General features: G+C 34.7%; 2 protein-coding genes and 1 long non-coding RNA gene across 4 annotated transcripts; 1 reads left to right on the top strand and 2 right to left on the bottom strand.

The window, feature by feature from the left end:
- Positions 1–33,849: 33,849 nt before the first annotated feature.
- LOC141679827 (uncharacterized) lies at positions 33,850–34,176 on the bottom strand. Its single transcript, XM_074486212.1, has one exon. The coding sequence runs from the start codon at positions 34,174–34,176 to the stop codon at positions 33,850–33,852; it is 327 nt and encodes a 108-aa protein (XP_074342313.1).
- Positions 34,177–45,767: 11,591 nt separating this feature from the next.
- On the bottom strand, positions 45,768–49,154 carry LOC141678024 (protein HEAT-STRESS-ASSOCIATED 32). Of its 2 annotated transcripts, none has more exons than XM_074484208.1 (5): positions 48,910–49,154; positions 47,709–47,900; positions 47,387–47,597; positions 46,215–46,459; positions 45,768–46,140 (listed from the first exon to the last, which is right to left on the bottom strand). In XM_074484208.1, exons 1-5 carry the CDS (start codon positions 49,030–49,032, stop codon positions 46,030–46,032), a joined length of 882 nt encoding a protein of 293 aa, XP_074340309.1. In that variant the 5' UTR covers positions 49,033–49,154; the 3' UTR covers positions 45,768–46,029. The 2 variants fall into 2 exon arrangements, with proteins under 2 accessions (XP_074340309.1, XP_074340311.1); XM_074484210.1 differs by having other exon boundaries at positions 46,236–46,459; positions 48,910–49,149.
- Positions 49,155–70,460: 21,306 nt separating this feature from the next.
- LOC141678521 (uncharacterized) lies at positions 70,461–71,558 on the top strand. Its single transcript, XR_012557778.1, has 3 exons — positions 70,461–70,695; positions 70,791–70,852; positions 71,199–71,558. It is a non-coding gene; the product is annotated as an uncharacterized LOC141678521 (long non-coding RNA).
- Positions 71,559–72,089: the final 531 nt, after the last annotated feature.

The raw sequence follows: 72,089 nt of genomic DNA, 5'->3' as shown, positions 1-72,089 counted from the left end.
TCAGTCCATAACCTCATGATTTTTCCAACTTATTCAATCTCAAACAAGAGCTACTAATTATACTTAAGGTTCATCAACCAACAACCAAGATTTATAACCCAAAATCATTATAATTCCATCCAAACTCTAAACATACAAGAATCATGCTCTCATGAACTATAACAAACAAAACCAAACCTAATACTCAAAGTAAAGTTAGGGTTTGGAGGGGTTATACCTTCCTTGGAGAGTGGAGAATCACTTAGGAAGCCTTAAATAACCACTAACTATCTTTACTAAGCTTGGATCTAGAAGAAAACATAAGAAAACACAAAGTTAGTTTCTTGAAAACACTATTCACCAAGAACTTTGATGAATTGATTAGCTATGTTAAACATGGAATCTTGAGCTTAAACTTATGGCTCATCTTAGTTATGAATTATGGAAGCTAAAGAAACAAACCTCTTGAATTATGAAGGTGTGTAGCTTGATTTTTGAAATTTTCTCCTTTGCTTTTCATGGAAAAGCCGAGAGCAAAGAGTGGGGGAAGAAGAAAATGTTTTTGTTTTGGTTGCTTTTGATTTTTGTGTTTGTTTTGCTTGTTAATTAGGTTGTTACCATGGTAAATATTGTGTGGCTCACAATCATCCAACAACACACTTGCTTGGTCATGCTTATGTCACCATGTGATGTCACCCTACCTCCTTTGTCCTCTTCTCATTGGTTTGATGACATCATCCTCACTAATCTCTTTGATTAGCTTTTAATTATTTGGCTAATGATCGCTGATCTGTTATACGGTTCGCTTAACTTTCGTTTTCATTTATCGTTTGAGGGATCATACCCGGGATCTTATTACTTAGGTTTCCTTAACCTTTCTCCAAACATTATATTCCTTTTTATGATCCCCTCTTAAAATCCTTGAATTTAAATCCTATTTATCCTGTTACCTCATACTCACTTCTTTCTGTATCTGGTGGATTTCCGGGAAAAATCAAAGTGTTCGGAATTGGATTCTGACGATCTTTACATACACTTATATACCATATAGAGTACTAATAAAATCTCAGAATATCAATAACAGAACCCCTACATAGTGTGGCATGAAAAGTTTTTCTTATTCAGCATAATCAGCAAAATCACTATTCATAAGGGTTTCAAAAAAATTCCAAAAAAATTTGGGGTTATTAGAGTCTCCCCTCCTTAAAAGGATTCCGTCCCGGAATCAGATAGAAAATGAATAGGGATACTCTCTTAGCATTGCACTTTCTAACTCTCGAGTAAATTTTCCCACATTGTGGTTCTACCACCAACTCTGACTAGTTTGATAACCCTTCTCCTAAGAACTTGTTTCTTTCCAATCCATAACCCTTCCTGGTTGCTCCATATAAGTTACGTTTGGTTACATGTCTAGGCGCTCATATGCCCCTATTTATTTGGCATCCAAATTACACTTCCTTAACATTGATACGTGGAACACGTTATGAACTTGCTACATGTTCAGGGGTAGGGCTAGCTCATATGCTAACTTCCCAATATGTCTTAATACCTCAAAGGGTCCAACAATTCGTGGGCTTAGCTTTCCTTTCTTTCCGAACCTCATCCATCCTTTCCAAGGGATACCTTTAACATTACTAGGTCCCCTATTTCCTATTCCTTATCCTTTCGTGTCAAATCAACATACTTTTTATGTCCACCTTTGGCTACTACCAGCCGTCCTCTGATTAGATCTATTATATCCTTGGTCCTTTGGACCACTACTGGTCTGAGCATCTTGCGCTCTGCAACTTCATCCTAACATAAGGGAGATCGACATTATCTTCCCTCAAGGATCTCATAAGGCGATATCTCAATACTGACATATGATCTATTGTCGTAAGAAAACTCAATCCGTGTTAAGTGATCATTCCAAATTCTTTCAAGTCTATGGCACATACTCTAATTATAGCTTTTAGCATTAGAGCTTTTGCTTCTCAATACCCATTCTTTTCCAGTTCGTAATCGCTACTACCTTCTGTTCCTAATATTATACTGGTTATACTTTTGCTCGTTAGCGTTCTATAACCTTTTAATAACCACGTCAACCTTAGTATCACGAATGTGTTTCCATTCCGAATACCACCATAACTTTACCACTCCTTTTTCAGCTGTTTCTATTTTCCAAAGTTTGATCAATCATATAGAAGTAAAAGAACTTATTGTGAGATCATTATGATCATGAACACTTGTTATATCGCATAGTTAGTACAGAAGGTGGCCAGCCTTTAGTACTTGACAAACAATTAAACAATAGATGGTATCCTACTAGGCTTCTATCACACAGATAGATAGTCATTCGGCAATACATCCCCTTCTGGAAGGGTTGTTCTTCTCAGCTTATATGAAATGAAAAGAAGAGAAAAGAACGAATTGAAGAGAATTGTGTATATGAAAAAAAATATACTGCCACAAAATATCTGGCTTGGAACCTATCTCTGAACTATAGAGGTTTGTCATAGGAGAACAAAACATATATGTATATATATCAAGTATTATCGTATCACATTTCACATGCCTAAATATTTTTGCTATTCCGTCCATCATTCTATGGACCCATGCTCTTCCTTGAGCTTATACACAATCACCTTTGAAACTCCCTCGATATCGAAAATTGAATCTGGGATCTCATTCTAGACATCATCGTTACTAGAATTATATGCTTGTACTGCAACCTTCCTCGTATAGTAATACGACTCTCTATTGATAAGAAAGAATAAATATTCAAAAGGTAAATAATCGACCTAGTTTTTCTATCAAAGATAACTTATACGTCAACACGACCCGATTAGGGGTACTCAATCTCAACATCCATTCCAATACAACTCTCACGGTTGTAATCGGCTCATTACTCACAGAATCATTGCTGCAATACTATGGTCCACTACTGACCTACTGTCGCCATTCACGTTCCATGAAATCTTAATATCTAACCATACGGAGTCCATACATGTCGTATCAAATCCTTCTAAGGAGGTAACATAATCACCATTCATGATTCATGAAGAACACTCCTGATCCTGACATACATACATAACATGAAGCAGATAAAATTGTAGAAGAGTTTCAATCAAAGCAACGATAGCAGGTTAATACCATTCTTAATCATATGCCTTCAATAGAAGACTTAACTCAAAGGTTTGTTTGGTCCTTTTTGAAATATGGTCCTGGCTTATTCTCAAGATAGGACCTTCTAAGATAGATAGCCCGCTCATGGCGATTACACGAATTAAACCTTTACCAACTACTATTACGGTGGGGTATTGCACAGTCATCAGAAGGAATGTCAATCTTCCAAACCATAATACAACCTTCACAGCTTTAACCATCATCACTGTATTCCTTTGGCACAAGCGCCTATAATTATCCTCTTACCTTTAAGGTGTCGACCACCTCTTTGGCCTTTCCTGATAGTAAAATTTCCTTACAGTCAATGTCATTTTAACCACCTCCAAATAAATTTTCTACCTCATTTCCAATTACTGCTTGTGTGAAGATGTTTTCCTAAAAATCTGATGAGTAAAAAAAAAAATACCACCATTTTTCCATAAGTTATTGCCTCAGTCTTTAGAGGTTAATCATTATCACGACTAACTCTCGATCGTACTTAGGACGTCTCTTATCTTGGGTCCTTCTTGTTTTCACCATTCTTGACCTTCGTTGGGTTCAATCTATACTTTCTCATGGTTTAACATGTGCCCCGCTTGGCATTATTTTTATTACGTCATATTTCCTTTATCAAAATTTATATTCTTGAGAATTTTGAATATTACCTTTCTCCTTGTAAAACCTCTAAGCTTATCCTTGATTCGTTCCTCCTGTATTCCCTAGATACAGGGCATATCAAAATACCCTTTACTAATACTAGAACCATTATCTATATGTTTCTGGAAAAAAAAAATCTCCACTGATACTTAAAGGTCGTCATTACCTTAATCTTTTCCAATTCATACTGTCAAAACTCATATTATCCCTATTAAGGGTGAAATGCCAACCTTCATGCATTCCCCTATGGTTCATCTCAAGTTATCAAAGTTATATCCTTAATCCCACCTTTAAAAAGTTACTTGCATCCTTCCATGGATAAATCAAGTCATATATCCTTGATAGATTATCTTATTCATCATTCCCACCTCGATAGTCTATACCTAATTTCATAATAGCGTCCTTTTTCAAATTGAGGTCAATCCATATGGCCTCCAAAAGATAACAATGGTCATCCGCTTTTCTTTCCTGATTTGGTAATGATAACATGGATGTTCTGGAAGATATTGGTCGTGTTCAACGTGAACCTCATCTTAATAATTCCTTATTTACTTTTGTTGTTTATCTCAACAGTCACCTCAATGTTGGGATATCTTTCATACCTGGCGTCTCCCTTTCTGGGTATCAAGCCACCGGTCTTACACTTCACATTCTTGAAGGTCACTTCCTTCATCCAATTTTCCTAATTTCTTACTTCCTTGTCTCCTCAGTCTATCCGCGTCTCATTATTTATCTTTCGAATTATCTCAAGGTTTCCTCGAATCCTCCCAACTTACAGGGGATAAAATATATGTATCTCTTATTCCTTCAATCATCAACTTTAACTCATGGTAAATCACCCTCATCCTGACGATTACATACTTTTCTATTTCTATTGCTACGAGTCTTTAGGGTTTCCTCATACCCAACTCCCTTATCATTCCTCAAACTCTACTGCCTTTATATTCCTTTCCACTTTAGTTTCTTTTTATTTTCCTTTCTCTTATCATTATTTCATGAACCAACACAACATAAGCATTGATTTCAAACATCCCGTCATTCTGGATTCGTGTCCTCAGAAGGAATCTTGATAACTTTTACAACTTAGATTCATAATTCATCATAATCGTCTGCCTTTGTTCTGGCTCTAAAGCTTTTACACTATCTCTATAACCTTGGGAAGTACTTTCCTGAAAACAATTGACTGAACTTAAATCAGTTTATTATAATCTCTTGCTCAGTGCCTTCCTTGGCCTTTCACCAGCGGGTGGCCTCTCTCTTAGGAGGGTAAGTGACAAAACAGTCTTTTGTGATTCATCAATCATTTAGAATTTTAAATGATTCCTATATTTCCTTTAGCCAGGCTCTTGCCTCGACTGGGTCAACTTGTTCCTTGAAACTCTGAGAGCTTAGCGATTTAAAGGTCACGAAAGAATTTCCTACCGCATTGTTTCCTCAAGGTGGTGGTTGGGGATAATAGTCTAAGTTCTTTTTAGAAAGGTCCATGAATTGCCGTATAGGAGTACCGTCTCGGGTCTCCTTTCCTTACTCGACTTTCTGTTTCCTTAGTATGAAATGTTTCATCCTTCTCCCATACTTGGGGTTATCTTATACGTTAAAATCCTCATTTTCCACTTTACAATGTTATGGGTTCCTTCTATCTTGATGGCGACCTCCCTGACTATCACGTTCAGGGTTTGCTCTAAATCTTATTCCTCAAACTAGCTTTCATCTAAGATCTCATCTTTAAGCTCTTGAACATTCGGAACCCAAATTCTATAGGAATACCTCATTATTCCCTTATCATCTTTCTCGGTATTAATCTCATATCTATTTGTTGGCTCTCTGCCTTCATTCATCACTTTTTCTGGCACAATATGTTCTTTTCCAATAATTCGGTCTGTATTGCAATCTCAAACAGCTTTTCGGTACCGGCTCCGGTTACCTTCACTTCTATTTCCATTTTCTCAAAATCTCTTATAAACTCTCTCAAAGACATTATCATCTTGAAATGATAAAGAATCTCATAATCGTAATCCTTGATTAGCTCTAACCACCTCATTTGGCGCATGTTGAGCTCTTTTCTGCATGAAAATGTACTAGAGCACTTATGGCTTAGGTAATTCTCGCACTTCTCTCCATACAAGTAGTGCCTCCAATCTTTAGGGCAAAACTATTGCCATGAGCCCAAGCTCATAGGTGGGGATATCAAATTTTATATTCCCTTAATTGTCTTGACGCGTACGCGATTACCTTGTTGTGCTGTATAAGAAGCACCCTAATTCCTTATGCGAAGCGTCACTACACATCACAAAATCTCCTTTTTCCATCCGGCAACGCCATCATAGGGGCCGTCACCAATCTTTGCTTCAGTTCTTGAAAGTTGTTCTCGTATTTCTCTGTCCATTCAAACTTCTCAGTCTTACGAGTAATCCGCGTTAAAGGGGGCTACTATCTTTACAAACTTGAACGAACCTCCGGTAGTGACCGACCAATCCTACCTCTAGTAGTCGACCTAACCACGGTCATCAATTCATCAGTGGTCCTTTATTCATTCTTGTCAGGATCCTCCATGGGATCCTCCTCAGCAACTATCCCTTCTAGGACAACATCCTCAACCGCTACATCCTCAATATGAACATCATCCGATCCCACGTTAGGACGCTCTATCGGATCCATAATCTGATCTCCAATAAGTAATAAAACATCATCGTGTTGTTGCTCCTCAACCTCAGGGTTCGGAGTCCCGCTACCATATACGATAACGAACTACGCTTCTATCACGATATTTATAAGGGTTCCCATAAGGGTTTTAACTTTCAGTACTACGTTAGGTAGCCCGACTATGAACTTGGCAAGAGTTCTTATTATCTTAGTGAACTTATTATCTTAACGTCACATCATCTCTGAGGTTTATAACGCTTAGCTCTGATACCATTTCTGTAACACCCCCAAATCCGGGGTCGGGGATCCGGGTTGTCACGAGTTCCATTTCCCTTAATAACACCCAATCTTAATAAACAATCAACTACTATGTACTGTGACCCCACAATAAACACACACACCACAAGTTATAGTCTCAGAGATGAATATCCAAAAAATAACACGAGTCATTTTATTCCAAAATTAAATGCCATTACACCTTAAAAGGGTTTCTGAATAGATTTACATTTCTTTGCCATTATTACAATTGATAAAGATACATAAGTCTGGTACATCAAAAGTTGAAAGCCTAGCCTATCGGTAGTTCCTACCTCAGCTACAACGACATCAACACCTATAGGAAACTGCGGAATGTTTCCTATCCGCTCGCGAATTGGGAGCTTGGTCATGTTCATCTTTTCTATCTGTTGTTGTGTGATGAAAGAAGAAAGCAAGGGTGAGCAACAAGCCCACCAAAATAATATGTATAATGATTAACTATATATGAGCATTCTCATAGTACTCATGAAAGTCTTGGTCAAGAAGAAATGAACCAAGCTGATATCTTAACGCGACCAAGTCGCAAAATATTCAGTATATTTGTATATATATACTTTTCAAAATCTTGGAAGTCCTCTTCCATGCCTAATATACACAGAGTTCCAGTTTATAACTGTATAAATATATCGTTGCAAGGTGATCTCATATATCTAACCTTGTCTCAACGTTTTTGTGAAAATCTTTGTCATGCATAAGATAATCATTAACCAGATATAAGTTTAAAAGATGAAGTTACAAGATACTCCAATATACTTATATCTTTTCCAAATACTACTTGAACTACCACCGTTCAAGTTATAATCAGTTTCAAAAGTTCATCACACTGATGAGACTACAAGACAAGATTTGAATAGAATCAATCTTTGAATATCATTATAAATAATGAAGTTACGAGGTACTTCATTAAGTTCCGATATATATATACACCTATATATATACATTTCATACACTCCTTGAAAACCTCTGTTATGAAAATTATAAACAGAGTTGCAATATCCAATGAATTTGGAAAGGAGAAAACCTTGGCATAAACCTGATATCTTGCTGATCAGGCAAAGATACCAACAAGTAACCTTTTCTACTAGTAGATAGATGAATCCCCCACCGGTCATCACCCTGGCCTCATTAGGACCTTGTGCTGGACCGCCACCCGGCCTCTTACGCGTTGATGGACTGCCACCCAGCCACTTACACTTTGATAGACCGTACCCCGGCCTGTCGCTTATGCCGACTCAATTAGATGGGCTTACTTCCCGAACGTTGGGTAAGTAATCAATTCATTTGTCAAAACAACAACCTCCTGGTGAATATAAAATACACCACAGAGCCGGATCCCTCAGGTTTTGAGCGAGTATTTAAATCCCCTTCGAAAGGAGGATCTTAAATATAAAAATGAGTTTTGGGATCCGCCCTAACTTTTAAAAATCATTTTGAAGACTCGAAAACATTTTTAAGAATGTTTGGAGTAATGCTGATTTAATAAAATAAATCAGTCCCAATATATTAGAAATATCTGAATATTATTATTTAAATAATATTCTAATAAAGAATAATCTTTATAAAAATAATTGAAGTAGAAGTTTTAAAACTCATACTTGAAATGAATATTAATAACCAAAGATATACTTATACGAAAGTACGATCTTTATTTGAATAATAGAAAATAAGTTTGATTATCGAAACATTATTCTTTAATAAAATAAAGAATATTAATTAATAAAAGAAGCGAAGTCATAAGTCCTCGAATGAATATTAAAAATAATATTCATTTAATACAATAAGCGGAGTCATAAGTCCTCGAATGAATATTCAAAATAATATTCATTTAATACAATAAGCGGAGTCATAAGTTCTCAAATGAATATTCAAAATAATATTCATTTAATACAATAAGCGGAGTCATAAGTCCTCGAATGAATATTCAAAATAATATTCATTTAATAAAATAAAGTTATGGAATAAACCTTATTCGATTAATAGTTTTGAAAACTATATATATATATATAATATACTCGGGAACATCGCTTCCCGATTTAGAAAATGTTCATCTTTGGGTCCCCTATACTAAGGGTATACGCAACTACTGCTTATCTCTAGCATATGTATTATGCAACTTATAAGCATTTGAATCAACAAAGAGATATCAAGATTACGAAACAGACATGCATATATACCATATTAGCATGCTCCAATATATCGCAAGATTTGCTAATAACAATCATGCACTTATCATAAGATAATGCGTATACATATATTTACATCACAACAACAGTATAACGGGTAGAAAACTTGCCTGAGTGCTCCCGGATAGACTTAAGCTTAGAGCGGGTCCGATAACCTATGAACAACAACATAAGTCGGAATTAAACCCCGGTCGCTTAAGAAACTAGACTTTAACCATTTAGAGTCCTAACGTTCGCTTTTGCGCTTAACGATTCACTTAAGTCGCTCGAGTACCCTCGGCTCCACCATTTTTAATAAATTAACCATTAAGAATTTTAAAGCGATTCTTTCGCGAGTACCTTACCAACTGCCTAATCAACTTAACATAATTGTCTCATACCCCGATTAGTCATTTAAAGTCCTTAACCAAGGTTTCAAAGTAAGGCGAGGGGTAATGGTTCGGTCGCGAAACGCCGTTACTTAAAACGGTCGTTTCTCCTAAACCGCATCGGATTCAAACGAACCAAATATCAAAACGAAGCTCGTAACATGAACTATCTAATCATGGCAATGGTCAAAACCTAACAGTGAGTTCACGGGTCCTGATTGTTAAGAACAAAACAGTCTTAAAGTAAATCGGACATTATGACGGCTATGTTTACGCGATTACCAAATTTTAAACTACTCCAATCAACCACAATCAATCCACAAATCAACCCATAACCACCAATACCACCAAACTTCATCCAAACCTTACTAACTCAGTCCATAACCTCATGATTTTTCTAACTTATTCAATCTCAAACAAGAGCTACTAATTATACTTAAGGTTCATCAACCAACAACCAAGATTTATAACCCAAAATCATTATAATTCCATCCAAACTCTAAACATACAAGAATCATGCTCTCATGAACTATAACAAACAAAACCAAACCTAATACTCAAAGTAAAGTTAGGGTTTGGAGGGGTTATACCTTCCTTGGAGAGTGGAGAATCACTTAGGAAGCCTTAAATAACCACTAACTATCTTTACTAAGCTTGGATCTAGAAGAAAACATAAGAAAACACAAAGTTAGTTTCTTGAAAACACTATTCACCAAGAACTTTGATGAATTGATTAGTTATGTTAAACATGGAATCTTGAGCTTAAACTTATGGCTCATCTTAGTTATGAATTATGGAAGCTAAAGAAACAAACCTCTTGAATTATGAAGGTGTGTAGCTTGATTTTTGAAATTTTCTCCTTTGCTTTTCATGGAAAAGCCGAGAGCAAAGAGTGGGGGAAGAAGAAAATGTTTTTGTTTTGGTTGCTTTTGATTTTTGTGTTTGTTTTGCTTGTTAATTAGGTTGTTACCATGGTAAATATTGTGTGGCTCACAATCATCCAACAACACACTTGCTTGGTCATGCTTATGTCACCATGTGATGTCACCCTCCCTCCTTTGTCCTCTTCTCATTGGTTTGATGACATCATCCCTACTAATCTCTTTGATTAGCTTTTAATTATTTGGCAAATGACCGCTGATCTGTTATACGGTTCGCTTAACTTTCGTTTTCGTTTATCGTTTGAGGGATCATACTCGGGATCTTATTACTTAGGTTTCCTTAACCTTTCTCAAAACATTATATTCCTTTTTATGATCCCCTCTTAAAATCCTTGAATTTAAATCCTATTTATCCTGTTACCTTATACTCACTTCTTTCTGTATCTAATGGATTTCCGGGAAAAATCAAAGTGTTCGGAATTGGATTCTGACGATCTTTACATACACTTATATACCATATAGAGTACTAATAAAATCTCAGAATATCAATAACAGAACCCCTACATAGTGTGGCATGAAAAGTTTTTCTTATTCAGCATAATCAGCAAAATCACTATTCATAAGGGTTTCAAAAAAATTCCAAAAAAATTTGGGGTTATTACAATTACGATGTTACAATTAGTTATTATCCAGGGAAAGTAAATGTTGTGGTAGATGCGCTGAGCCGGAAAGAAAGATTGAATCTGTTAACTTCATGTGAAGAATTAGCCAAGGAATTTGACAAGTTGGAAATCGAAATTCGTGTTCCCAATGAATCTACTGAAGCTATCTACGCTATGACTTTTTAACCGAAATTACTAGAAAAGATTCGACGCTGTCAAGAAGAAGTGATGAGTCAAGATGATGACTTAGCAGGAGAAGAAGTTACAACCCAGAAGGATAACGAAGGAATCTTACGCTTTGCATCAAGAATCTGGATCCCTAATGTGGCAGAACTGAAAGAAGAAATACTGCTAGATGCGCACAATTTGAAGTATTCAATACATCCAGGAAGTACAAAAATGTACCGTGATCTGAAGGAAAACTTTTGGTTGCCAAATATGAAGAAGGAGATAGCAGAATGGGTAAGTAAATGCTACACATGCCAGCGAGTTAAAGTGGAACATCAACGTCCGAGTGGATTACTGCAACCATTGGATATTCTGGAATAGAAATGGGAACATCTAGTATTGGATTTTGTAGTAGGACTTCCAAGGACTAAAGCAAATCATGATGCGATATGGGTAATCATTGATAGACTAACAAAGTCGGCACATTTTCTACCGATTAATGAAAAATTTTTGCTCGACAAGCTAGTGCACTTGTATCTCAACGAAATTGTGATGCTACATGGAGTTCTAATATCTATCGTGTCTGATCGAGATCCTCGTTTCAATTCAAGATTTCAGAGACAATTTCAAGAATGTCTTGGAACTAAATTAAATATGAGTACTGCTTATCATTCGCAAACTGATGGGAAAAGTGAAAGGACTATCCAAACAATCGAGGACATGCTACGAGTTTGTGCGATTGATTTCAAAGGTAGTTGGGATGAACATCTACCTTTAGTTGAATTTTCTTACAACAACAACTATCATGCAAGCATTGGAATTCCACCATACGAAATGTTATATGGAAGAAAATGCAGATCACCAGTATATTGGGATGAAATGGAGAACGGAAGGTTTTGGGTCCGAAATTAATTCAAAGACTAAAGAAAAGATAGAACTTATTCGGAAGCGACTAGATGCAGCACAAAATAGACAATGCAAATATGCAGATCAAGCTAGGAAGGATATGGACTACCAGGAAGGAGAGCACGTGTTACTCAAAATATCTCCATGGAAAGGATTGACCAGATTTGGAAACAAGGGTAAATTGAAGCCACGATACGTCGGACCATTTGAAATTTTGAAGAAAGTTGGAAAAGTTGCGTACGAATTAGCCTTACCGCCTCAAATGCAACATATTCACAATGTGATTCACTTGTCGATGCTTAAGCGATATAATCCTCATTCTAGGCATGTAATAGAGTATGAACCGGTAGATATCAAACCTGATTTGTCTTTTGTAGAGCAGCCGTTGAGAATTTTAGATCGACAAGAGAAAGTGTTGAGAAATAAGTCTTTATCTTTAGTGTGAGTATTGTGGAGAAATCCTATGGTTGAATAATCAACCTGGGAACTTGAGAGTGAGATGTTAGAGAAATATCCTCATTTATTTTCTTAGCGAGATTCTGAGGACAGAATCCTGTTAAGGGGGGAAGGATGTAACGTCTGGGAAAATTACGTGTGTATTATATTGTATTTATAATAAATTATGTGTGTTAATGTGTCATTTATGTGTAATTAACTGTCAAACCCTAATTGCTATGTGTTTCGTGCATTCTGTCATCCAGGTATTTTCAGGATATTTTTCAAATGTTTTATTTTGCATTTATAGCTTTCATATCAAAAGTTATATGACCCGAATCATGATTTTATAGATGATATTTCAAATAAAATAATGGGCCTTATTTTTCATCAAACGGCTTTTACCATCGCATTATTCTGAACATCTAGGTATTTTATATATTTTCTCGTTTCATGACAAATGACTTTTCCGGGCCCCATTGGGTGTTAAAAACCCCACAAAAATCATATTTTTATTTTTATAAAATTATAGGACTTTCATTTATACCATTTCTTTTTATTTTTGCATTATTCACAATTTTTGGGAAATTTTGGCATATATATTGTATATATAAAATATTTATAAATTAAATTTTAATACTCAAAAATTATAAAATTAGGGGCTTATTAATTTTAAAAGATGTAGAATTAGGGCCTTAATTTTAATTAGGAGTATTAATTTTCTACTATAAATAGCCTAATTATTATTAATTAATTAATTAAAAATCAGAAAAATTCAGCAATTTCCCCAAATTTCCAGAATTAGGGTTCTTAAGTTCGTGGATTCAAGCAGTGATTTCATCGTGTTTCTGTTCACCAAATCGTTCATGTAAGTAGTCAATCGAAAGCTCTTGAACTCTATTATCTGATTTTGCTATCAATTTCATGTTTAATTGCATCATTTTTCAATTTAATTTTTAGGGTTTATGCATCGAATTAGGGCTTTTAATTCCAGGGGTTATTAGATGTTATTGATGATTGATATAGCTTCTTTAGGTTGTATACAATCGATTCGAGTATATATTTGGACTAAACGATTCCCTGAAAGTAACGAACGAAGTCTTGAAATTTGATGATTTTGTTTTAAATTTTCTGAATTATTGATTGATCTGTGACTGTTGTGGTGGTTGGGGATCGATTGTAAATGTCTTAAGCTTTGATTTAACACCCGAATCATCGAGTTTGGTTTCCATTTTAGGAAGACCCGTTTTTCCGGTTTAACCCACCGGAAAAGCTTTGCTTTTGGCCGGAAAAGGCAACCCAGCAATCGTCGGTTGTTTTGGACGATAGGGTTGAGTTCCTGGGATGAAACTGAGTGAAAGCCCTCTTTGAATAACTCAATTTCGTCTCGATTTGGTCAAGATTTGATGGCTGCCGGAAACTGGGGGGGTCGTCGGAATCTGCTCCTCCGGCTGACGACCCGCCGCTGTTCTTGAGCGACCCGAGTCGACCCGGTTACGACCCGGGAAACAACCCCGGTTTGATCCTGAAAAGCCCCAAATCAGTTTCCTGTTTCTGTTTCTGGATTTTTATTATTTTATTTTATATTATAAAATTAAAAATCAGTTTTATTAATTCTAAAAATCTATTAAAAATTAGTTTTAAATTCTGAAAATTTCTATAATTAATTTCTAAATTATTTTATTAATTTATAAACTCAAAATTGATTATTTATTTATTTATTTATCTATTAATTAATAATTAAGTAATTAATTAATAAATAAGGATAAAAATAATCGAATCATATAATTAATGGTTCGATAATTAGTCGAATAATACGAGTAACTCGTATTTATACGAGTAGTTGACCGATAAATTGGATTATTATTCGGGTGATAGTTTATATATTCGATTACATTATAGTAGTTATTCATAGCGAATAATTATTCGTAAATAGTCAGGTTAACCGTATAATTGATAATAATTTGTGATAAATCGCATTGATTTGTAATTAATTCTAATAATTAAGGATTAATTATTTTAAGGTACAACAAATAGTAAATAATTATTTAAAATATCATTAAGATTTATTTAATTATGATTAATTATTTATATTTAATTATTAATTAATCAAATAATTTTCAATAAATCATAATAAATTCATTTTAATTCCAAAAATTATAGAAAAATTATTTTTAATTCTGATTTTTCTTAAATAATTATTTAAAAATTATTTTAGGAATTAAAAATTAGTAATAATTATTGATTTTAAATAATAAATTGAATTACCTGTATTTAATTGATAATAATTAGGCCGTTAGTCCGATTCGAGTGAAACGAAAGCCCTTTGACTCAGAAAAATGAATTATTTTCATTAAAAATAATATTAAAACATTATTTATTCTAGAAATTAGTTGACCTTGTTATTTATTTGATTATAAGCTGAATTACGTGCGAAGACAAGTCCGATAAATCCCGAAAAATAGGAAACGTGTCAGATAATGATCAGTTAAGCGATCAGCGAGTCGATTTTGATTCTAAAATTATTTTAACTATAAAAATTATTATGTGGCTTATGTGGCTTATGTGCTTATGTGTATTATATGGTTAATCAAGTCTTACTTGCTAATATATAATAGACGAGTCAGTCATAAGCGCATGAGTAGATAATAGGAACGATGTGAAGTCGGTTTGAGACGCAATTGAAGTACGAAATGACTAAACCAGTCTGTTTCTCTAACAGAAGCTAAGCCAGCAAGGCAGGTTGAGCCGGTAATAGATGAAGGTGACATAACTGAAGTGAGTCACGCAGAAGGCCAGATTTTCCCCTACTCTAATTTCAGAATAATGATATTTTTTCAGATTCTTATCACGCTTGCACTCTTTTGATTCTTGTTCATAAACACTGATACACACTTGTTATTCTCTTGTTCATATTTCATTTCAATTCTTGATTTCTCCTTTTCTTTGAATTCCTTATTCATATTCCAATTGTTACTCACATATATCGATATATTCTGGTGATTAGAATATATCAAAGCATACTGATTGTTCTGGTTGCTATGTTATGGACTGGATAATGATATTTTGGGGATTAAGTTTTACTTAATCCTAAGGACCGGGAAATGACCGGATCCTTGAGATGGGCCGTAGAGCCTGGGTACCCGACTGGATCTATATAGGGAGATATAGATCTGCATTGTATCCTGGCTGATCAGCAGGATATAGATGTGAACTTGTGTCCAGTTTAGTTCGTTTGTACTCGCCAGCAGTGGCCTTCTTTCTATTCTCGTGGGATTATATCTTTGCAGATGTACCTAGATTACTGATTTATTTAAACTGCTTTAACACTGTTTATATTTTGTGGACTTGTTGAGCTTTTTTTAGCTCACCTCTTTTTGTTGTTATTCACCTTATTATTTTCAGTTAAGAAGGAATATGAAACCCATCAGGACTCGAGTGGTAAAGAAACCGGTCAAGCCTCAGGATCCTCTCATACCCAAGATGTTGATCCCAATCCAGGAAGAAAGTTTTGAGTTTCCCGAGAAGGTGGAGTATAGATAGTAGTGTGTGTGTTTGAATAAAGATGAAATTAGTTTAAAACTGGTTAGACAATGGTTTGTAATAAAGAGAGTTTGTAAGATTTTGAGTTTGGTTTGTAATAAAATAGTTAGTGGTTCTTGTTTTCATACTTCAACCTAAAAAGATACTGGTTAGTGTTAAAGGGGTTTAGATACATTTCTTTATTATTTGTTATTCAGGTTGTACAGGTTTGGAGATTAGCTAGTAACCCCCAAATTTATACCCCGGGTCTGGAGGGCGTTACAGGTTTGGCATCCGAGCTATAGGTTTGGTCCCTAAAAACAAGAACATTAGGGTTAAGATAAGATAGGGAGATCACATAGGATAGGAATAGTCAACTAGGAAGAGTAGTGTTAGGATTTAAGTAAGATTAGGATAGGAAGGTATTAGTTTTAGGAATGATTTAGTGACCTTTCTTCTTTCTTTGGTATATTATCAGATGGCATCATCAGGATATTCAGGTTCATCTGAGAGGACTGTGACAGGACCAGTTGCACCAGTGGTTCCACTAGTGTCTGAGTATATGTTTCTACCTCCTCCACCATTGCCTCAGGAGCCAGCACCGCCAGTTCCAGGGATAGTTCATGATCCAGTAGAGTTGTTTGATCCGTTAGAGTTCTTCGAGCCGATGCTTTCACCTCCATTTCCAGTAGAGCATTAGTTCATACCAGGGATTGAGCCAGAGCTTCCACCACCAGTGTTACCTCCTATTCCAGTACAGGCTCTGGAGCCCGAGATATTCCAGATGGTTCAAGTCGAGGGTATGGGTGAGCATGAGATAGAGTTACAGTTGGGAGCCCCATATGTAAGAACCCAAATTTTTGACGTCAGTAAAAGACCTTTTTGAATAGTAATATAACAACTCGAATTTTTGAGACCTTATAAAACGCCTAATGAATAGTAACCCTGACAGACGGGAAAAACTTTTTAGCCCACACTATGTTGTGCATGAGAAAATGAGATTCAAAGTTGATTTTATGATTATACGTACCAAATGAGTGTATGTAAACGCTATTAGTTTCCGAAGAAAATGAACTTTGAAAAATGACCATATTTATGAATCATCAAGGATTACGGGAATCACAATATAATTACGAATTTAAAACCCTACGGATTTATATCCAAGTATGATAATTCAAAACATAAGGAATAAATACGAAAGGAATTACGTCGCGAACCATTTACGAGGAAGTATTACGAAAACATTTAAGCGACCGAGCGAACGCGTAAACGATTAAATAAACGTAACACACAAACTAACCATGGTAAGAAAGTAACCATGGTTACTTATAAAATAATGAGCTATAGATAGGATGATCAACCAAGGCTAAGCAAATAGTGAGCTAAAGGGGCTAAACAAATGGCTTAGCTTGTAATCTACCATAAGCTAGCTAGATTTGTCTCCAAGATTGGCAACATAAATCAAATACTAGGATATAAACTAGAGAATAAAAATCAATATAAGATATCACAAGCTATCACTTGCATCATTCCAAAAAGTAACCAAGAAGCATCACCAAAAACTCTCTCTTTCTCTCCCACTTCTCTCCATTCGGCCCTTCATCAAAAACCAAGGGAATCAAAATCAAAACCTCAAGCTCTATCCATGGATAAATCCTCCCATTAATTCTCAAGCTTTCTAACAACCAAACTAAGATAAAATAAATCTTTGAGCTCTTTTTATCAAGATTTGATGGGTGAAATAAAATCAAGAAAGTTGAGAATGAATAGTATGAATAGTAACTCTTCTATGGTTTCTTGATTTCAATGGTTGTTTTAGATTCCAAAAACCATACTAAGCACTCCCAAGACTTCACCATAATCAAAAAAACATCTCAAGCTCTCAAGAAAGGTAAAAATCTTTGACCCAACTTTATTTAAGAATTAAGTTCAAGATCCTTTTAGTATGTAGTTGTAAACATAGTTTTGGTGGGAGTATTGTTGTAATCTTGATGTTTAGCTAAGTAGATTTAAGGTTGATTGTTATTTCCTCAAGAACATAATGTTCTTGAGAGTAGTTAGTGTATTGATGATGATATATTGATTGTTGGTGGTAGTATAATGATTTAAGGCATAAACGAAACTCCGATCGTAGCCGTAATCTCGTTAAAATGAACAAAACATAACTTTAAGTTTCTGCAGAAATTTCTGAAGATGTAAACTGTAGTTTCTTGAAAACTAACCCTTGATTATGATATAAAATGTTATAAATATCGTTTAGGTGCTTGAATCGCTTGATTCCGATTTACGGATCAAAAGTTATGGTTGTTTTACTAAAAGTGATTTACGCGACAAAAACTGCTACGAATTACGAACTTTGAAAATATATAGGATCAACTTAAAAATGTTCATAAATCATGAAATTTTTATAGAGAGTAAGAAATAGAGTTTATTAGCTTCCAAAAAAATATCAAGTAAAAATGTTTAATTTTCAATTTTATAAAAGTGTCGGAACCGAGGTCGCGCGGAGTACGAATGTCAAAACAACCCCCGATTAGGAAACTGTCACTTCGGGATTTTCACCCCTGTTACCAGAAAACTATTTTCAAATGATGGGTTCTAAATTTTGTCTAAATCACGCACGCGAAAATGGTGCGTCAATTGAGTTAACATTTTGAGAGATATCAATGTTTTAGTGAAAGCGGTTTGAATAGTAAAACTCCGTAGTTGACCGAATTTTTGAAATGCTTTTCACCTAATTAAATTCATTTTATTAAAATGAAACTTTTAGGATAAATATTAAAATCACTCAAAAAGCTCCTCGAGGTGGTTTCGTATTAAAATATTAATTTTAAGATTTATTAAAAATAATAGTGTGCAAGCCGCGTAATAGTAATATTCGGTAAAGTCAATTCTAGAAGACCACTTTGACCGTCTGTTTCGACCAAGGAGTGATACTTATTTCGAAACGGTCAAATAATGAAATTTATGAAGTATTGAACTTATTACGAATATAAGTTGGCGATGAGAGTAGGAATACTGATTAAGATTATGATGTTTGTTGATTAGAAAACCCGGAATGAGAGGAAGTCGGGGAAACGTGTCTTGGACTCCAGGCAAGTTTTCAAACCCTACCTTTTTAGAACTGTTATTTTGTGATTAATTTTAAGTACTGCAATATATGCATGATAAATGTTTTACTGCGATTCATAAATTATTATATATTAAATCATAAGATATGATGATTTTGGTATAATAAAGTACCGGATTTGAAACGATATATTTAGACCAAGGATTGGTCGGTGTAAGGTTATAAAAACCCGGAAGTATTCCGGAGTTGTTATATTTGAGAAATGTTAACGCTAGAGAGTAGCATGACATGTATATTATAGACTGAGAGTCGGTCGGTATGTATTTATAGTAAATACCCGGAAATCGTCCCGGGGATGTTTTGGACGATCGAAAGTCCGTATTTATTTTATTCCAAAGGACTCGATGTCCACTTGCGAATTATAAAATACCTCGAATTTATTTAAAATGATTTCCAAAGATCATATTCCCTCAACTATATTTAATCACTCGATCAATGAATATTATTTCGAATATTCATTTTGAATAGGAGAAGTATACTCCAACAATTATTTGTTTTAAACTCGATTACTTATATCTACCAAAGATTACTTTAACTACTTAAACATAAATAAGTTGAGGAATATTGTTTCAATATCCTTTTAAAAGTAAACTCATTCGAGGTTTAATTATTCATCGATTATCATTTAATAAATTATTATTTCTTAAAGGGTTTATTTATGATTTAAAAATCGTAGAACCTGATTTAAAATACTTTCTGATTTTCGGAAAATCATTCGAATAATTACAGAACATCGGAGAATATTATCTTGACTTATTTTTTTATATTTTAAATATAGTTTCAAAGAGAAACTCCCCCCTTATTTAATTATCTGTTGACAACGGTAAACTCACATCCTTAGTACTTCCTCCGAAAACTTTCGGAAGTACATATATATATATATGAAGTAAAGTTATGCCTATAAACAAGCAAAATGCTTGGGGGAACTTCGATGTGGTTCGAGTTCTCGAGATATGATAGGATTTCCTAAAGGATAAGGGAGGGGTAGGATCCAAGTACTTCGTGTATTGGATAGACTACTGGTACCGTAGGAGACGGTACAATATGTACCTAAGGACCTGCGGAGTGTGTGTATACCCGAAATGAGGACACATAGCCCGTATGCGGCAAGGGTGATAACCGGGATACGAAGGTGTCGTCCTTCTACTAGTAGAAAAGGTTACTTTTATCGTAGTACGACTGATCATCATATGCGGTGGCTCCAACGAATGTCCTATTCTTCCAATTGGAATTGTGATGCAATACCATAACCCAAGCCTAGGTGCTGGGTTTACTATTAAGGTATTCGCAGGTTAATAAAATCCACCAAAGGATTGTTTTCATAAAAGGTGTGTATCATCAAGGGAAACTATTTTTGAATAAAACGTAATATCAAATATGATGTTTTACGTGAGTTTATCATACAATCATTTTCATACTGTACATTACTATGCTGGGCATAATAGCTCACTCTTGCTTTCTTTTAAATGACACAACACAACAGATAACCAGTATGCCGGTATGGGAATTAATCGCTTGCAGTCATGGGGAGGATCCCTGGTAAATTTGTCTTAGGTGTGCCAGAGTATTAGATAGGTATAAGATATCAGTCATAATTATTATAACTTCATGTGGATGTTATGAATAATTGTTTGAGATCCTGTAAAGTACATTTGAGTTTTATTAACAGATGATACTTGTTGTATGTCGTTTCTAAGGCTCTAACTTGTGAGTGTGTGAGATTGGGGGTCTGTGATATGAAATTATTGGATTATTGAGTTAATGCAGGTTACACATGATTGAAAAATTGCGTGACAACCCAGATTCCTGACCCCGGATTTGGGAGCGTTACACCACAGCAGGGAGTTGCAGGGATACAGAGGGTTCAGTCATAGGAGTCAGTAGGAAATGTTGCACAGCCACACATGGTACCGTATCATGATTACAGTATGATGAGAGATGACGCCGAGTATTAGAGAGCTCAGTGTAGAGAGATTATGCACTTGTTTGATCAGAGAGACCGAGGACCATTAGCCGCACTACAGCCAGATTATATGATGAGATAGAGGTTAAAATCTACCCTGATGAGTGCTACATGGTGAAAGAGATGTGTCCTAAGTCCAATCATGTATGATGATTTAGGAATAACTTTTATGTAATCTGTTTTGATTTCATTGATATTAATAAAAAACTTGTTTTGGTTTTATTGCGGGCTTTATCTATTTAAGTGTTTAAATAAGATATACCATAGTTTAGAGTAAAGCTTTTTATGGATTATGATGAGATCATAATAATGAGACCTAAAAGATGATAACTCTAAACTTAAATATTTCCTGGTCGTAGGATTACTAACTGGTAATTAGTAATCCGTAAAGATCGGTACATACTATACTTACTTCATTATGAAGGATGTCTGTTCTCATAGACATTTGTGTAGTGACACTATAGCTAGTATGTAGGTGCTTATTATAGAATAAGTTCACTGAACATGACTCACACAGCTGAACAACTGATGGAGTTCACTCACGTGTCAGCAGTTGTTCACATAGTGATAGTTGTACAAGTATACTTAGACTTGAGGTCATCATAGTCATCTTGTGTACACTAAACTATGCTTTGCTTTAGTTCTTAGTCTCCAGGGACAATTATAAGGGCTCTACTGGATATAGGAATTTGTACACGAAGATAGTGTATGATCAATAAAGGATCTACCCCTTCCAGTGAAGGAAGAGAATGTTCAATGTTGATCCACTTATGCTAGTTCAGGAATCTCTGGACAGAGTGAATGAGAAAGGAGTTTCTAATTTACATTAAATAGAACTAAGCATAGTGAATGGAAAAGCAAATGATTAAATAAGATAGGCTTGACACAAGTTCCATGCCTTGTATTTAATCGTGACATTGCAGGGTAGAAGGAATTGTTTGTACGGTAACTACTCACTGAATAGGTTCTTATTATTCTAAGCAGTGAATTCATATTATCCGGATAGTCGCGATATGCTGAGAAGTATCCCTCACGATGTAGAATAAATATGATTAATTTATTAATTAATCATATTTAATGAATTAGAGAATTTATATAAATAATGATAAAATAGTTTTATTATTATTTATTTCTGCTACCGGCTTAATATTGAACCCATAAGGTCACACCATAAAAGAGAATGATTTAATGGTGGAGGAATTAATTAATAATGGTTGGTAATTATTTATTTGTGAAATAAATAATTAATTAGCAGATTTAATAATTGATTAAATGAGATTTAATTAATTTTTAATATTATTAATTAAGAATTTAATTTTGAAAATTAAATCAAGTGAGAGAATTATTTTTCTAAAGTGTTTAGAAAGGGGATTAATGATTAAAAGGTGTTTTAATTATTAGTTAATTGGTTAATAAGAATAATCAATTAAAGGGTTAATAATAATAATATTTTATGGAAAATTTTTAGCTGAAATTTTTTCCTATAAATATACTATTATAAACCCTATTTGCCTCAACCCAAATAATTAACCCTAATTCTAAAGTAGAACAAGAGGGAGGCAACTAATTCTCTCAACCTCTTCCTCCTCCATTACATTGATCTCTTGGTGGATACCGGTGGAGTGCTTCACACTTGAGAAGCAGCTGCTAGGGATCTCCGCTCATCGTTCTTGGATCGTTATTAAAGACCTCCATCTTTCCATTAACGTAAATCTTCTTAAGGTAAACATACTGAACTACGAATTAAATATTATTTTTCGCATGGATCCTACGGAGGGTTTCGGTTTTTTTTAAGATTTAAATTTATGTTTTCGTTGCGTTTATGTGCTAAAAACCCTTCAATGGCATCAGATCTACTTGCAAAAAGTTTTTAATTCGTTTATGTGTTTAACTGTTTTCGATATATGAGCATGTACGTGATTCGCCATAATTTGATGTTGATATAATATGCTTATATATGTATGGTTTTAAATATATGATATTCATGTGAGTTGTATAATCATAAGATGATTATGTAATCTGTATATATACTGAAATATACATGATTTATGTTTGTTCTAATTATGAGAATCATATTAGATACGGATTCTGAATTGGCTGCTGCATATTTGCTGAAATCTGGGTCTGGTGTCCGATTTATGCAAACGAATACCCTATTCCATAGGTAAACGAGCGTCTGAACAAAACTGATAGCAATAGCTATCAACGACTCGTCTGTAAGGCGTTTGACGTCGTTTACTACCCGTAAACAGTGATTCTTATTTTTCTGATTTGATTCTGATTTTTCTAATTTTTGTCATATTTTTTTTTATGATAAGATCATGGATAATATGATATGTTAAGATCAAATTATGTGTTTTAACATGCTTTTATGTGTTGTATGAGCATGGTGGATGGTTATGGCCTTTCGACCTTAGTGTAATGGTTTTGGTTTTGGTTTTAAATACGACTTGCATGTCGTCAATCTTTGTAATCATAAATCTCGAATGTAACTCGAGTTATTCTTGTAAATTCATTATATTAGTTTTACTTTCAATCTATGTAATGTAATTGAAGATTCAAGAAGGCTATCCAATGGATGTGATACAAAGAAGAAGACGAGGCATACAAGAAGTCTAAACAAAGAAGAAGACTTATGTAATAAGTAGTTGTATTTATTTCCATCACCATATTAGATTGACCTTGATCTTTATCATGAGCTTGATAAAGATCACATAGGATGGGGCCATAACCAAACACATTTACTTTATTGCACTTTACATTTACTTGTTTATTTAATTTTATATATGAGATATATGCCTATGTTTACCATGCGATGATAGATTTAGGTGAACTTAAATCAATATAAGGCGTGCTCTAGAAAATCTAGAATAGGAATCGTTTCTTGCCTTAACAATAATATTATGAATACAATCATGAGATTCTTGTGTTTATGAAACACGTAATTAAATATAAATTTTCAATATTGAGAGAAAGGATGATTCTGTCAAAAGCAGATTTCTATCTGTAAGAAAAGGGTATTAAGTGACGCCTCTTGACAATGCTCCCCCGGATCTGGGAATCATCTGATTATCGATTATTGATTTGAAATATTTAATTTAAAAGGAAGAATCTCTTTATAATATGATTATGATTGTAACATAATATAATCCCTCTAAAATTAATTAATATCAAGTAGTAATTGGCCAATGACACAACGGGCTTGTGTCGGTCATCGCCTTCCAACATGGTAGAAAGTGGTTCTTATTTTTAAATCATTATCGTTTCGTGCTACAGATGAGGGCTTTGATTTCGAAATAAGAAATACTTGTCTATTACATAGAGATGTGTACATTGAATTAGAATCTAAAGGTCGTTACATGCTACAACCGTGGGCCGTTGGAGACTGATTCAATTGTATGAAATGTTGGGTTAGACTTGACTTAGAATATTGAGTTTGTCGTGCTACAGCCGTGACTCAATTATTCAAGAGGCTAAAGTTTTATTAGGGAATAACATAAGATGTAATTGACAAGAGTTGTCTGCCTATTGAACATCACATGACGTTTCATGCTACAGCCGAGGTTGTGTGATGGAATGTAGGATCCCTATTCCCACTGGCATTATGAATGCTTAATTTTCACTTAGGGGTTGTATAAATTAGATAAACTAGTGGGAGCCACTTATGAATACAGACCCGATTCATATAGTATCTTGAAATGAAATTGAATATTTGCTAAGTGTTGTTATGTGTTCATCATTTACAGATTTACTATATTCGTTATGTCTTCTGCACTATCACTCCGGAGTATACTAGATGTTCACAAGTTGACTGGTCCTAATTTTGCTGATTGGCTTCGAAACTTGAGAATTGTTCTCAGGGTTGAGAAGCTGGAATATGTGCTTGACTCACCTAAGCCTACTGAACCTACTAGCGATGCACATAATGATGAACATGTTGTGTATCGTAAGTGGATAGATGATGCAAATATTGCTCAATACATCATGCTAGCTTCCATGAACATTGAGCTACAGAAGCAACATGAGCATATGGATGCTCACACTATCATTATGCATCGACAAGAGTTGTATGATGTGGCAGGGAGGACAGCTCAATTATTTTTCGCATGGATCCTGCGGAGGGTTTCGATTTTTTTAAGATTTAAATTTACGTTTTCGTTATGTTTATGTGCTAAAAACCCTTCACATGGGAGTTAGATGCTTTGACACATGACGGGCCGCCTTCATTTGCAGAGTTTTATAGGATTTTCCGTTTAGCACAGACGTTAGTTCAGGTACTCCAAGATAAGTTAAGGCGTATACCAACGGGGTTCTGAGGATTTGACTATAGAGGACTGACGTAGTGGAGATGACAGATGTACATAGATGTAGCTAGTATAGTGTGTATAAGTGTAGTAGCAGCTTGACTTGTAGCAATAGTCTGACTAGTAGCAATAGTCTGACTAGTAGCAGTAACTATGACCAGCAAGACGAGACTTTTGTATACCAAGCATTCACACCTGGAGCTGGTGTTATATATAAAAAAATGAACTTTTTAAAATTTTTTTATTTAAATTGCAGTTTTTACCGTTTTACAGCATTTACCCTATACTTTATTGTTTTACAACTATTCGTACTTTAAAATGTGTGGAAAAAAAAGAAAGAAAGAGAAGAACAAACATTTCATTTAGCTGTTTACATTTCCTGCCTTTATATTAAAGTAAACTGTTTATACTTCCTGTTTCTATATTAAGCAAAATATTTTTTTTTCGAACTATTATCCAAATTTTGTTAATACAGGATAAATTGTTTTCTTACCTACTGTCAATTGTTTAATAAACTGTTAAAAAGACATCACTTGTTTTATTATCAGCAAATGGCACCTAAGAGAAAGACTAGGACTGAGACTTCTAACAGGAACTCCGAAGAACAGACTAATGATACCATGACCCAAATGTTCCATCTAATGCAACAACAGATGGTAATGATGCAACAACAGATGCAGCAACAGCAGCAGTAGCAGATTCAACAATAAATGTTACAACAGCCACCACGTCCTGAGCGCTAGATGCCACCAGCTATACCTATTGTTACTTTCAAGCAGTTTCAGTCGGTTAAGCCTCCGGAATTTGAGGGAACAGCTGATTCTATTAAGGCTACCACTTGGTTGAAAGAAATAGAGAAAGAATTTGCGTTAGTGAAGGTAGGTGAAGACCAGAAGACTGATTTTGCTAGTTACTTGTTGAAAGGAGAAGCAAATTATTGGTGGGAATCTAAGAAGACTTTAGAAGGTGAAGATGTGATTGCATGGGATAGTTTAAAGAGCTGTTCTTAGAAAAGCATTTTTCTCGCTACATAAAGAATCAAATGCAGATTAAGTTCTTGGAACTGAAGCAGGGAAATATAACCGTGACGGAGTACAAATCCAAATTTACTGAGTTGGCTAGGTTTGTCCCAGAAAAAGTTGATACTGAAGAAAAACGAGTTCAAAGATTTCAAGAAGGATTACGACCGTGGATCCGTGACAAGTTACAGTTTTTGAATTAACGATGTATACCGCCGTAGTCCAAAAAGCCCTGATTATTGAGGGAGAGAGCGAAAGATCTCAAAATAAAAGAGGACAGGGAAGTTTCTAAAGTCGTTCCGGCAGGATGCCGAGATTTCAAGCCCGGCCAAATTTGAATTTTAAAAGGATAGGATAAGGTATCCAGAAAACAGGTAATCATTTCCAAGCTCCTACCCAACAGGGAATTGTCAGAGTCCCAATGCCGTATTACAAGACGTGTAGTCGAAAACATACCGGCGTATATATCAAAGCGGATGTGACGTGTTTCAAATGTAAGCAAAAAGGGCACTATTCTAACGAATATCCAACGGGAAAGACATAAGTTACTTGCTACCAGTGTGCAAAGAAATGACATATCGCTAGGAACTGTAAAGGACCAGCAATGGCAGCTAGCATACGTAAAGTGTTGGCATTACCTCCTCCACCGCCGCTTAATCAACCCAGAGCAAAGACTTTCAACATGACAATGAAAGAAGCAGTGTAGAGTCCTAGTGTAATTGCAGGTACGTTTTTGGTGAATTCCGTAAATTCAAAAGTATTAATTGATTCTGGAGCTACCCGTTCATTTATTTCTGAAGAATTCCTTGATAAGTTATATTAAAAAATTGAATGGTTGGGCGAGACGTTAATTATAAAATTAGCGAATGACGACCAAGTTCCAGTAGATCGAGTATGTCCTGTGTGCGATATCGAAATAGCCGGACATCATTTCTCCATAGACGTGAATCCTTTTAAGCTAGGAGAGTTTGACATCATTTTGGGAATGGATTGCTTAGCTTGTCATAATGCTCAGATCCATTGCGTGAACAAGAAAGTAAAATTATGAACTGCGGAAAATGCAACAGTAATGTTCAAAGGCGAAAAATAGCGGAAGAAATTTCTGACAGGAATGCAAACCAACCGATTGCTTCGACAGGGATGTGAGATGTATATCGCTTACTTGTTAGATACCGAGAAGGGAAATCCCAAAATAGAAGACATTCCAGTTGTATGTGAATTTCCTGACGACTTTCCAGATGAGCTTCAATGGTTACCGCCAGACCGAGAAATTGAATTTAAGATTGACTTAGTTCCAGGTACAGAACCAGTTTCGAAAGCTCCGTATCGAATGGCACCAGTCGAGATGAAAGAATTGTCAACACAATTGCAAGATCTTCTAGACCGAGGCATCATAAGACCCAGTGTATCCCCGTAGGGTGCACCGGTATTGTTCGTGAAGAAGAAAGATGGCAGCATGCGACTATGCATTGACTATCAAGAATTGAATAATCTCACTATCAAGAATAAATATCTTTTACCGAGAATTGATGATTTGTTCAATCAGCTAAAAGGAGCCGCATGGTTTTCGAAGATAAATTTGAGATCGGGTTATCATCAATTAAGGATTAAAGCTGAAGATATCCCCAAGACTGCATTCCGTACTAGATATGGACATTATGATTTTCTGGTAATGACATTCGGTTTGACCAACGCGTCAGCAGCATTCATGGATCTGATGAACAGGATATTCAAAAGGTACTTGGATAAATTAGTGATTGTATTTATCGATAACATCTTGATTTACTCAGAGACGGAAGAAGAGCATGCTGAGCACTTAAGGATTGCTTTGGAAATTCTAAGGAAGGAGCAACTCTACGTGAAATTCTCGAAATGCGAATTCTGGTTGAAAGAAGTACAATTTCTAGGGCACATCATCAGTAGAGAAGACATTCAAGTCGATCCAACGAAGATTGAAGCTGTGTTGAATTGGGAAAGGCCGAAGACACCAACAGACGTTCGATGTTTCTTGGGATTGGCAGGATATTATAGAAGATTTGTTAAAGATTTTATGAAAATAGCAACGCCACTAACCAAGTTAACTCGAAAGAGTGAAAAGTTCGTGTGGGATGACAAACGTGAAGAAAGTTTCCAAGAGTTGAAGAATCGATTAGTAACTGTACCGGTACTTGTATTGCCAGACGAGTATGGAAATTTTGTCATTTACAGCGACGCTTCATACCGCGGATTAGGATGTGTACTGATGCAATACGGTAACGTCATTTCATATGCTTCGAGACAGCTAAAACCTCATGAACAGAAATATCCTACATATGATCTGGAATTAGCAACGATCATACTTGCATTGAAACTTTGGAGACACTATCTCTATCGTGAGAAATGCGAAATCTATATGGATCATAAAAGTCTGAAGTACATCTTTACGCAGAAGAAACTGAACATGAGACAACGCCGATGGATAGAATTGATTAAAGATTACAATGTTACGATCAGTTATCATCCAGGGAAAGCAAATGTTGTGGCAGATGCGCTGAGCCGAAAAGAAAGATTGAATCTGTTAACTTCATGTGAAGAATTAGCCAAGGAATTTGACAAATTGGAAATCGAAATTCGTGTTCCCAATGAATCTACTGAAGCTATCTACGCTATGACTTTTCAACTGGAATTACTAGAGAAGATTCGACTCTATCAAGAAGAAGTGATGAGTCAAGATGACGACTTAACAAGAGAAGAAATTACAACCCAGAAGAATAACGAAGGAATCTTACGCTAGTAACCCCCAGACTTATACCCCGGGTCTGGAGGGCGTTACATTAATGACAACGATGTCTATGAGTTGATGTATATTGGTCCTTTTCTTGTAGTGATGCATGACAAATTGGAGAGATATTAAAAGCAATATGCTAAGATACAATATAGCTTCATTTGTCAAGTCTCTTGGGACAGAGACTAAAGAAGCAATTTTTCTTTACCTTGAAGGCTGTGTCTCGAAGGCAATGTTATGTATTGTCTAGCAAGTATTGTAACTTGGTGATTTATAAACTAAGTTGAAGCAGATGTTGCACTTAAGAATTTTGTTTTACATTTTCAGATATAGAGAGAGAGAGAGAGAGAGAGAGAGAGAGAGAGAGAGAGAGAGAGATTTTCCTCTGAGTGAAACATTATAAATCGCAGTTGTGACATTACTTTGTAATCTTAACAAATTACTTTTTCAATAAAAATCTCATATGGTAAGTCGAAAAAAAACTACCTAAAAATTTTGAATATCTGTGTTCAAATTTTATCTCCCAAGTACAAATTAATGAAAATTTTTAATTTATATAAAATCCCCTTCTACAAATTAACATAAGTTGATTGTTTGTGGAATACAAAAACTACACCAATTAAAATGGTCAAATTTATAAATTTTCGCATTTATTGTACCCATGGAAATATGGTAGAAAAATAATTAATTAAATGAAAACTTATATTTCTTAAATTTTTGCTTTGTAGTAGGAAATTCTAGACAATAAAAAAAATAGAGAAATTCTTGAAATGTCACAAGTTCTTTTAATTATTAAATTATTTAAACTTTTTTTTAACTTTCTATGGTTGTAGTATTTGAATCATTTCTTAGAAAAAAATTAGCTATTTATCAAAGCGTCAACATTCATATATCTTAAACACCTACTGATTATTGCTGCTATAACTCATAAATGACAAGTATAGTTTTTCAAAATCAAAATCAAACCTGAAAATGATTAAAATTAATTATGTCAATATTCTTAGGAAAAAAAGGAACATTCCATATTTCTTTTCATGTGACCAAATAATAAGCAAATTTTAAAAATCTTATCTTGCTAATAATAGAAATGCGAAGCAGTATTAAATTACACGAAAATCTTCCCCAAATATTTTACCAAATAACGTGATTAATACGTTGCGGGGCTTGATTAGTGAGCATATATTTATGCACGTGAGGTCTCATACGATATTTAAGAAGATTGTTATTTATTATGTAACACATAAGTATTTTGAAGAAATTTTGAAAAAAAAATTAGGAACATAACATTTCTCGGAAAGAAAAGATAGCAAATTCATAATGAGAGACCATGAGTGAGAAAAAAGTACACACTATCGACAATTCTTGAAAACTTAAATAGAGGAGTTCGTTTTATCTTTCTTATGAGAATCTGTTGCGACAAAAATACCTCTATAAAAATAGGCTCCGTTGCATTTCTGGGTCACTTGAACAGAGTAATTGCAAAACTAGTCTATCTGAACAGAACTTTGCAAAACTAGCCCACTACGCCACTTGAAGTGGCATGGGGTTCTTGCTGCGCCACATCAAGTGGCGTAGTGTGTATTTAATTTATTTATTTTTACTTTGCTCTTCCCCTGTTTTCCAACCGAATCAGTACTAGTATAAAAAAAATCTTGTCCAACAAGGTTTTTGAGAGGATTATTAAGTATAATATATGCTTATAAGATAATTTCATTTTTGCCTAATATTGACGTAAAAGTAAAGTACTTTCATTTGACTGGAAAAATTTAAGCGAAAAAAATTAATGAAGATATATTTGTTGACACCCGAAAATGGTCCTTTAGAATGAAATATGAACTAGTATAAGTAAGAGTGTTTTCTATTTTTTTTGAAAATATAGTAATTTACTCCAAATTTTAAATTTTATAACTTTATATATTAATATTTCAACTACATTGACAAAAAAAAATTGAAGTTAAGAAATAAAAAGTAGAGAAATATTTTTTAGCCACCTGAAAATGGTAAGAAGGTAAGGAAAATGTTAGATAAGCTCTCGAAAAAAATACAATAAATTGGGAAAATTATTTATTCATGAATGTATAAAGATTAGTACAGGGTAGCTTAATAACAGTATTGTCATTAATTCTGGGAATATTATCTAAGTTAGTAGAATTTTTTTTGTAAAGTTGTAGACAAATAAATGAGATTGCGAGTGCATTTTCTATTGAAATGGGGAACAGATTAAATTGCAAAGGAATATTGAATAAGTAAATATTGAATGGGATAAATACATTACAATAGAATGGGATAGTACATTGCAACTGAAAAGTGGATGATGAAAGAAGTTCTCAAATTATTTAGTCGTCCGCAAGATTAACTACGTAATAATCAAACTCTGGATCCGCAATCTCGTTAGCAATCTCATCATCTACATCCTCATCCTCTTGTATCTGAGGGGATGTATCAATATGACCTCCATCCCCATCTACGTGGGTCAAGGCGTACCTACTTGACCGAGTATCACGCGATGGGCATGGGTGGGGGCCCTGAGTTCCATGACATATGGTTGTAGCCATACCAGCATCATCGTGGCCTTGAGAAAAATCCCCAAGTTTGACAATATATTTCGCATATTTTGTATCCCACTGTTGGTGCTCTTCACGTATCTTTTCAGCCCTACACCTTGCGACTGCATCCTTGTATTCATTTTACCTCATCTCAAGCTCGTCATCCATGAAGTGGTAGTGTCGAGACATTTGCTTTAACTCATAGTCATGTTCCTCCTTTGAAATGTGACCAGTGTTGAAACTCATATTAATGTTTTCTTCACTCTCGATCATTGATTTCATAAACTTCAAGTACATTTCCCCATAGCCAACAAACTGTTCATTGTCACGGACTGGATACCCTTCTGCGGCCCTTATACCTCGCATTCTTCTAACAAATTGTTTGACAAGATAGATTTCTGCTCGTTGAGCTTCAGTCGATGCCTGAGATTCGATCCATTTATACCAATTAACTTCCCTGCTATTATGAATATCATAACTTGCATGTCCCTTGCCCTTGTCCATAACCTGAGTGTAACAGTCTCAAAATTTAGAAATGTAACACTAGAAAGGGGGAGGAGGTAATTTAGTTGATGACTTAAAGTTTTGCAGCTATTTATAGGCATAATTTTACATTGTTACAGCCTGTTATAGGAAGATGTGCAGTTAGGAAAGCTCAAATAATTGATGTTATTGGGGCAATAAATTTGAAAATGACATTATTAATCTGTGTCGTTTATGTGAGAATAAAAGTTGAGTTGTCAAATCATTTTAAAAAATTGCATGCAAAGTACTCCTGTGAATTTATGAAATGTGCAGTTACTTTAAATACACACAGTACTTATTTTAACTTTTAATATTTGTGAGAAGATTCGGACATGGCATGTTCTATGCATTCATTTGACAAGTCGACTTTACTTTTTAAAAGTTGACAAGTCGAATTTATTTTGTTACTTTTTGTAAAAGTGAAGAACATTGTATTCCCGTAAATAAAGAATTCATTTAATATCTTGTTGATTTAGATTATCCTTAATGAGAAACCAGATTATAGTAGTTTTTTTGTACAAGCCGTGTTATTTAGCGCAATTTCATAAAATGTTGTAAGGGATGTTAGTATGTTATGATTTTATGTTATTGTAAGGGTTTTAAAATTGAATTTGCATTAATTTAAGACTGTGTACATCCACCTTATGAGTTGACATGAAAATTAAGTTAATATGATAGTGAAAATAACAACATCAGATTTGTGTAGGCGGACGCAATGGACATTTCTTGCTCCGTTTTGTGTGACCTTCTTGATGGCAGGCGCTGCATTTGTTAGCCATATGTGAAGCATCCATCTCTGTTCTTATTCTCATGGATTGCCCCTTTTCACCACGTTTCTTCTTCTTCCTCTTGAGGGACTCATCGACCACCAACTTACCATATATTTTCCATTTGAGGGGTAATTGATAGTTCCAATATTCAGTTGGTTGTAGTGGATATATTAATGGCATATACAACTTTTGTTGTTCTTGGTTGTAGTGGCAAGGTTCAATGAGATGTTTTGACTGAATGCTATTTTTCATACACCCCGCAACTGCATGAGAGCACGAAATATGATGTGTTGCCCATTTTCCGCAGGTGCAGCTTCGCTCTCTTAGCTTAACAACCTGCGTATTGCTTCCTTTACTCCACCTTTGTGCATGTACTGATGTGTACGTACACTGAACATCGCTTGCATACGACTATAAGTTGTTACCATGTGTGCGGTAACCTTGGTTTCAATCTTAGAAAGCATAGCTGATGAACGTGAACACAATTCTTCCCCCTTTTGCATGTTATCCTTAATTATATTTCGATGTGTGTCCAAAATTCTTACAGTCTTGTAGAATAGATACTCCATCATTATAGTAACTGGGAGGAAACGAACCCGTCGTATGTTTCCATTGAATCCTTCCATGATGTTTGTGGTAGTTTGACCGAAACGATAACCATATGTGTCATAACACAATGTTCATTTTTCGGCCGGTATTCTGCGAAGATATTCCAACACCGGAGGGGATATCTCACCAATACTCTTCATACATGCTTCATGTTTCCAAATTTGCGTGGTACTTCCAGCTTTCCACATAAACTTTCATAATTCACCGCCTGGGTACCTCGAACTGAAGTTGCTTCTGACGTGAAATAAGCAAAACATATGAATGCCCAATGGCTCAACGAATCCATTATTGCGATCTTTCATTGCAGAGATAATGCTTGCTGTACGGTCTGAAATTATGCATACGCCAACTCTTTATTGGCACACATGTCTCCGCAAAAGTTTCAAAAACCAAGACCAATTTTCATGCGTCTCCTCATCTACCAAGGCATAACACAAATAATAAGGGTGGTTGTTTGAATCGACACCCATAGCAACAAGTATTTTCCCTCTATATTTTCCCTTTAAGAAGGTTCCGTCAATTGAAATGACTGGTCGTGCATATTTCCACCCATTCATCATTGCTTTGAGAAACCAAAATATACGCTTGCAAACAGACGTACCCCGTTCTTCAGAATGAGGAACAACATCAATCTCAACAGCAGTTCCCGGATTAGCCGTTAAGATTGCTGCGAAGAACATTGGAAGACTTGCATATGTTGTAGCCCAGCTTCCATATACTTCTTCAATTGCTATTTGCTTCCCTCTCCATGCTTTGTTGTATTTGGTGGTTGTATTCGTTGATGACAAGTGGCAAGATTATTTTGATTGGTATTTCGGGAGTCTCTATCACCTGTGGCATTCAATCATTAAGTACATGTAAAAATAATCCCGCAAAGAATACAAATAACATATTTAACATTTTACAACTAAGATTTGTAATTATGCGAGAAATTCATTTACAAGTGATTTGACAAGCTTCGAAATCAGTCTTGCACATAATTTTATATGATCCTGCAACGGTTGATTGACCATGCAAACATGTTAATCTTTGATAACAGTTATCTCAAAACATCCATGTGTCTTTTTTCGAGGCCATTAGCCTCCAATTACAACCCGTCTCCGTCCACTTTACAGCTAACTTAAACTTATTACTTTTCGTCACAACATAGTTCCTATCAGTCGCTATATGAACCTTCCTTATTGCATTTATGAGGTTGTCTTTATCTGGAAATAAATATTTACGATATAGGTCCACATGGTCTTCATCCCAATCGAGATACATCTCATTACGATTATCCACCGTAGGAGCTGTGTATTCCTCGGTGACAAACCATGGCGCCCTAACAACATGATGATGAGGGACAACTACCCTAGTAACTTGTTCCCCCTATTAGAATTTCCTTCCTCATCCTCACTCTCAGAATCTTCATCTTCATTGTATGACTCAAAAAGGTCATCACTAGATTCATCATCGTCCTCTGGCTCCCAACCTTGAAAATCAAGTTCAGAAAGGGCTAATTGTTTGCCCGAACTTATTTGAGCTGCATTCCTCTCTAGAGAGATATTCATGTCATCATTACCCCCTCTACCTTGTTCACTAGAACCACCTTCATACCCTACATAATTTAGAGTAATCTCCCTTCTATAGCCAGCTTGTTGGTTGAAACCGCCCTCATATCCTCCACCTTCTTGGATAAACTCCCTTTCGTATCCACCTTGTTGACTAGACCCCCCTCACCCCTTGTATAGGTTTGTTGAGTAAACTCCTCTTCATACGCACGCTGGTGACTACTCCCCCCTTGGTAGCCTTGAAATACTTGATTTGACCACCCATTGGAAGGAAAAGCAGGGTATTGAGATCCCCAATTTTCTGCTTCCAGATGTGGCTGCGAAGGTTGTGACCCCCAATTTTGTTGAAATGAGTAGGGCTTATCATCATGTATGTGCTCAGCTTCAATGAACAATGAAACATCGCCACATCCATTAAGCATATTCTCAGGAATTCTTAACATCACTGTGACATCACCATCACAATTGATATCGCCAAGATAGAAACCTTCAACAAGGTTGAATTTGCCTAAGCGAGGATACTTGAAATGCATCTTTAAATTCCAATGACGAGGACTGATTTATATTAGATCGTACACAACATTTTTAAACTCATCATATGTGGTTCTTGGTGTAATATACTGCATTTTTTGGGATTGATTGAATAATAGATATTGCCATTATCTCGAACAATTTCTCCACCCCAAAAGAAATTTACATGCACGAAACCATCCATTTCCCTGAAATGAATAACAGTAAGAAAGTGTGTTGACTGTTGCTTTGTAGTTAAGATAGTGGTTGTAGTTATGATGAGAAAATGCAATGGAGGGTGAGGGTGCTTTAATAAGAAAATAAAGTGACAGGATAAGAAGGAAATCTGATGAAAAGTCTGCAGAAAATCTAATAAGTTGTCTGCAGAAAATCTCACCATAATGAAGATAAGATAAGAGAAATCTCCACGCAGAAGATAAGATAATATGTGATGTTGAGAAATATTTAGAGTTTCAAAATATGCTTTAAAATTTATATTTTCAACAAAAAGATAAGATAATGTGTAGCATAATAATTCCCGATACTATAAATTTTGATTGGAATTTATAGTATCTTTTATGATGATTAAAATTTTATAATTTAAGATATTAAAAATAATAATTAAAAGATTTTAAAAAATTTTAATAGGGAAAATAACTTCACACTACTTCAAGTGGCAGTGAGGGGTGTAGTGTAAGGAGTTATTGTAGCTGATGCCACTGGAAGTGGCGTGAGATGATTACACGAAAAGACATTTTATTATAAAAAAATTACACTTTCTTAAAAAAATGTATGCTTTCTTTTATTATTAATATGACATCCCCGTGCACTTAGGTAAATAACTATAGTACAAAAAATTACTTAGTTTCATACTATAGTACCAAGAATTGCTTAGTAAAATGTAATCTTGTTTCAGGTGGATGCTCCCAGTGGAAGCTGTACATGTGCAGAGACATTCATATCGTGGAGTTCGTTACGAGCTTGATCACATGGTTGAGTCTTCCTTCACATGGATTCCCCACGGTGACTCTGCACCGCAGGCCCATGACATCCCAGCCGACGAGCTGCAGCTGATGAGCTCACGCTCTCCCTTGATATACATGCGTATTGTGGAGTGGTGTTATACTGATCGCGTCACTCGGCAGTTTGGTTTTTTGCAGCAGATCCCTACTGCCTCCCCACACATTGGTCATCATATTTTCCATGGCAGTAGCAGTGGGTGGTACTTGAGTATGGAGAATGTTGTTGAGCGTTGGGAGCACCGCCATGAGGGCATTATTGCAGCACCGACATACATGCCTAGCAGGAGACCCATGTTCGTTGATGTATATCGCACATGGTATGACAGAGTTACTCGCCGATACATGATAAATCCCATTCTCTGGGCCTCTGAAGAAGGTTTTTTGGGGTCGCAAGGGCTTCTTCCTATAGCTATAAGTCTCGACTTTTTACTTTCACAATTGTATAGGTTTAATTGTATAGGTCTTTTCTCTTCAATTCATGCCCTTCTTACAATATTTTATTTGCTGTCAAACAGGATGAGGGTTTGTCCAATGTTTACCATGAGATACAGCGTTCTGAGGTGGCAGCTGATGATCCTATTGTTGATAGTGCACTACAGGGCATGGAGGTCACACTGGATGACACAAATTTCAATGTCCTACAGGAGAGACGCCCCCATCCACCTCCCATGGTGCCTACTGGACGTAGAAGACCTCGTACTAGAGGTGAGAGTACTAGTCTAGCTTTTCCTCACCCTAGGCCAGCTCTCTTGGATAGATATGTACCGTGGGGTCGGGCCACAGCTAGGGGCGGATCAGCAGGACATGGTTTTACTGGATCTCCTTGGGAGCACACTATGTAGGGGCATGGGCATGGTTCTACTAGATCTACTAGATCTACTTCGCAGCATACCTATCAGGGGTTTGGACAGACTTCTCATGGGAAAGGATTTACTGGATCTCCTATGGAGCATACTTCTCAGGGCCATGGCTCTATTGGTTCTCATATAGAGCATACATATCAGGGATTTGGACAGACTACTCAGGATTTTCATGGTACTCATCCCTCCACTTTTCAGCATTCTCAGACAGATGAGGCATTCTAGGGTGGGACATATGGCAGTGGTTCTTCCTTTCAGACGCCAGATAGGGGTTTTCAGCCGTTCATGTCGCATGATACCTCCGGGAGTAGATATGCCTCGCCTATCATTTGCGAGGATGATGATGATGATGACAAAGAGCCTCATGATGTGCAGGTTAGGCAGCAGCCCCCCAGAGCGGTGAAGGGCCAGGGTAGGATCTGTCACACCGGTGGCAGGTACTATCGATGATTGTCTTCTCAATAGTTAAAACAATTGCACCTCTTTCATAGACTTTCTACATGTACTTTATTATATTTGGAACTATTTATTTTATTTATGCGACTTCTACTTGAATTTTATGAAATGAAGAGTACCCTGGCTTGTTCTAATTATGCCTCAAAATTCTAACATAGCAATTTCAGATTACATATTATATAAAATAGGAACATGAAAAACAATTACAGGATGACCAGCCAATTACATTAATTTTTAAAAATCAATGAGGTTAACAACATATTGATCAGACTCATCATCCTCACCCTTGATCTGTTTTTCATTCTCATCTTCCCCCAACTATAGATATTGCTCATGAGCTTCAACGTACCTTGCTATTAAGCTATCTTCTTGTTCGATAAGGTTAATTTCCATTTTAACATATTTTTTGTAAACTTCATCCACCTGACGGATACGTTCCTCCTCGGTGAGGGACTTATCTTTATAAGCCATTTCAATCTTCTTTTTATCAGCTTTTATTGCGGCCAAGATTTTATGATTCACCTTTCCATTTGATTTCTTCCCGGTTTCGGAATCTTTCCTTTTCTTGCCACGTTCCGGATTCAGCAAAACTTAGTTGACGTATACCTCTCTTAACATTTGTAGGTGTTGTTTGCCTTTTGGCCTTATCCATTTTATGTTTAATATGATGTATACACTTTGTACATATGGTTTCAACTTAGAAAGTAATAGCTATTTATAGGGAAAAATGACCCATAATATTAACATGTTATCATTTTCACGTTGATTTGATTATACTACTTTCACTATTTATAGGTCATCGTGCAATTATACATTAAAATAAAAGGTTGAGTAGTCAAATCAGTTTGAACGAAGTTTACACGGAAGGTAATACATAATCAGACCAAGACAACATAACAATATTTAGAATTGACTAAAAACTTTAAAATACTGCATCACAATATTACGATAATCACATCACTTGCGAATAATAAAACTAAATACAAACTTAACAACCTAAAACACTAAAGTCATTGTTTTAGGAAACTTTCTTAACTTATGATTGTATTTCTCTTACTCATCGTCGGACAATGAACAATCAGAAACATAATTAGGACCTATAGCAAAATGATGATACATCATTGCAGTATGTAGGTCGCCATCTTTAGCATACTCCTTACTTCTTGTTTGTAGGTCTTTACGATTTAAGCGCATCCTCATTCGATTTTCTTCCTCTCTAGCACGGAATAATGCTATTTCCAACTTTTGAGGGGTGTATCGCTGCATGTATATGGCGCGTTGCTTTGGTATTCTTACTCCTTCCTCAACACATTGCCCTATACAACTTTGGAGACATCCAACACGCCATTCCCACTCCCTCTGCATCGTGCTTACCGAACTTCTTGCGTAACGTTCATTCGGATCCATTGAGTACCTAAAGTCGTCATCACAAAACCATTTACTACCAATTTCTCAGTTAATATCACCAGGTGTATAACTCATTATTCTTCAATTACTATATTGTGCCAATGATGACAACACACTGTATTAATAACATAAAAAAACTTAATAATTACTCGACTTGACAGTATTTTAAATATCTAAAGAACCATGACTTTCCCACTCATACATTATGGACTTGCACGTTATTTCTTCTACATGATTTTATTACATGCTTCTCAATAATGATATATATGTTGAACATGACAAAAATATGACTTGTCCAATCATACAGTAATCTATATCATTTATTGCATAACTTTACTTCATGTCAACTATATTTTCCACCATATTTTGGCAGGTTATCCACTTTATCTTATCAACAAAATTTACACATGCTTCTCAAAAATGTTACTTTTACAATTATTCACCTAACAAAGTTTCCTATAAAAAATATTAAGCCATATGCAAAACGGCTCATAACATTACTACAATGTCATATAACATAAATCGCAACTGCTTGCTCATAGAAAGAGATGATGATTATGTTAGTCTTAGGGTTAGTGATGCGAAGGAGTACTTTGCCGGTGTACGTCGCAAATGGGCTTATCGACGCGAAGAATCCGACCGGCTGAGAGATGACTTGATTGCTATGGGTGTAAGGGTTCCGGTTCGTCAATCCCTTACAATGTATTCTGAAGCCGGGGAAAGTCCTACTTGGTCACAATTTAGGAGAAAAGTGATTAATGTCGTAGCACGTATTAGGAAGGAAAATAATCGAATGTTGTTGCATAGGAGTCGTCACTATATGTTTCAACTGGCACAAGATTCACTCCGCGCTATTGGAAGAGATCTTACAGAAGCGGAGCAACACAACCTATTACAAAATCAGAACTACCTTTCCGACGATTATATGTCTGATGATTCGCTTTGAATTATGTGTTCTCCTATTTCGTACCATACTATATTTCTGTATTTATTTATTTATTAATGCAAACTTAACTTCAAACAAATATGCCATCGCATAACATCAGAGCAACTTACTATTTTACTTACAAATGTTGTTAACATATTTATATCCTACTTTGATACAAGCCAAAAAAATGAATTTCGGAATTTTTTGGAGTTAAAAAACACACTGTTACATAATAATATGAAAATAGAACACGTTACATTGTCCATAGACTACGACAACATGATACAAATATAGAAACTAGTACGATGCAACAATACAAATATTTGTTAACCAGCAATATAGCAAGCAGGTCATTCATCTGTATCATTGGAGTCATCATCATCATCATTGGTGTTCCTGGTATGGGAGTCGATGAACGCCTTCAATCTCTGCAATTCCCTCATTGCCTTCACATTTTCGCGCTGCAACTCACGAATTCTTGCACGATGGGCTACAACATTCATGTTAATTTCTTCCCTGAGCATTTCAATAAGACTTGCTGTACGGGGTTCAAACGGCTCCTTGATCCAACGTTCGTAAATACAAACACCGTCAGGACATTTGATAAAAGGCCTGCCTGTGTCAATACCCTTCCAGTAATGCACTCGAACAGCTACTTTCCCACAAAAACAAAGGTCCATATTTGGGACCGAAGACATAATTACTTTTGACGTGTGTGACTTCATGAGGTTGTAACTCTCTATTTATAAGTGATTTGCTAAAATATACATAAACTAGAAAAAATGTCAGAGGTGTGTTCACGGGAAATAAAAAGCTACAAATCACGGATAATATTAATTCAGACACACGATAGACTATTCACGCTTACAATTCCCTGATAAAAGTAACCACTCAAATCTTATCAGCAACAACAAGCAATTTCAAATCACATGTTCACCCTTTATTCACGTGCTAAAGTGACTACACAATCACAGTTATTTTTTCAAACTTCAATACACACACTGAGTAGTCATTTCAAATTAATTGAAGAAAGAAGCATGTGACCTTTTGCTGACTATTCATGACAACATAAAGCAAATTGCTTCTACAATTTTGAAATAGTTACTCCAAAGTGACGTGCCAAAACAAATAAGCGATAAGTATGACAACAGATTTAGGCACAATGTGACCTTTGCTGACTATTCGAATTTGCATGTGACTTAGAATATACTATACTGATAATAGTAACCACTACAAAATTACTTATAAAAGTAACCACCGAAATCTTATTCGCGTGTTGAAGTGAGTATACAATTACAGTGACATTTTTTACTGAATGACCCACAAATCTAAGAGGATAAGCAATGAATCCAAAGGGATTCCGAATTGGATGTGACTTATCATATACTTTAACTAATAAAAATAACCACTACAAAATCACTGATAAAAGTAACCATTGAAATCTTGTTCAATCTTCATTCACATGCTAAAGTGACTATACAATTACAATAATTTTGTGCAAACTTCAATAAAGACAGTGAGTAGTTAATTCAAATTAATACAATCAGATTGCATGTGACTTCTGCTTTAACATGTTGACAATTGAATCAAAGGGATAATATGTCAATCAAAAGTGATGACCACAAAATCTGCTGGGATAAGATGTGAATCCAAAAGGATAAGGTTGCCTTAAATTTTTTCCTATAAATACCAATTGTCATCTCCAATATAAATTTATAATCTCATACATATTTATCTTAACCATTATTGTTATGGAGAGGCAAGAAATGTGTTTTTATGGCGTGGAACCCGAGTTATCTAATATGTGGACCGGTGAATATGCCGGTAGGCGTTGGGAGCGGTGTGCTAGCCGGAAGTGTGCTTACTTTATTTGGCTCGATGAGCCGTTGACAGGCCGTGCTTTGGAAGCTGTTCACCAACTTTACAAGGAGATGGATAGAAAACACTATGACATGAAGATGGAATTGTAGGCATATTATCAAGAGAAGTTGGTTGCGATTCGTGCTCAGGTGGTTGAGAAGGTGCAGGAAGTGGAAACCACCATCAACGACGCTCGAATTTAATAAATTGGAACCTGGGATTGTCCCCACTTATTTTCAATCTAGTTGTATTTTCAAGTACTGGTGCTTTGAAGTTGTTGTAGTTTCAACCTTGAAGTTGTATTCGAGATAACAAAAAATTCCTATATTATAATCGCAATAAATATTTCGTATCTGCTACTTTCTATTCATTTTATAACAGAAAACAAAAGTGGAGCATAGTAATCTATACTACGTCATTCTATAAAATTGTAATTTCAAATTTACTATGCCCATTCTATGAAAAATATATTTTGCCAATTTACTTAATTATTTCAAACTTTTTCCTTACTTTCTTACCATTTTTGGGTGGCTACAAATCATTTATCTAATTTTTTTTCTTAAATTGAATTTATTAGTCAAAGTAGTCTATAAATCTTACTATATAAAGTTACAAAATTTAAAATTTGGAGTAAATAACTATATTTTCAAAAAATTTAAAAATCACTCTTCGTTGTACTAGTTCACATTTATTTCCAAGGTACCATTTTCGGGTGTCAACAAATATATTTTCATTAATTTTTTTCCTTCATTTTTTCCATCAACCGGATATATTGTGCTTTTACTACAATATAAGGCAAAAAAAATTAAAATTATATGAATATATTATGTTTGCAAATCCTCTCAAAAACCTTGTTAAACATGAATATATGCTCTGTTCGATTGGAAAATAGGGGAAGAGCAAAGTAAAAAAATAAATTAAATACACACTACGCCACTTGAAGTGGCGCAGCAAGAACCCCACGCGTAGTGGGCTAGTTTTGCAAAGTTCTGTTCAGATAGGCTAGTTTTGCAATTACTCTGTTCAAGTGACCCAGAAATGCAACGGAGCCATAAAAATATATGCATAGAGGCATTCCTCATTGATCTTGGTGCATCGCAAAGTATTGTTACGTCTCCCCAATAGTTTTAGCATCACCGACTACAAATGTTCAAAAAATTAGAAAAAATTCGAATACCAAAATCTGATCCGATCTGATTCGAAAAAAAGTTTGAAAAGCGTGATCCGGTAAAAAGTCCGGTTTAATTCTGCCCGAGGATCTTAAACGGGCCTACATTTTTCTAAAAAATCCGACCCGACCCGAAACTCGAAAATTCGGATTTGAAAAAACCTGGATAAAAGTTTGGGTATTTCAAAAATCCCGGATAGAAATCAAATTTTCAAAATTTGTTGTAAGTTATAATGCAGCAAATCTACTCGTACTTCAATTTGAAATAGCATAGTGCCACATTACATGTAAATTCAGGACAATCACATGGAAGACAATAATGACATGGAAGACAATAATATTTTGGCTTACTATCTGCCGCTGGTCAAAATTTTGTCAATTTATTATCTTGTCAATTTGCTTACCATATTTGTCATAAATATTATTTTGTCGATTTTTAAACTACTCCTACGCAAATGTAAAATATAAAAAAAAATTAATACACAATTAAAAAAATGGATAAAATTCGGTTCGGCCGAATCTGGCTCGATCCGCGGACCTAAAACTGGCCTCATATTTTTGTAGAATCCCTGCTCGACCCCGCCCGGCCCGACCCGATTTTATAAAAAATCTGCTCCAATTCCTTTTTAAAAATACCGGGCCTTTTAAAGCCCGAATAAAATCAGACCCAAATAACTTTTTTGTGCATCTCTATCACCGACTATACTTCTGAATATAAAGAGAAAAGCAAACGAATAGAGTTGCAAATGAACAGAGTAAACAACATTTGGGATCAGCTCGTTTAAGTGAGCTCGGCTCGACTCATTTTCTTAAACGAGCCGATCGCGAACATTAAAACAAGCTCGGATAATTAAATGAGCCAAGCGGAGTTTTTTGTATGTTAGGCTCAGACTCGGCTCGAACTAAGAAACTCGACTCGGATCGGATAATATTAATATATATTACAAATAATAAATATTATTAATCACTTGTATAAAGATTTAATTTTTTTTATTAAAATTTAAATCTTATTTTAAAGTAAAAATGATTAATTTAATTAAAATGTAATACATATTTTAATAATAAAAATAATAATTAATTTAATTGATTTGATACATATCACTAGAGTTTGATTACTTTAACAAATAATTTCTAATTAAACTTAACCCTGATTTTCAACTCACGCTTTTATTAAAGAAGTGTATGATAAAATCAATCAAAATTAAGATTTCAAATAAATTAAAATAGTGAGTTGTTAAAATTAATTATAACATTATAATATTTTTAAGAAAAAATATAAAATTATTTTTAATAATCATATTTCGTGACCACTTAAAGGGGCTTACTTCCTTTATTTTATTTTATATGTCTTTTCTAATCTAAATAAATTTAACTGAAATATAAAAATTACTAGTTCTTTTGACAATCGACATCAACAATTTAAAAATAATACACTATTTCTAAAGTTATGAATAAAATTAATTTAAAATAAAATTAATTTTTATGTTAAAACTCGACTTGTGAAATAAATTGATAAAATTATATGGGTTAAGAAAAAAGTGTAGAGTGGGAGTTTGCATATATAATTGTAAGATAAAACTAGTATTTGATCTCCATATAATTTATAAGATTATAAATTATACTTTAAACTTGGTTGATTAAAAAATTTATGTAAACTATTAGTGGTCAACTTGACTCGGCTCGAATTTGACTCGACTCGGTTGTTTGTGTGCAAACTCGTATTCGTATTCGGCTTGGCTCATTTTGTTTATAAACGAACCAATAGTGAACATTTTTTTTGCTCAGTTTTTAAACTTAACTCGGCTCGTTTTAAAAAAATTCATTTTAAAAATATATATATACTTGACTCAGTTGAGACATAACCCGGCTCGGCTCGATTCTATTCGTAATAGAATCAATCAACGATAATATCCTCCATAATTGGTTGATAGTTTTGAAATGCTCCTAACAGGGATTACAAATGGTACTAGGCAACCCATACCTTTATTTGCTCACATACTTAACATTTTTTGCAAGTTTGAAATATCTGTGTGAACTTCACGAGCTTATGAGCCAAACCTTATTATGCTCAAATTTAGCTTATATAAAAATCAGATATTAAATTGTTTTTCGATTCCCCTTGTTGACAAACAAAAACTAACCTCGGCCAATTAGTGTTTATCGGCTCGCAAGGTGCTAATATGACATGCACCAACCCTTTTCTTATATCTTGCAAATTTTTTCACATTCACCGGCAAGTTTACAACTATGAGCGAACACACAGTAAACATCAGTAGAAATATTATCATGGGAAAAAGTCTAGAATATGTGTTCTAACATTATCACTGAGATTAGTATATGACCATATTGTTTTGTACTTTACACTCCAATATACAAGGCTGAAATAAGACACTACAACTGCAAGAAAAAAAATTGGTCACCAGTGACCCCTGTCGGTTAGAAGTTAATGCCAAACAAACCCCCTAAGCCCGTCATTCAAAACCTGGTTGGTTTTGACCCATCGGATGGAAATAAAAGCAAAATCAACTCTTAACCAACCAACATTTTTGATCGATTTTATGATTTCGATTTCTTAATAATCAATAATCAAGTAATCGAGGAGATGGCGAATAAGTTTTTCTAGCACAAACACATGCAAACATACCTATAGTAGCTTTGTAAACTACATACCGATCATTGCAACATTACAAGCATCATCATGAGTCACATCTTTTAACTAACAGTTGCAACATTAATTAAACCACATACTTTATTTCTTCAAAGATTGCCTGCTTAAAACAGAAAACTAGAATCACCAAGAATAGATGTTTGCCTTTTACCCAGGTTTTTTCCTCGAAGGCACTCCAAGTTCAGCACCTGCTGCTGCTCCACAAAAAGGTTGATCTGAAAAAAATATATATATTCAGATAGTTATTTTTGTCAAAAATATATACAACAGGTGCTGAAGAGAAACTGACCAAGGAAATCAACAAAATTACCCTAGGCCCGTATTGATTTATGAACCACTCAGAAGTTTTTGAATTTGATGCTTCAAACATAGTTTTCTCTAGTCCAAGACGACCGATAACCTTCGCAACTATGTCACTCCGTAGAGTATCCGCATACTTGCAGACATCATCAGAATCGATCATAATCATGTCTGCTCCAGCCTCCAAGCATCTCTCCGCCCGCTTGATCAACAGATCCATATCCTCAATCATTTCTGGAACCCCATTAAACAAGCAATCCTCAGACAATGACAAAATATACGTCCATCACTTTATAATTCATTATTATATCATCTTATTTAAGATATTCAATAATTTGCTACGCAAATGTGTTTTTTTGTCGCTAATAACCTATTCAGATGAAGCAGGAAATTTGGTTACGAATGTAGGATGATTCCGATGTAAGTGAGATTTATTCACAAGTAACAAGGTACTCGATGATGATAGTAATGATTTACTGCCACTAATAGCAGGGGCTGGAAAAATCACACAAAGAAAATCTCAAGCTTCTCAAGAGAAGAAAAAAGCCTAAGGTTTCAGTTTTTTTTGTTATTATTTTGATCCAGAAGCTAAAACTATAATGCTTTGATTATCAAAAAGTACCAGAATGTCTGTTACACTTACTTGTTATAGCAATACTGTAATAGAGATATACCCTTATAATTCATATAAATCATCAGGAAGTTTTAACCTCTAGCCTTTTGCTGAGTTGAGAATTTTATACTCATTGTATTATTCCTCTTAAAGGACTAAGTGTCTATGCATGTCTATATCAAATCAGTTCAAAATTCATCTTTCAGTCCGGGTAGCATTAATTTGAATGGACACCGCTGATGCGAATAAGTTTCTGCTTCTTCAATACTTATACTGAAGCTATTTTTTATATATATCTTAAAGAATCTCTTAATTAAGCTAAGACCAGCTCATGTATAAATTACGCCCCACCCAGTTCCATGATTAAAAAACATAAGAGTTCCGATTTGGGTGCCTATATTGAAACCTTTAGGTTGTGAAAAAACCTAAAGAATATCATGAACGGAAAATTCGATATGTTATTCGACAATCATGTAGAAGGATTTCCGTTTGAACATAAAAAACTGCTGGTAAAGAGAAATGAATATATGATGAAAGAGTTGCCATACCAGATGTCTGAGGTGTGGGAACCACATATGCCCCGTATGCTCTATTACCACTTTTAGGAATATCAGATTTCTCAAACTTCACAGAAAATTGGGGCTTCGCCTTCAAACCAGCATTTTTAATCATCCTTACAAATCTTAAGAGAGTTTCTTCTGGAAATCCTAGTGATCCCATATTGAACTCAACTGTATCAAATCCCAATCGCTTACACTCCTGGGAAAACAACATTGAAAAGAAAAAGAAACAGATATATAACTCTCTTGCAAGTTTTAAAAATAATAGATATAGAGATCGCTGTATCTTATCATTTCAGTAATGGCACACCTCTATGTATTCTTTGAAACCAGATGGACCTTTACGAAGCAAGTGTTCAGCCCAGTCACCAGAGCTAACATATACATTGTGTTTGTGAGCCATGTCAGTCACATCCTTAATGAAGCTTTTTGGCATCATACTGTTACAGCCTCCAGTAAATTTCAGTCCATCAACAAATTGTCCCATGGATTCAAAAGTGTCCTGGATATCATGGAACTTAATGTCAGATGAACGATTAAAGCATCTCTCTTATACACCACTTTGTAAAAAAAGTAAAAACTCCATAAAATTAAACCCGTAGGAACCCTTTTAATAGCTCATATAAAAGAAGTATATTGGAGACATATACAGGAAATTTTCTACAGCATACATTTGCATATCATAGTTTGAAAATGCTAAAATAAATCTTCTTTATCTACAAACTTCACGGAACTGCAAAACGGGAAAAACCTCACATTTTACATGCAAAGAGACCACATCCTAACCACAATACAGACTTCTTCAGCTACGTGGTGTGTTTTAGTCAGAAACAAGTCTAATTGTGTTACCCATGGTGACTGAAAAGCAAAAGCATTCACAGGGATATGCCTGAATGTTCCATTTTCTAGGTTTGTTACTCTGTTGTTCTGAACAAGCTAAAGGCTATCCCTCTACTTATAAGAGCAGAAGACACATGTTCTAATCAACGCACTAATCCTAAGGAGGAATACTGAAATTCAGTTTAAGTATAGAAAACTTGGCACTAAAGAAGATAGCAATATTTTTATTTTCGCAGCCCCCAATTGTAAGCAACACAATACACCAGGACTGGGATACCTTGGTTTCCACTCGAATGATAAATTGTAAAATTGCACAAAACAAACTTTCCATTTTATCACATTAACTATCCTACAAGGTAGATCTAATATAGTTTTTCCAGGCCGTAAAGAATCATTTGTACTTGTAATTAATCATTTTATAAGCGCGATTCACAAAACCGTACAAGCCTTTTCTGAACATGTACTCAATTTAGACGTGCACACATTCACCCACGAATTGAATCCGATGTATATGGACTAAGTGTCAACAAAACATGTACCAGATGCAGATAACTGAAATGCTGCTTTACAATACAAAAATGTATTAAAATATGTCGTCCACATTAACAAGAAGAAGAACAAATGAATAAAAGATATAGTTGTGCTTGTGTATAAGATTGTAAGCATCATACTTGAAGCAGATTGTGAGTGAAGAGGGTGTAACTCGGAGCTCTCATTTCAGTGACACCAAATCTTCTGGGCTTCTCTGGCCTATCTTCTTCTTCTCCTTCTTCATGAAAGCTGCTTTTCCACATGTATATTTTTCTTGATCAATCTTTTTCTTTAACTTCGCATCTAAGATAAAAAACTTTAAAGGGGTTTATCTAATAGATGCAAATCTGACGATGATGCAATTTTTCATTATTATTTTTTGAGAAGAAGCGTTGAGCTGCTTCTAGAACATACGGGTTACTACTACTAGTATATCTGTCACGGGTCTTTTCTGCCTATTACCTGACACGTGTACATTACTCTGCTTTTCTAAATTTTTCTGTTTATTACCGTATAATATGACGTATACGTTTGCTTTGGAGAAAATCGGCAAAACACAAAATTTAATCAAAATTTAATGTTAATTATTAATTAATTACTTCAAAGCTATCCATAATTCTTAGGGATTTTTCAAAAATACCAGTTTTTAAAAAAATTATTTCAAAAATACTATTATTTTTAAATTTATTTTCAAAAGTACATATTTTTAAGTTTTATTTTAAATAATATGATGTACAACCTCTATTACTATTATACAACTTTTTCTTCTTTTTTTTCAAAGTTGATTTTAACGTTGGAGAGGTTGCAAATTTTAAACGCAACAATGACAATCTTGAAATTAATCTTTTCAAAATTGCTAATAAGTTACCTAACAGGTTGTAGAGGTTACAAATCGTATTTTTTTAAATAAAACTTAAAAATTATATTTTTTAAAATTACTTTAAAAATGTTAGTATTCTAATAATTACGTTAAAAAATATAGTATTTTGGATAATATTCCTAAATTTTATGTATTTGAGCAGGTAAAAATAATATATCCTCGAATAATTTAATAACCATTCCAATAAAAATCTACATTATTACAATATCGTTAAAATGGAAACTCCTCTTAAAGTCAAAACTTAAAACTAATTAAACCCAATGATCTAATATAATCTAAAACTAGTCTGAATGCACTCTTTAGACGGAATCACATTCTGTTTTTAATTTATTTTTTACCGCCAAACGGTGAGTATTTTTAAAATCTGATTTTTGTGAATTTTTTCATCTCCCAAACGATTTCATATGTCATGTATTACAAAGCCATTTAGATTTTTTTAGAGTTAATTTCATCTTGCACCCCGTAGGTTTCAGGTAAGTGCAAAATTAGTACAGAACTTTAAATTTATACAATCTGCACCCGTAAACTATGTGACACCTGACATTAAACACCCTGTCATCCAATTTGGGGATTTTGACGTTATTTTTGACCGTGAATTAACGGTCAAATAAGTGTGTGTATTGTATACTGAATTAAAACAACATGAACCCAAATCATTTTTCTATCTAATTAAAATCCAGAATTTTACCTAATTAACTGTCAGCATAAACCCTAAATCTAAACAGCAGTGTGGGGCATACTAAGACCCCTGAAAGACGGAGCTCCTGATGATGATGGAATGCCCCCTTACGGTCATACAAACAGCAAATATGGTAACGATTCTTACTCGATTCTCTGCTTTCTTTGCTTTCTGTGTTAATTTATGATCGTATATATACTTTGAGAGGTGTTTATAAGCATGCATGTTAGTAATTAAGTAGAACATATGTTTTATGCTCTTTATAATATGATATATCGGTGGTCCCTGAATGTTAGATTAAAAATTATATTTTTTAGGGTTTCAAAGTAGAAATTATATTTAATGTCATCTTCCCTAATTGGTATATTTGTATATTATTTTGTTTCGTAGTGGATTCCGAATTCTTCAGTGTTCAACTATTTTATGGTGGAGATTTTGATGAAAGACTAGAAAAATATGATGGTGGAAGTGTTTTATACTTTGACTATATTCCTAGGGACGAAGCTTCATTTTCTGGGTTAGAGGAATTATTCCGTATCTTAGGTTTAGAGAATTTTTGAATATGATTTCTATATCCGGGACTACCACTGCATCATACCAATATAACACTAGTTGAGAGTGATGAGGATGTTGAGGACTTTACTGAGTTTGTTGATATGTATAGTGAAATATTCACAATGTACACAACAAATAGTAGCGGAGTTTATGGCTTGTGTGATTATGATTTCTTGTTTACGCAATTAGCATTGGATGAGAGAGAACAGAGGGTTGAGGATATGAGACAGAAATATGAGAAAGAAAATGTATTACCAAGTCAGGGAGTTGATCATAATAGTGGAGATGAACCAGTTCCTTTTCATGCCGACACCTCGGACCTTGATACAACTGAGAGTGACGCACCTGTTGCTAGAAGAAGGAGAAGAGTGCCCCCTCCTAACCCTCCAACTGAGAGTAAATGCATTGGAAAAGTACTTCCCAGCAGCAGAGAAAAGGTTTTGTGTGATGCACTTATACAATAACCTCTCTAATGTGTACAATGGGGTTGGGATTAGAGGAGCACTTTGGGCAGCTGCCAAGTCAACCAGTGAATACTTTTTTAATAAGCACATGGAAAATCTGAAAAAGGTATTTCCTCACACTTGCATTTAAAAGTTCTCAGCATATAATTGTTGCACTTGCATTGATTTTATTTTACTCTATTATTAACAGTTGCACTTAAAAACATACACATGGTTAGCTCAGAAACCTAGCTCCCAATGGAGTAGATCTGCTTTTAGAGATATTCGCAAGTGTGATACTTTTGTCAATAACAATTGCGAGATCTTCAACAATGCAATCAATCCATTCAGGGAAATGGGTATTCTAACAATGTTCAAGTCTATTCACCTGTCTTGTATGCAAAGGATTCAAAGAAGAAAGACCAAGTTTGAGAGGAGGAACACCATTTTTTGTACACAGGCTTCAAAAAAACTGGACAAGTAAGTGATGTTTACTCTTCTCTTTAAAATGTACTATGACAGTTGCAATTAGATCAAAGTTTTTTTAAAAAAATATTGTTATGTCCTGTAGAGCTATGAAAGTTGCAACTAGAGCAACACCAGTGTGGAATGGGGGAGATAAATATCATGTGACCATGAGTGCAAGAGGACATGAAATAGTAGTAGACCTGAAGAAGCATGTTTGTGTTTGTCGTAAATGGCAGTTGACAGGCATTCCATGCTTTCATGCATGTGCCTGCATTTTATTTAAAAAAGATAACCCATGTGATTACATTCATGAGTGTTACAAAAGATCCACATATCTTAATGTATACAACCATGTCTTGGAGCCAATTAATGGAGAGGAATATTGGGATAAGGTGGATGAAAGTGTGGACCTCCCTTTACCTCCATTGGTCAGAATTGCACCTGGAAGGCCAAAAAAGAACAGAAAGAAGAATAAGGATATGGTTGTTGAGGCAAGGCATAATAACCCTACAATGCTCAAAAGAAAACAAACTTCTCTCAGATGTGGAAACTGTCAACAATTTGGTCATAACTCTAGGACATGCAAAAAATAGGTAATCTTTAACTTAAATCTTGTATGTTGCATTATAATTGTATGTTGCGTTATTATTTTATGTTGTATTATTATTGTACTAGAAATTGGACCCTGAGAGAGAGGTTGGAGAAGGCTATGAGGCTGAAGGAGTAGAGCTTGTTAAGAAGATTGCCAGCTGTTTTTACTGCAAAGAAGAAGGTCACAATACCAGGACCTGGAAATCAAAGGTTTGTACAATCACTACTAACTATTACATTTACCTCATTGACAAATGTATTAAAAACTGACATTGTTATTTCAGAAAGTCGATTTGGCAATTAAAAAAAGGGATGCGCGCTTGAAAAAACAACAAGAAGATGAGATCATGAAAGCAGCCCTTGAAGAATCTCTGAAGAAGTCAGAAGAAGAGTTAAAAGAAAAGAAAAAGGATAAAGAAGAAGAGAAAATCTCGGATAGTAAGAAGAAAAGCCCGGATAGTAAGAAGAATAGCCCGGAGAGTAAGAAGAAAAGCTCGGAGAGTAAGAAGAAAAGCCCGGAGACTTAGAAGACCATTTCACATGGTGGTATTATGAAGCCATTTAAACATCCTTCTAAGTTGGGAGCAATGAATGTTCAGTGTGAAGCTATTGAGGGGCTTGAAGTATCAGTCACTGCCTTAAAAAAATTGGAAGTTGCTGCTGCGAGAAGAAGAAAACTACTTGAGAAGAAGTAGTTGATTAAGACTCTTATTTCACTGCATTTTAAGTTCATTTGGACCATATTTTGTTTGGACCATTTTTTGTTTGTCTATCTGCTACTAAATCTGCTATTTTGGATCATTTTATGATGTGTAACATGACTGTGGATGCTTAATATGTTAATCATTTCATCTTATTAAACACATTACTGCGGATGCTTGATATGTTAATCATTTCATCTTACTAAATCTTTTGCTAAGATATTTGGCATTATTATCTTTCTGTAGTTTATATTCGATGCTTAAAAAAAATTAAAAACACACCAATACTTGTCATTGATCATAGATAAAAATACATGTCAACAAATACATAAATATTACATCTCTCCATCATCCTCTTTCTTAAACATTAGAATTGTAAAAATTACAACCCAGGTTAAAATCAACATGGCCATGCTCCATGAACAATTAAAACAAGCAGCTACTTTTTCCTCTCTTTCTGATCCCAAAGCCATTTCCAAATCTTTATTATCGGCTTCCAAACGATTAATCCTTCTAATCAAGCCCAGAATAATCACTTGAGCTCGATCGGAAACTGGAGCATCCAACCACCGGAATGTTTTGTTGCACCTTCGATCGGAACAGGTGATGAATCGCCTCCCTGGATTTGCTTCCATCCATGCTGTTTGTTCGATGATCCAACTGCCGCATACATATCTTCCAGCCATAACCAATACTTCGGCTTCAGAAATTAGATGAGAACAGTTGAATTTCACTCAGACAAATACTTACATGTTTATATACAAGCAGAAATGACCATTACATGGTCTATTTCCCTTATTAACCCCGGTTGACCGTTACTTCATGGTCAACAATAACGGGGATCTGCCTAAAGGTTGTTTTATGTTGGGGGTCTAATAGTAGAGGGATGTTGATTGTATATTTCATAAGTTTTGTGCCAAATCCGCATTTACTTGAAAGCGTTGGGATGCATAATGAAATTAACTCTTTTTTTTATTATATTCTCTAGTTTTCATTATAATAAGAACATTTATAATAGGGTTCCCCATTCTGGTTTCATAAAATATGATAAATTAATGATTCCCAATATATAGAAAACCAATAAGTTCTTTTAGAACAAATCCAACACATACCTTGTTTCATTTTCTAGGTTAATTTTTAATGTATTTGACAAAAAAATTGATCCATTAATATTATAGGGATATAACCTCTTTTCAACTTCTATAATTTAACGACCATATTTTAATATCTACATTTTAATGACCATATTCAAACAACTATATAACTATATCTTTCTTTTAAGATTTCATATGTAATTGATATTTTTACTAGAAATCTCAACATACTTAATTCATTTCATAATATCAAACGACATACGATTTATCCATAAGTTGATGAATGCATAAGAATAAAAAGATATCCAAGTTCTCCTAGCGATGACTGCAATTACTTATCGATATCATCAATATCATATAGCTAATATGGTATCATGTCACTATGGGTCAGTAATTAAACACCATATGTTTAATTAGAATAGAGAAGAATGTCATTCTTGACTTTCTCATGATTATTTTTAGGGTACTCCAGCATATTCGGAAGTACCTTTTCGTAAAAGATTTCGGATGCGTCGATCATTATTTATACGAATTTAAGAAACGATTACATTTCATAATAATTATTTTCCTCAGAGAAATAATGTTGTAGGAGTCCATGGAATATCATCTTTGCAACCGATGAAAGCTACACTAAGAACGATTGCATGTGAAGCACCCGCGAATGTTATTGATGATTGTGTAGGAATTGACGAAAGCACAACAAGAGAGAGTTTGAATTTTTTTAAGACAATTATCGAAATATTTGTTGAAGAGTATTTGAGACATTCAAAAAATGAAGATGCTACTAAAATAATGGAGGAAACCAAATGTTGTGACTTTTCAAGAATGTTAGGCATTCTTTACTGTATTCATTGGAAGTACAAAAATTGTTCATCTCAATGGAAAAGTATGTACACTGATCATATTCATGAATGTTGGGTTTGCTAATCAACCCTCAACTCCACATTAGTATGATATTGTCCGCTTTGGACCAAACCCGCACGGGTTTGTTTTTGGGCACATACCGAAAGGCCTCATGTTAATGGGGTTATCAGGCTGCTTATATACTAGTAATCTGCCCCTCCCACAAATGATGGGGGACAACTCTTAATAATCTCCCCTTTCAAATTTCAGGCTCGACACCAGTTGTATATGCCTCATGATTGTGTGATATGACTCCCCATTGACCCATAATTGAATCCTTTTGGCTTTCTAACTCCCTCTAGGCCCATACTGGAAGGTCCACCTGCCTCCCCCTTAAGCCCATACTAGGGTATCCCATCTTCCTCCTAAAAGGCCTTATTATAATGGACTTATCTAATTGTTTTATATACTAGCAATCTTCCCTTCTCACAAATGATGTGGGACAACTCCCAACAATCTCCCTCTGCTCACATCAGGCTCGACATCTGTCGAATCCTCCATCTGATTGTGAGATTTGTCTCCCCCTTGACCCATACTATAATCCACCATGCTTTTTTAGCTCCCCTAGGCTCATCTTGGAAGGTCCACCTTCCTCCCCCTTAAACCCGTCTTGGGTTAGCCAACCTGCTTCTTCCTAGGTCCATTCTAGAGCCCACTTTAAATTATTATGAACTGTTACAACCTTAACTCTTATACCACTTGTCGAAATTTGATAAGCAGACCTAACTCCACTTAGTATGATATTGTGCTCTGGGTTGATTCCCACAGGGATCTATTTTTGGTTCACTCCCAAAAGGCCTCATACTGATGGAGTTAACAAGTTGCTTATATACTAGTAATATGCCCCTCCCACAAATGATGTGGAACAACTGTTTTGCAAGACATGCCTATACATAACAAGACTAAGTAATACTGACAACTCTAAGGATAAGTTGTATGATAATCAAAATTTGTATTTTGTAATTGTAATCATTGAGTCTGTAAAAATATTAAGTAGATTAGACTGGAGGATTTTTCTGTGAAAAGTCTTCAAGCTAAGGAATAAATTCTAGAAGAAGATCAAATCCTGATCATGCCTCAGAGAGAAGTGTAGCAGCTTGGATTTGAATAATATTTTTCTAGGAAAAATGTTCTAAGTCAAATATCGACAAGTCACAAATGAAGGGATATCGAGAAGTCCAAAATGACTTGTAGAGAAGTCCAAAATGACTTGTAGAGAAGTCCCAAGAGATATCGACAAGTCATTTATTCATGTGGAGATCTAGAGATATCGGTAAGTAAAATTTTCATGTAGAGAACTAGGGATATCGACAAGTCAAAAGCCTATGTAGAGAACTGGAGATATCGACAAGGCATTCTACATGTAGAGAACTGGAGACCTCGACAAGTCAAAAACACCTTTAGAGAACTCAAGATATCTTTAAGTCATTATACTTATCGATATGTGACATCTGTACAGAACAAAAAAAAATCTCGATAAACTATCTTAAATTCAGAAAGTAGACAAATTTAATATACTAGCAATCTTCCCTTCTCACAAATGATGTGGGACAACTCCCAACAATCTCCATCTTCTCACATCAAGCTCGACATCTATCGAATCCTCCACCTGATTGTGAGATTTGTCTCCCCCTTAACCCATACTATAATCCACCATGCTTTTTTACTCCCCTAGGCTCATCTTGGAAGGTCCGCCTTCCTCCCCCTTAAACCCGTCTTGGGTTAGCCAACCTGCCTCTTCCTAGGTCCATTCTAGAGCCCCCTTTAAATTATTATGAACCGTTACAACCTTAACTCTTATACCACTTGTCAGAATTTGATAAGCAGACCTAACTCCACTTAGTATGATATTGTGCTCTGGGTTGATTCCCGCAGGGATCTATTTTTGGTTCACTCCCAAAAGGTCTCATACTGATGGAGTTAACACACTACTTATATACTAGTAATATGCCCCTCCCACAAATGAAGTGGAACAACTGTTTTGCAAGACATGCCTATACATAACAAGACTAAGTAATACTGACAACTATAAGGATAAGTTATATGATAATCAAAATTTGTATTTTGTAATTGTAATCATTGAGTCTGTAAAAATGTTAAGTAGATTATGTTGGATTTTTAAACGCAGCGGGGCATGGCAAAACACTTTTACACATATAAAATCCAAATAAAAGCATATAAATCGTGAATAAAAATTCGAGGGATCGAATCTAACCTTTTAAAATAATTCGGAGACAACGATCAGAGATCCTTAGCAGTTGCTCTTCAAGTGTGAAGCACTCCACCGGTATCCACCAAGAAAACGATGTTAAGGAGGAGGAAGGAGGTGGAGAGAATTGGGTTTTCCAAATTTTTTGGGTTTTCGGGTTCGATGGGGTTATAATAAAATAGGGTCTATAATAGTGTATTTATAGGCAAAATTTTCAGCTGAAATTTTCCCATAAATAATATTATTATTATCCCAATTATTATTCTCATTAATAATTAAAACACCTTTTAATCATTAATCCTTTTTCTAAACACTTTAGAAATAATTCTCTCTCTTGATTTTATTTCCAAAAATTAAATCCTTTAATTAATAATATTAAGAACTTTTCTTAATTAATTTATAATCAATTAAATCTAATTTAATCAATTATTAAATTTGCCAATTAATTATTTATTTCATAAATAAATAATTATTAGCCATTATTAATTAATTCCTCCACCATTAAATCATTCTCTTTTTATGGTGTGACCCTGTAGGTTCAATATTAAGCCGGTAGTAGAAATAAATAATAATAAAACTATTTTATCATTATTTATATAAATTCTCTAATTTATTAAATATGATTAATTAATTAATCACATTTATTCTACATCGTGAGTGATGCTTCTCAAAATATCGCGACTATCCGGATAATATGAATTCACTGCTTAGAATACCAAGAACCTGTCAGTGAATAGTTACCGTACAATAAACTTCTTCTACCCTACAATGTCCCGATTAAATACAAGGCATGGATCTCGTGTCAAGCCTATCTAATTCAATCACTTTGCTTACCATTTACTATGCGTAGTTCTATACAAATTAGAAACTCCTTTCTAATTTCATTCACGCTGGCCAGAGATTCCTGAACTAGCATAAGTGGATCAGCCTCGAACATTCGCTTCCTTCACTGGAAGGGGTAGATCCTTTATTGATCATACACTATCTTCGTGTACAAATTCCTATACCCAGAAGAGCCCTAATAATTGTCCCTGGAGACTAAGAACTAAACCAAATCATAGTTCAGTGTACACAAGATGACTATGATGACCTCAAGTCTAAGGATACTTGTACAACTATCACTATGTGAACAATTGCTGACACGTGAGTGAACTCCATCAGTTGTTCAGCTGTGCGAGTCATGTTCAGTGAACTTATTCTATAATAAGCACCTACATACTAGCTATAGTGTCACCACACAAATGTCTATGAGAACAGACATCCTTCATAATGAAGCAAGCATAGTATGTACCGATCTTTGCGGATTATTAATTACCAGTTAGTAATCCTATGACCAGGAACTATTTAAGTTTAGAGTTATCATCTTTTTAGGTCTCACTATTATGATCTCATCATAATCCATAAAAAGCTTTACTCTAAACTATGGTATATCTTATTTAAACACTTAAATAGATAGAGCCCGTAATAAAAACAAAACAAGTCTTTTATTAATATCAATGAAATCAAAACAGATTACATAAAAGTTATTCTTAAATCCTAATACATGATTGGACTTAGGACATATTCCTTTCAATCTCCCACTTGTACTAAAGCCAATCACTCTGGTATCTAATACCCATCTTGTCTTTATGACGATCAAAGTGACTTTCATAAAGTAGCTTTGTGAGTGGGTCTGCTATGTTGTTATGTGTGTCAACTCTAATTCAATACAATACAAGAAATGTTACCGCACTCCCACTAACCCTTTTGTAGACACATGGTTCATCTGCGTTTTTGATAAAATCAAACTCTTTGATTGTCTCATCAAAACGAATGTTCCATCTTCGAGAAGCTTGCTTTAAACCACATATGGTTCGTAGTAGCTTACACACTAGGTTTTCATTTCCCTTGGAAAGAAAACCATCTGGCTATATGCCAGATCTCATAGTCGTAGTAAGCAGCAATCGCAAGCAAAATCCGAACTGATTTTAACAGGGCTATAGGTAAAAGGTTTCATCAAAGTCAATACATTGCCTTTGTTTGAATCCTTTTGCCACAAGCTTGGCCTTAAAGGTCTCCACCTGGCCATCTGCTATAATCTATCTTTTGTATACCGTATACATAGATTCCATTCTGGATTTCATGGCACTATGCCATTTCTCTGAGTCAACACTACTCATAGCCTCATTATAGGTCACAGGGTCGTCATCATCAATGATCAACAACTCATTATCATTCTTAATGACAAGGCCATAATACCTCTCAGGTTGGCAAGACACTCTCCCTGACCTATAAATGGGCTGTTTCACAAAAGGTTGTTCAGTCAGAACAGGTGTTTCCACTTGATCCGTAGTAGTTTGTGCTTCTTGAACTTCATCAAGTTTAATTTTGCTCTCACTGTTTCCTTCAAGGATAAACTCCTTTTCCAAGAAGGTAGCATGTCTGGAGACAAACACCCGATGATCGGTGTAAAAATAATACCCTAAAGTCTCTTTAGGATATCACACAAAACTACATTTTACGGATCGATATTCCAGCTTATCTGGGTCAACTTTCTTGACATAAGCTGGACATCCCCAAATCTTAACGTGTTTAAGACTCGGTTTCCTTTCTTTCCATATCTCATACGAAGTTTGAGGAACAGATTTTGGAAAGCACCTTATTTAGTTAATATGTTGAGGTTTCCAATGCATAACCCCATAGGAATACTGGAAGATTCTCATAGCTCATCATGGACCGAACTATGTCTAACAAAGTTCGATTTCTCCTTTCAGATACCAATCTGGAGAAGTCCAGTGGGAGACTAATATTTACTTAGAGATAATCTAGAAACACTCCATTAAAGTATTCACCACCTCGATCTGATCGAAGAGTTATAATACTATGTTTGGTTGTTTCTCCACTTCATACTTATACTCTTTGAACTTTTCAAAGGCCTCAGACTTGTGTTTCATCAAACACATATCTGAATCCAGATCTATCATCTATGAAAGTAATGAAGTATGAAAATCCACCCATGGCTTGCGTAGACATTGGTCCACATACATCTGTGTGTACCATTCCTAGCAAATTTGCAGCCCTCTCTCCATGTGTACTAAATGGAGACTGCAATGCCACTATAAAGTGAGATTTTCATCATCCCTTTTCTTTTATTAGTTTGTTCAATCTGAAGTAAATTATGTCACATATATACAGACCATTATTAAAGCACCACGTCCATAAAGAATATTATCTCTAAGAATAGAACATTCATTATTCTCAATAATAAATGAAAAATCCACCCAAGTCTAACATGGGAATAATATTCCTCACAATCGAGGGAACAAAATAACAATTATTTTAAACAATAGTCTTGCCCGTAGGCATATGTAAATGAAATAATTCTACATCCTCAGCAGCAACTCTTGCTCCATTTCCATCAGTAGAATCACCTCCTCTTCCTCAAGAGTCCTACTTCTCCTTGGTCCCTGCAACGAATTGCAGATGTCAGAACCATAGGCGGTATCGAATACCCAAGTAGAAATGACATATTCACTTCTATCATGAACATACCTGGATCAGAAGCGGTAGTCTCACTACCCTTCTTCTTCTTCAATTCTGCAAGGTAAACCTTGCAGTTACTCTTCCAGTGCCCCACCTTGTTACAGTGAAAGCAAACAACTTTGCTCTTGGGGTCTTCAGCTTTTGGTGGAACCGGCATTTTCTCACCTACTTTCTTCTTCTTGGAAAAGTTCCTCTTCCTTTTCTTAGGATTGGAACCTTCACCAATTAGAAGAACAGAACTCTTCTTAAGGGGAAAATTTGATTCCGCAGTCTTCAACATGTTGTGGAGTTCAGGCAGGCTGACATCCAACTTATTCATGTGAAAGTTCACAACAAACTGCGAGAACGAACCCGGAAGCGATTGCAAGACCAAGTCTTGGCTCAGCTCCCCATCCATGGCAAAACCAAGTTGTCCAAGACGTTCAATCAAATTGATCATCTTAAGTACATGGTCATGCACAGATGATCCCTCAGACATCCTACAACCGAACAACTCCTTCGATAATTCATATCGAGCTGTCCTCCCTGCCACATCATACAACTCTTGTAGATGCATGAGGATAGTGTGAGCATCCATATGCTCATGTTGCTTCTGTAGCTCAATGTTCATGGAAGCTAGCATGATGCATTGAGCAATATTTGCATCATCTATCCACTTACGATACACAACATGTTCATCATTATGTGCATCACTAGCAGGTTTAGTAGCTTTAGGTGAGTCAATCACGTATTCCAGCTTCTCAATCCTGAGAACAATTCTCAAGTTTTGAAGCCAGTCAGCATAATTAGGACCAGTCAATTTGTGAGCATCTAGTATGCTCCTGAGTGATAGTGCAGAAGACATAATGTATATTGTAAATCTGTAAATGATAAACACATAACAACACTTAGCAAATATTCGATTTCATTTCAAAACACTATATGAATCGGGTCTTTATTCATAAGTGGCTCCCACTAGTTTTCCTAATTTATTCAACCCCCTACATGAAAAATTAAGCATTCATAATGCTAGTGGGAATAGGGATCCTACATTCCATTACACAACCCCGGCTGTGGCACGAAACGCCATGTAATATTCAATAGGCAGACAACTCTTGTCAATTACATCTTATGTTATTCCCTAATCAAACTTTAGCCTCTTGAATAATTGAGTCACGGCTGTGGCACGACAAACTCAATATTCTAAGTCAAGTCAAACCCAACATTCCGTACAATTGAATCAGTCCCCAAAGGCCCACGACTGTGGCACGTAACGACCTTTAGATTCTTATTCAATGTACACATCTCTATGTAATAGACAAGTATTTCTTATTTCGAAATCAAAGCCCTCGGCTGTAGCACGAACCGACAATGATTCAAAAATAAAAACTACTTTTCTATCATGTTGGAAGGCTATGACCGACACAAGCCCGTTGTATCATTGGCCAATCACTACTTGATATTATTTTTAGAGGGATTATGTAACGCCCCCAAATCCGGGGTCAGAGGATTTGGTCGTCACTATAAAACTTCAATCCAAATTAACCTGTTAAATCAATAAATAAATGCCAGCGGAAGATAATTATCATAAATGACCCCAAACTACTCCAAGATCTTTTAAGGTTACAGTTCTAGAAACAAGAATTCCAAATTCCATCAATAAATTTTTCACTTTCTTTTACATTTCTTTACAACAATTCTCAATCTCAAAACTTAACCCGCTAGTATAACTTCGAAAAGAAGTATACTAGGCCCAACTATAAAATACACAATTATAATATAATATAATATAAACAACTTTACACAATAAAACTTACACTAGTCCGTAAACCCTGGACCAACCACCTTCCAAAAGCTTCTTCTTTGCTTCCTCGAATTACGCAGCTAAACAGCGCAAGCTAATCCTCACTGGAGGTTAAATTTGAAAACAGGCAAGTATGAGCGAAAGAAATGCTCAGCAAGTTAATTATAATATATATATAGTTGTTTTGACATAAAACCGACATCTGCATCAGAGCAGAACCGTTAAAATCATAATTGCTGAATCATAAAATTCTAGTGGAGGAACCCCATAATTGATTCCTTAATTGTATTCAAAACCATTTTGATATTCTTGAGCGACATGCTTCATCAATACTTTGAATCATAACGAGAATAAAACTCGTAAAACAGTGTTTACGGAAATATCGTAAACCACAATAACATGAAACAATGATTATGGATTGAATCATAAACTTTATTCAAAACCGAACTCTTGAAATTAATACTTATCTTACTGTCATATCAAATTAGATATTAATACGAACTTTGATGCTCACAACCTACCCGCGCTAAATAGGGAAGTCAACATCAATCATCTGCATTAATACCACCTTTGATATTTAACAACTTAAGTATCAACATCAATCAGCAACCGAATTAAAACTGTATCTCACCTAAAATCACATAAATAATTCCAATTAATAATAATAATAATATTTGAAAATATGGGATATTACAATCTACCCACCTTATAAGGATTCCGTCCTCGGAATCAGCAAAAGAGAGCACTAAGAGTTTTCTAACCAACTTTCCGTCATACCGCCTTACTTTGACTTGAACAGGATACTCAACTTAACTTGATTGGCATACCTTCGAATATTTGGGATGATAAAATCATAGAAAAGAAAAGAATTTCATATCATAACTGGATAGAATCTGAATTGGAGAAAAAGTATTGTTGAAATGAAATAAAAACTGAGAGATCAATATGATCAAATGAACTTGGTATTGCGTGTCCAAATTAAGACACTACTAAAGGTTGTTAACCTTCATGTATTCACAACACACACAAGTGATGGCGTCCCATCCAACTCCTATCACACAGACAGGTATACCTTGTGTCCCCTATAGTTAGGGTTGTTCATCTCAGTCAGAATAAAAGAATATCAACGGAATTGAAAATCAAATGAATAAAACTGAAAAGATTTCAAAGATGATATTTCTGAAGGAAATGAAATCCAGAGAACAAAAATTATGGCACCAAATGAGCAAGTGGTGTCACATCACCAAGAAACCATCCACCAAATAAGAAAAGTGGAAGTTAAATTATCATAACTTGGCAGAGCTATCAAAACCTGAAAAATAGGCTTCACGACAGCCTCTGGCACATTTAAAACACAGATAGGATTGAAAATGAGTGTTAGGGAATATATCCTCTAACAATTACTTTTTTTTTTTTTTTTTGAGAGAGATGTCAAAAGAAATTATAGAAAGAAAAGGTATTGCCAAAGTCTTAATATTTATCTTGAATTTGAACTCTTCTGTTGACTCGTCATCCGATTCTAGATACTTCTTCATTTTCTAAGGATATCGATAATCTCCATCGTCGTCGAATCGTAGTTTTAGAAGATTCCACAATAGAAATTTGTAGCTTCCCGGAGTTCCATCCAGTTCAGCACAATCATCTCAAACAAATACGCCTTATCTTAACTTATTCGTTGGTACTATATCCAATAGTCCAACAGGAACTCGATATGAGCTCAAACGTCCTCACATAGCTATACACACTCCTACACACTCGTTTCTAGTTTACTATAACATCAGCTCTGATACCAACCTGTAACGCCCCCAAATCCGGGGTCAGAGGATTTGGTCGTCACTATAAAACTTCAATCCAAATTAACCTGTTAAATCAATAAATAAATGCCAGCGGAAGATAATTATCATAAATGACCCCAAACTACTCCAAGATCTTTTAAGGTTACAGTTCTAGAAACAAGAATTCCAAATTCCATCAATAAATTTTTCACTTTCTTTTACATTTCTTTACAACAATTCTCAATCTCAAAACTTAACCCGCTAGTATAACTTCGAAAAGAAGTATACTAGGCCCAACTATAAAATACACAATTATAATATAATATAATATAAACAACTTTACACAATAAAACTTACACTAGTCCGTAAACCCTGGACCAACCACCTTCCAAAAGCTTCTTCTTTGCTTCCTCGAATTACGCAGCTAAACAGCGCAAGCTAATCCTCACTGGAGGTTAAATTTGAAAACAGGCAAGTATGAGCGAAAGAAATGCTCAGCAAGTTAATTATAATATATATATAGTTGTTTTGACATAAAACCGACATCTGCATCAGAGCAGAACCGTTAAAATCATAATTGCTGAATCATAAAATTCTAGTGGAGGAACCCCATAATTGATTCCTTAATTGTATTCAAAACCATTTTGATATTCTTGAGCGACATGCTTCAGCAATACTTTGAATCATAACGAGAATAAAACTCGTAAAACAGTGTTTACGGAAATATCGTAAACCACAATAACATGAAACAATGATTATGGATTGAATCATAAACTTTATTCAAAACCGAACTCTTGAAATTAATACTTATCTTACTGTCATATCAAATTAGATATTAATACGAACTTTGATGCTCACAACCTACCCGCGCTAAATAGGGAAGTCAACATCAATCATCTGCATTAATACCACCTTTGATATTTAACAACTTAAGTATCAACATCAATCAGCAACCGAATTAAAACTGTATCTCACCTAAAATCACATAAATAATTCCAATTAATAATAATAATAATATTTGAAAATATGGGATATTACAGATTATATTACGTTACAATCATAATCATATTATAAAGAGATTCTTCCTTTTAAATTAAATATTTCAAATCAATAATCAATAATCAGATGATTCCCAGATCGGGTGGAGCATTGTCAAGAGGCGTCACTTAATAACCCTTTCTTACAGATAGAAATCTGTTGTTGACAGAATCATCCTTTCTCTCATATCGAAAATTCATATTCAATTACGTGTTTCACAAACACAAGAATCTCATGATTTTATTCATAATATTATTCTTAAGGTTATGAAATAATTTCACTATACTAGGTTGTCTAACAAACGCCTTATATTTATTTAAGTTCACCTAAATCTATCATCGCATGATAAACTAAGCATATATCACATATATCAACATGAATAAACATCAAGGTAGGCATGTTACATCATCTAGCACATTAGAACAAGCAATATACATCTCTATGTATCACAAGAAGCATTTAAAATCAATTCAAACGATCAAAAACAGCTTTAAAACACTTCATAGAATATAAACAGTTTAAAACTTTTATATAAACTAAAATTGATCACTCCATCAGATCCGTCTCGGAAAAACGAATCCAACGGTATATTGCACGCCCAAAACGGAGTTACGAAACTATCAATTTTAAAATCAACAGAAGGGCTGTAACGCATTACAGAAACGCGTTACAAGCCCTGTAACGCATTCCGGTGATGCGTTACACCCCTTTTAAGCCATTAAAGGGTGTAACGCATTCTGTGAATGCGCCACAGGTGTGTAACGCATTCCCGGAATGCGTTACACCCCTATATTTTATTTTTATTTTTGTTTTTGCAGCAGCCGACAGAATTTTTTTTTCTCGCATCGATTTCCGCGCCTGTCAGTCCTGTTCCTGTCTGCTTCTCCACCTCTTTCCGTGCAGCATTCAACAGGTAGTAGCAGTATAGATATATATATATATATACTTACAAATAATATATATATATGATTTATTTAATTATGAATTTAATTGCAAGAACTTCAAAAATTCATAATAAAAAATCTATACATCCTAAAATTATGAAAAAATACCCAGACGATCTACAACACTTGTAGAACCCAGATCAACACTCAAAATTATTCTGAGAAACGATTTCTCATCAGAAAAAATTAATCCATGATATAACTTGAAAAAATCATAATTAATTCATACAAGCACATAAAATTCTGAAATTTTTACCACAGATCTGTATGCATACAACCTATGCTCTGATACCATTGTTGGATTTTTAAACGCAGCGGGGCATGGCAAAACACTTTTACACATATAAAATCCAAATAAAAGCATATAAATCGTGAATAAAAATTCGAGGGATCGAATCTAACCTTTTAAAATAATTCGGAGACAACGATCAGAGATCCTTAGCAGTTGCTCCTCAAGTGTGAAGCACTCCACCGGTATCCACCAAGAAAACGATGTTAAGGAGGAGGAAGGAGGTGGAGAGAATTGGGTTTTCCAAACTTTTTGGGTTTTCGGGTTCGATGGGGTTAGAATAAAATAGGGTCTATAATAGTGTATTTATAGACAAAATTTTCAGCTGAAATTTTCCCATAAATAATATTATTATTATCCCAATTATTATTCTCATTAATAATTAAAACACCTTTTAATCATTAATCCTTTTTCTAAATACTTTAGAAATAATTCTCTCTCTTGATTTAATTTCCAAAAATTAAATCCTTTAATTAATAATATTAAGAACTTTTCTTAATTAATTTATAATCAATTAAATCTAATTTAATCAATTATTAAATTTGTCAATTAATTATTTATTTCATAAATAAATAATTATTAGCCATTATTAATTAATTCCTCCACCATTAAATCATTCTCTTTTTATGGTGTGACCCTGTAGGTTCAATATTAAGCCGGTAGTAGAAATAAATAATAATAATACTACTTTATCATTATTTATATAAATTCTCTAATTTATTAAGTATGATTAATTAATTAATCACATTTATTCTACATCGTGAGTGATGCTTCTCAACATATCGCGACTATCCGGATAATATGAATTCACTGCTTAGAATACCAAGAACCTGTCAGTGAATAGTTACCGTACAATAAACTTCTTCTACCCTACAATGTCCCGATTAAATACAAGGCATGGATCTCGTGTCAAGCCTATCTAATTCAATCACTTTGCTTACCATTTACTATGCGTAGTTCTATGCAAATTAGAAACTCCTTTCTAATTTCATTCACTCTGGCCAGAGATTCCTGAACTAGCATAAGTGGATCAGCCTCGAACATTCGCTTCCTTCACTGGAAGGGGTAGATCCTTTATTGATCATACACTATCTTCGTGTACAAATTCCTATACCCAGAAGAGCCCTAATAATTGTCCCTGGAGACTAAGAACTAAACCAAAGCATAGTTCAGTGTACACAAGATGACTATGATGACCTCAAGTCTAAGGATACTTGTACAACTATCACTATGTGAACAATTGCTGACACGTGAGTGAACTCCATCAGTTGTTCAGCTGTGCGAGTCATCTTCATTGAACTTATTCTATAATAAGCACCTACATACTAGTTATAGTGTCACCACACAAATGTCTATGAGAACAGACATCCTTCATAATGAAGCAAACATAGTATGTACCGATCTTTGCCGATTATTAATTACCAGTTAGTAATCCTATGACCAGGAACTATTTAAGTTTAGAGTTATCATCTTTTTAGGTCTCACTATTATGATCTCATCATAATCCATAAAAAGCTTTACTCTAAACTATGGTATATCTTATTTAAACACTTAAATAGATAGAGCCCGTAATAAAAACAAAACAAGTCTTTTATTAATATCAATGAAATCAAAACAGATTACATAAAAGTTATTCCTAAATCCTAATACATGATTGGACTTAGGACATAATCCTTTCAGATTAGACTGGAGGATTTTTCTGTGAAAAGTCTTCAAGCTAAGGAATAAACTCTAGAAGAAGATCAAATCCTGATCATGCCTCAGAGAGAAGTGTAGCAACTTGGATTTGAATAATATTTTTTTAGGAAAAATGTTCCAAGTCAAATATCGACAAGTCATAAATGAAGGGATATCGAGAAGTCCAAAATGACTTGTAGAGAAGTCCAAAATGACTTGTAGAGAAGTCCCAAGAGATATTGACAAGTCATTTATTCATGTAGAGATCTAGAGATATCGATCAGTAAAATTTTCATGTAGAGAACTAGAGATATCGACAAGTCAAAAGCCTATGTAGAGAACTGGAGATATCGACAAGGCATTCTTCATGTAGAGAACTGGAGACCTCGACAAGTCGAAGACACCTTTAGAGAACTCAATATATCGATAAGTCATTATACTTACCGATATGTGACATCTCTACAGAACAAAAAGAAATCTCGATAAACTATCTTAAATTCAGAAAGTAGACAAATTTAATATACTAGCAATCTTCCCTTCTCACAAATGATGTGGGACAACTCTCAACAATCTCCCTCTTCTCACATCAGGCTCGACATCTGTTGAATCCTCTACCTGATTGTGAGATCTGTCTCCCCCTTGACCCATACTATAATCCACCATGCTTTTTTAGCTCCCCTAGGCTCATCTTGGAAGGTCCACCTTCCTCCCCCTTAACCCGTCTTGGGTTAGCCAACCTGCCTCTTCCTAGGTCCATTCTAGAGCCCACTTTAAATTATTATGAACTGTTACAGCCTTAACTCTTATACCACTTATCGGAATTTGATAAGCAGATCTAACTCCACTTAGTATGATATTGTGCTCTGGGTTGATTCTCGCAGGGATCTATTTTTGGTTCACTCCCAAAAGGCCTCATACTGATGGAGTTAACACGCTACTTATATACTAGTAATATGCCCCTCCCACAAATGATATGGAACAACTTTTTTGCAAGACATGCACTACAAGAAAATTGACATTTATCTACCAATAAATTATTTACCAATATATATTAGTAGCTAAAAGTTATATTTATCTACTTATAAGTATTTGTAAAAATCATTGGTAGATAAAAATAAGTTATTTCTTTGATACAATTTATTAACAATAACATAGTTAGGTGGTTAAAAAGAGTCTTACACGTATGTACCCATGATTGAATTTTCCTAAATTTGTGGCTGTAGATATGCATTCCCAAGTTTCTTTAAATTTAAATATTTTATGCAAACTTGTAGGCTAACATGTCAACTATCAATTTACAGGTAGTTTTTTAGAAACTACTTTCGTTAATATATATTTTTAAATATCTGCGGGCTCGTAAAAAAGAAAATATGCATTTATGTTTGTATTAATGCTACACTTTTTTATATTTGTTCTTGTTCTTGTTTATCTAATTACATAACCCGTATCTTTTTTTGTCTACTTTTGAGACAGAGCATCGTCTTTGTTATACTCAACTATTTTTAACATTTTATATATTATTTACATTTATATTACTAAAAATTGGTTCAATGTTTATTAATATATAATTAAGGTTTTTTATTCACAATTATATTATCAAATAGAATAATTTTCGAGGTGCTAAATTGATACCCAAAATATTTCCCAAATATTACTTGTAATAATTTGATGGGTTACAACTCAATTAATAATATTGGACCTCTAAATTCACATTTATTACCCTAATAACATCTTCCCAAATTGCTAAGTCACCAATGATACATCTTTTGGAACTAAATTTTAGTACCTAATTAATATATGTGGCACTACTCTATTAAATAATATATACCATAAGTCATAATACCTATACTCAGGGTCGGGCCTAAATTTTTCTAGGTTCAGTGTAAAAATAATTTCGAATATATATACAGATATTAGGTACATTTGTGTCATAAAATAATTAAATATTTTAATATGGCATATAATTATGAGGTCTATACTATGAAAATAAATTAATTGATGTGTAAAAAGACAAAATAAAAAGTTGCTCCACTTGTCCACTTAGCCAAACATATTCCCGCTCTCAATGAAAAATTTATCCCGCCTTCATTTTTGAGTGAAAAGATAACGTATCGTGCTATAAGAGGTGGTTTTGTAATTTAAGTTTATCTAAATAAACAAATTCCCTAACCGCCTAATTCTAATTTTATCAATATATTCCCAAGTCACGCACAAAAACTTATCCGAGCACTACTTCCTCAAACAACTAAAAACTCCTCAAAACTCTGTTTGTTTATCAGTAGCAATTGTTGGTGAAAATGGCTTGATTTGAACATGGACGTGTACTTAATGTGGAGAGAGTTACTGTACAAGTTATCTTCTCTTCCTAGCCAGAAGTATTATATTTTTTGCTTTGTTTTCTTATTATTTAACTCTATCATCTCCTTGTCTCTCTCTGCCTAAAGTTTTAATAGATGAAACTTTTTTACAGGAATTTGATTAATCTCAACTTAAGCACCCATTAGTTTATAATAACTAAGCCACGTGATTCGGGTATGTTATTTTTTGCTTCCCTTGCAATAAACTGAGTAATAAGTTTGACAGTTTCGTTCTTCAACGTAGAATTCTACTGCAATATCTAATTATTTTTGCTTTTCGATTCTCATGCTTAGAATGGGGGTAGTGCATATCTTTAGTGACTAAAATAATGCTTACTTTATAGTCTTCTCCATCATAAATTTACATGGATAACTAGGTGACTAATTACATCCAGTTTTGGTCCATAAGTATTTGATTATCTATATATCCATAATATATTTCGATGAATATACATATTTCTTTTTGCTCATATTTCTTATTTATTGAAATAATTTGTTGCTGACTTCTTAATTATGTTTAGGAATGTCATGTTCCAGTACAACGCCGTTAAGTGGAGACATGAAATATGCAATGCTGGGACACGGTGGAAAAGTCATTGATCACATACGAGAGGAGTAAAGATTTTTGTTAGCACACCTAAACCTAACATGAGTGAAGAATTATGTGGACAAAATTTATTTGTGTTATATGACTCATTGAAGTTTTGTGTAATTATGTGACCAATGTGACCAAGTTACTGTGTAGTAGTGATATGTAACACGGATTTTTTTATAATGTAACACTTCTTTTGCCCTGTACATATGCCATTATCACTCAATATATTATAAAGTTTTTTTAACTTTAACATGTGCAATAATATATGTAATAACCCCAAAATTTTGGACTTTTTGTAACCCTTATGAATAGTGATTTTGTTGATTATGCTGAATAAAAAAATTTTTCATGCCACACCTTGTAGAGGTTCTTTTATTGTTATTCTGAGATCTTATTAGTACTCTATATGGTATATAAGTGTATGTAAAGATCGTCAGAATCCAAATTCGAACATTTTGATTTTTCCCGAAAATCCACCAGATACCGAAAGAATTGAGTATAAGGTAACAGGATAAAAATGATTTAAATTCAAGGATTATAAGAGAGGATCATAAAAGGAATATAATGTATTGAGAAAGGTTAAGGAAACCCAAGTAATAAGATCCCGGGTATGATCCCTCAAACGATAAACGAGAACGAAAGTTAAGCGAACCGTATAACAGATCAGCGGTCATTAGCCAAGTAATTAGGAGTTAATCAAAGTGGTTAGTGATGATGATGTCATCACACCAACAAGAGAAGGACAAGTGTAACAAGATGACATAGAAGGATGACATAAGCATGACCAAAAAGGGAAGGAAGTGTTTGTTGATTATAA

Source organism: Apium graveolens, chromosome 8 (genome assembly GCF_009905375.1).
Source record: "Apium graveolens cultivar Ventura chromosome 8, ASM990537v1, whole genome shotgun sequence".
In the NCBI taxonomy this organism is placed as follows: domain Eukaryota; kingdom Viridiplantae; phylum Streptophyta; class Magnoliopsida; order Apiales; family Apiaceae; genus Apium; species Apium graveolens.
Note: the sequence above shows the minus strand (reverse complement) of the source record. Positions and strands in the feature narration are given on the sequence as shown.

Excerpts from the sequence above, each read along its gene's own strand:
- LOC141679827 (XM_074486212.1), bottom strand. The coding sequence starts at position 34,176 with ATGTTCTTCGCAGCAATCTTAACGGCTAATCCGGGAACTGCTGTTGAG.
- LOC141678024 (XM_074484208.1), bottom strand. The coding sequence starts at position 49,032 with ATGTGGAAAAGCAGCTTTCATGAAGAAGGAGAAGAAGAAGATAGGCCA. Across the intron at positions 47,901-48,909 it reads TCACTCACAATCTGCTTCAA|GACACTTTTGAATCCATGGG; the intron begins GTATGATGCTTA and ends CATGATATCCAG. Across the intron at positions 46,141-46,214 it reads TAATTTTGTTGATTTCCTTG|ATCAACCTTTTTGTGGAGCA; the intron begins GTCAGTTTCTCT and ends TATTTTTTTCAG.